Genomic DNA, 60,948 nt, shown 5'->3' on the forward strand with positions numbered 1-60,948 from the left:
GGAAGAAAGTGTTACAACAGTGTATGACTGCATATATGCACATTTTCATACAAACTCATACGTTTGAAATATTTGTTTATAATATTATAACATATAACATTTATCTGCACATCAAGTATTTAAATCATGTATATGATTATTAGAACACCTCCATCTTGATATGACAATTTGCTTGCTTATCCCATGGCACGGGTTGTGCACTGATTGCCTCTGACAGTGTCCTGTTCGTGCAGACAAACCCGAGCATCTTTTATAGTCTGATTGCCCCCTGGTTTATTTTTACCAGCAGCTTACTAACTCCTCGCAAGTCGACCATCTAACGTTCTCATACTAATTTCTCATGTATGGTTGCACAGTATTACCAGCATCGGTACTGTAACGACCTACTCCTTTTTCACATACATTTTTTTTTTTTAAATAAATTATCATCACATCTTACATTCTCGCTCAGTAGGTCACAATCCACCTAGGCCCGTGGGCACCAGGGATATATCAAAGCATCAAGCAGAAGCCCTAGCAGCAGAAAATATACAAACATGTGCATCTTAATACCATATACCACAATATACCAGAGTTACTACAATCACTGTATTTTCATATATACATCCCAAAAATAATACCTAGGGACATTTCCCACAAAATCTAACTGTCCCTACAAAACTTACCCTTCAAAAAGGATAGATAGATCGTACTATATCAGCGGGGCTTTTCCCGCTCTCCTATCCGGGACTCCTGAAAAGTTAATAAGATTTAGGGGTGAGACACCTCTCAGTAAGGGAAATAAACTAATACCAGTGTGTGACAACATGAGTATTCTGTGTTCTACATATATCATACATAACATGTTCAATACTGTTTATCAAATCTGGAAAAACATATGCATATCAAAACATGGCAGAACATACTGTATTTTCATAAACATTTCTCATCTCATATCATAATAATAATAACATAAAAACAATCCTGGTAGGTTAGCTGGCTGTTGTCATGTATTACCCCCACATGACTGGGTTGTGTGGCCCGAAGGCGAGACCTGACAATGGTTGGCCGACCACTGCCAAGTCAAACAGTAGTCTGTAGGTTCGATGGGTCTACCCAGACTGGTCCGTACACCAGGGGCGATAACAGCACACTTCTTGAAAATAACCACATCGACCATCCAATCTCACACCACTCCGTACAGCGGCGTTAATACAGATATCATGATCACGAGGACCATGGACACATAGCAACGGTACCGTGCAAGTGCTAGCCTAGACCAAGCCAACCAGGTTCTGATATCATATACATATACTAAAACCGTGATACATAAATATCTCATATCATTTATTTTCATATCAATCATATCATTTCACATATATACGTGTATCATGAAAATCATCGGCCCGTACGTCGGTATTACACATTTTAACAAAGCACGGCCCGTATGCCAAAAAATCACATAGCACAGCCCGTACGCTGGCAAATCACATAGCACGGCCCGTATGCCGGCAAATCTCATCCACATAGCACGGCCCATACACTGGCAAATCACATATACATATAAAAATATCTCGGCCCGTACGCCGGTTTTCCATCATAGAAATCCATATCGTCCCCATTCCAAAAAAAACAGTATTTCACAACATTTTTATACTCATGCCACACTAAACAAATTTTCTACGTATTCAACATATCATCATTTAAACAGTATTTTCCAAATATAAATCATATATATAAATATATTTATTTTTCCTGAAACCAAATGCTACATATATATACATACATTTTCTCAAAACAAAACTAACTTAGTTTATCCCCTTACCTGATTCCTGAAAAGCCCCTAAGAAAATCTTCCTCGTACCCACAAGGTTCTCAACTCAATACCCTGAAAATGAAAACTCACAGAATTAAAGTTTAGTATTTTCGTACGTACAACATTTTCTATAACTACCACTAAGTCAAATTCGACTTAAAAAGTCTTACCTCAACTTAGGGATGATTCCCAACGTTCCCAATCAGTACCCTAGAACTGAAAATTTCCAGTATTAAAGTTCAGTATTTTAACGCGTATATTACTTTCTTCAACTGTCAAAAATCCAAATATTGAATATAAAGTCTTACCTTGGATTTGGGATGAAATCTAACTTCGTTTTCTTGACGATCCGTTCCGGCAGACTTGTAGAGAACTTCGCCAGGAGCGTTGTGGTGGTTTCGGTTTGTCGATCCGGTGTAAAACTAGCCCGGAATCGAAGAGAGAGAGTCATAGGAGAGAGAGAGAGAGAGAGAGAGAGAGAGAAGAGAGAGAATGAGAGAAGAGAGAAAGCACGCCCACCAAAATCCAAAATTTGATTTCCAAAGCTTCTTAAAGAAGCTTGTGCTAGTTTATAAATATATATAATAATAAACCTTAAGTAAAGTAAAGTAAAGTAAAGCTTCTTTAAGAAGCTTTCATACTTTATATATATATATATATATATATATATATATATATATATATATATATTTGTTCCTTATCATACTATTCATTTTACTTGTTAATTTAATTAATTAATTTTATTTTATTATTTTATTATTATTATTATTATTATTTAAATTTTTATTTTTTTCCCGGTTACTACAGGTACCTAGCCCTAGGAGTATATTTCAACCCCCGAACTGGAGTATCTTTCAACCCGTTTTACTGAAGTCTCTTTCAACTTCTTTTGGTCACAAGTTGTGGTTCCAGTATCATATATACAATTTATAGCAAAATATAGTAACATGTGCAATTCCAGTATTTTCGCAAATTCAGATAATCACATTGGGTTCAAACCGGTGCCTATCCACTTAGTTTACCCCTTTTTGTTTACTGATACAGTTCGATGTATCACCGGCCTCTGTTTTCCACATTCTCAGTATAAAAAATTGGAACTCCGTTCCCATATCTCATATATATGAAGTATTAAATGTTCATACATTTTCATTTCAATATATATCACACAAGTTTAATCCAAAACCCGCTAAATCATAAAAAGTTTAGTAACCACCATTTAAACGAAAAAGTAAAAGATTTAAGCGTCTCCTGATACAGTTTAAATGCAAATAAGTGATTTTCATAAGATTTGGAGATCATACAACAAAATCCTCATTTTTTTCTAAAAATCGTAAAATCGTAAAACCGACATTTCTACTCCTTATAATTTAGCAAATAAGCAGTTAAATCATACATATAAATATAAACTAGCTTTTTAGTGGTTTAGTTTTCCAAAAATGTTGTTGTAATCAATTTCCCCTTACCTTAAACTCGAAACGAAACTTCATACGAACATGGTCCAAATCGACAACCTGGGACCCTCAAAACCTAAAAACCACATAATATAATCTTACTATAATTTCGACTACTATCCAAATATTTAATTGAAATTGAAATCAGATCCTTACCCCAATTTTTGGGAAAACCCGAAAATCCTCAAAATAACGATCCAACCCTATAAAGTTGTAGAACTTCCTCCTCTGATCCTCGCAGGAACTTCCGTTTTTAGAATCGGGCGTCGAACGACGAAAAATCTTAGAAAGAGAGAGAAATTTCATTGGTAGAGAGAGAGAGAGAGCTTTTGGGAAGAAACTTAGCTTATAAATAACCAAATTGGATATTTATAGGGCCTTTAACCAAGTCCAACTCGTCGACAAAGCGGTGTCTTCGTCGATGAATCTGCCACACAGCTCGTTGACGAAGCCATCCATTCATTGCCGAGCCCAAATTCCGGATATTTCTCTGACCCGCTCGGTATTTGCTCGTTGACGAGGCTCTAAATTTCTTCGACGAGGCTCTAAAGGACTTTATCGACGAACGTGACTCCTTCGTTGACGAACCCAGCTTATTTCGGGTTTGGGTCTCTACAATCTCCCCTCCTTATAAGAATTTCATCCTCGAAATTTACTAACCATTGCTCAACATAAACTTTTCTTATTATTCCATTTTACAAAGTGTCGACCGTCACCTACAAAGTGACTTTGGCCCAATTTCATTAAATACCCTCACATATGGCAGAGGAATATCATGGTTACACAAAAGATACATCGGAAGATTACATCTATAAACAAGACTCTCCCAAAGATCATACCATTCAATCTATACCATCTACACTACTATATACCTACGTACTATCAAATAACTGTGAGTACTTCTGGTGTATTTCAGATTCTAATTCCCATGAAACTTCTTCCACTGCATGGTTATGCCATAATACCTTCACGAGAGGTATTTCCTTACTCCGTAACTGCTGCACCTTCCGATCCAATATCTGCACTGGTACTTCCTCACAAGATAAGATATCACTGATCTCTAGAGGTTCGTAACTCAATACGTGTGATGGATCTGGTACGTACTTCCTCAGTACAGACACACAAAATACATCATGGACTCTAGATAATGCTGGAGGTAGAGCCACTCGAAAAGCAACCGAACCTATCCTTTCAAGGATCTCAAAAGGCCCGATATACCGAGGACTTAGCTTCCCCTTCTTCCTGAACCTCATCACCCCTTTCATCGGAGTGATCCTCGGGAATACCATATTTCCTACCTCACATTCCAACTCTCGTCAATGAATATCAGCATAACTCTTCTGTCAACTTTGAGCTGCTTTGATTCTTTCCCTGATTCGTTTGACCTTTGCATAAGTCTACTGAACTATTTCTGGACCCAGTATCTGCCGCTCACCTACCTGATCCCAGTACAACGAAGATCGACACCGATGACCATACAAAGCCTTATAAGGTGTCATCTCTATGCTCGCCTGGTAACTGTTGTTATATGCAAATTCAATAAAAGGTAGATATCGTATTCAACTATCACCGAAACCCAGTACACAAGCTCGTAACATATCCTCTAACGTCTGAATAGTCCTCTCCAACTGTCCATCCGTCTGTGGGTGAAAAGATGTACTGAACGTTAGCCGAGATCACAAGGCATCTTGTAAACTCTTTCAGAAACGAGATGTAAAACGCGGATCTCGATATGAAACAATAGATATAGGGACACCATGGAGTCGTACCACCTCTTGCACATAAAGTTCTCCCAACCTATTCAGAGAGTAGCTGACTCCGATGGGAATGAAATGTGCAGTCTTTGTCAGCCGATCCACTATAACCCAAATAGCATTCTGCCCATGTACCACCGCAGGTAAACCCATCACAAAATCCATCGAGACATGTTTCCACTTCCACTCAGGGACATCAAGTGGCTAAAGTGGTCCTGCCGGCTTCTAATGTTCCGCTTTGATCCACTGACATGTCAGGCACTGCTCTATAAATTGGGCGATCTCTCTTTTCATATTGGACCACCAGAAAGATTCCCTCAAATCCCGGTACATTTTCGTACTACCAAGATGTACAGTGTAAAGTGAATGATGTGCCTCCTTCAGAATGACCCGTTTAATCACGGTATCATTCGGTACACAAACCCTACCACGAAATCTCAATATTCCATCGCCAGATATACTGAAATTCGGCTTCAACCCCTTCTGAATTCCCTCCATAACCTCAACCAACTCGGGATCCTCCTTCTGCGCCACACGGATCCTCTTTTACAAAGTTGGTTGTACCACCAAGCTAGCAAGGACAGCCAGATGACTTCCTTCTACTACAAACTCAACCTTTCAAGGTCCATACAGATTTGATGCTGAACCTCCACTGCCGAAATAGACACATTCACAGACTTTCGACTCGGAGCATCGGTTACCACATTAGTCTTTCCTGGATGATAGCTAATAACACAGTCGTAGTCTTTAATCAACTCAAGCCATCTACACTGTATCATGTTGAGTTCCTTCTGCGTGAAAAAGTATTTAAGACTTTTATGGTTAGTAAAAATCTCACACCTTTCACCGTACAAGTAGTGCCTCCAAATTTTCAGTGCAAACACTACTACTGCTAACTCCATATCATGCGTCGGATAGTTCTTCTCGTATTCTTTGAGTTGACGAGAAACGTAAGCAACTACTTTGCCCTGTTGCATTAGAACACAGCCAAGATCCTTTTTTCAAAGCATCACTATATATAACAAAACCACCATCACTGGATGGAAGAGTCAAAACTGGAGGCGTGACTAGTCGCCGTTTCAGCTCTTGGAAACTCAGCTCGCACTCATTCGTCCAATCATACCTTACGTTCTTCCGCGTGAGTTTCGTCAAAGGACCTGCTAAAGTAGAGAACCCTTCCACAAACCAACGGTAGTAACCTGCAAGACCCAGAAAACTTCTGACCTCCTGAACACTCTTCGGTCTCATCCAGTCCACTACTGCTTCTATCTTACTCGGGTCCACTGATATACCTTCTTTAGACACTACGTCCACTAGAAATGTAATCTGTTCGAGCCAGAACTCGCACTTCTTCAATTTAGCATACAACCTCTTATCCCTAAGCATTTGCAATTCTAGCCTCAAATGAACTTCATGCTCTGTAGCACTCCTAGAATACACTAGGATATCATCAATAAATACCACGACGAACTGGTCTAGATACTCGTGGAAGACCTTGTTCATCAAATCTATAAAGGCTGCAGGTGCATTAGTCAAACCAAAAGGCATAACTATAAATTCAAAATGGCCATATCGAGTTCGAAATGTAGTTTTCGAGACGTCCTCCGCTTTTACCTTTAGTTGGTGATACCCAGATTGTAGGTCAATCTTGGAGAAGACCTATGTGCCCTAAATTTGGTCAAACAAATCATCGATCCTGGATAGCAGATATTTATTCTTTATCGTCACCTTATTCAGTTCTCGGTAGTCGATGCACATCCTCATCGACCCATCCTTCTTCTTCACAAATAACACTGGTGCTCCCCAAGGAGAAACATTAGGTCGAATATATCCCTTGTCCAGCAGTTCCTGAAGTTGTTCTTTCAACTCTCTTAGCTCAGCTAGAATCATACGATACGGAGCTTTCGATATAGGTACTTGGAGCTAACTCAATAGCAAATTCCATTTCACGGTCTAGAGGTAAATCTGGCAAGTCCTCTGGAAATACGTCAGGGAACTCGCACACTGCAGCAATCGTCTCCAATTCTTATTCTTCTACTGGCGTGTCCTTCTTGGACTCGTTGACGAAGTGATGTAGCTCGTCGACGAGGCCATGTGGACAAGCACTCTATGAAAAGCCAAAAATCGTTTTTCTGCGAGAGAATTGAATGCAGGACCGTTTCTCTTTCTAAAAATTCATCTTCTCCTCCTTCTCTCTAGAATTCCAGCCTTGTTACATGCCAGTTCGACGATCGGAAGCCACCACGTTACTCCTTAGAAGATTCTCTACAAATCTACTGGAGTAATTTTTTGGTTATGCCAATTTAGGCAACATCCCAAATTTTGGGTAAGTTGGGTATTTTAAGTTTTATAAGATTTTTGGTGTTTCTGGACTAAGTAAATATATATGGTAAGATAATAATAAAGTTTTGTTTGGAAAAATATAAATTTCAGGGTGTTGTGCTAGGAACGCCACGGGTGTAGGTTTGGTTAAATTGTGGGTTTCTCAGTAAGTCAGGTAAGAGGATAAGTTAAGTCAGCATTTTCATGAAATTATTTATTATTTTACAGCAATTAATTTCAGAAAAAATATGTATGTTATAGAATTATGTTTGGGAATACTATTGTTGAACAGGGAAATGATTTTAATGCATTTTATTAGAAAAATATGATTTTAGTTTAGATTTTATGTTAAGAATGTCACCCACTTTTGTGTGGCATGAGTATAAATTTCCATGTAAATTAGTATACTAGAATAATATGTTTTCTTTAGAATAAGCATGTTATGACAGTTTTCAGGAAAACCATAAAATGGTATAGGAACTATGGTTTTTAAAATATGATGCTAAACAGTGTAAGAATTTCATGTACATTACATTATGATATGCCAGCACAGATGTCGTGATTTACATGTTATGATATGTTGGCGCAGATACCGTGATTTTCATGTCATGATATGCCGGCGCAGATGCCGTGATCATGTATGTTATGACAGAATTTATGAAATATTATCATGTCAAATATTATTATGAAATATGAAACAATTATGTTCAGTATATGAAACGTACTATATGATATCAGAACTCGAATGGCTTAGTTCAGTTTTCAGGAGCACGGTATCGTAGCTATATGTTCAGGATTATGAAAGTGCTACCACACGACCAGAGTGTGGGAGATGGCAATCGATGTGGCTTCAGTATAAAGTGGAGTTGTGCCCCTGGCAGTCCGAACCAGGTGGGGTAGGCCCATCGTACTTACAGACTTTTGTTTGATGTAGCGTGGTCTGCCAACCAATAGTAGGTCTTGCCTTCGTGCCGCATAACCTAGTCATATGGGGGTAAGACATGACATCAGTTAGCTATCCATCTTGTGTGTTATTTCAGTATTGTACAGTTATATAAAATGATTTGCATATACAAAAATTAGTATGTTATGTTATGCTATGCCAAAACATGTTTTATTCAGAAAAGATACAGATATGGTTTATGTACTATTTATATGTATAACACATAAGTACTCACGTTGTTACACACTAATGTTAGTGTATCTCCTTTACTGAGAGGTGTCTCACTCCAACATTACAAACATTTCAGGAAATCCAAGTAGAAGGGCGGATAGAGCTCCGTAGTGGTAGAGGTCGACTGAACTATCCTGTTAGAAGGGTAAGTAGATGAGCTAGTGCTAGTTTCGTTTTTGGAAGTTGACCCTAGGTTACTTTTTGGTCTTTTTGTGGATGACTATATATATATGACAAATTTAGTAGAACTTTGGTTGGGTGGTATGTATGTAATTTATGTTTTCGCTACTTAGGTATCAGAGATATATGACAGGTATATCCCCGGTATCCATGGGTTTGGGCTGATCATGACTTCGACAACTTAGCAGGATATTAGAATTATTACAAATGTTAGTATGTAAATATATATATATATATATATATATATATATATATAAAACAAAAATAGCAGGTTGTTACATACGTCCCCTAAGAATTTGGAAAAAAAATATAAAATAAAAATAGAGATCTCGATCTATAGAAATTTCAAAAATGCCATAGACCTTTACTGTGATTTTCCAAACAGATACAAACATTCTCACAAAAAACTTATTTTTTGCACTATAGAAGAGGAGATTTGTAATGACCTCAAATTCCTTAATATAAAATGCAACATAATAAATAGAAAGGGCAACCTGAACCCGTGGGTAGCGGGAACACCTGTCAATCATAGCGGAAACTTAAGCAGCAGTAAGTAAAAAAAAATCTCAATCATCCATCCATAAAGCATAATACCAGAGTTATCTACATTCCCCAAAATACTGTATTTATTTACATTTTTCTAAAATATTTTATAATACATCTAGGATCTTATAACCAAAACAATTTTGATCATAGTACATTGCTTACCCTCCTAACGGGGTAATATCACTGACTCAATGGCGGCCTCGACCCGTCGGTCTCTCTAGGTCTCCTGAAAAGTTAATTAATGTTGGGGGTGAGACATATCTTAGTAAGAGAAAATAAACTTAATACAGTTGTGTGGCAACATGAACATTTAATGCAATTGTACATATACAGTACATTTCATATATCTATAGGCATTTATCATAACATACTGAATAATCATATATTTTCATACTTGCTAATAAGTCATATCGTACGTAAAACATCTGTTATACTGATAATACTGAAAACATACTCAGGATGAATAGTTAGCTAATGTCATGTATTACCCCCATGATGGGTTGTGCAACTCGAAGGTGGGACCCAACAATGGCTGACCGACCACTGTCGAGTAAAAAATATCTGTAAGTACGATGGACCCACCACACCCTAGTCCGGACTGCCAGGTGGACGTCCACACTCTACTGAAAGTCACATTGACTATCCATCTCCCACCCCCTCGTGGAGTGGTTAGCACTAATCTGAACATAGATATCTGATCTACATAGCTACGGTACCGAGCTCTTGAACTGAACTAAACTAACATCCAGGTTATGATAACATATAGTACATGATAATATAGCATCTTTCATAATTTCATAAATACAGCCTCGTGCCGAACATTTCATAAATACGGCCTCGTGCTAATCATACGTAAATACTGCCTCGCGCCAAAATCATACATAAATACGACCTTGCGCCAAAATCATACATAAATATGGCCTCGCACCGAAATCATATATAAGTACGTCATTCTGAAAATAATCATTTTATCATGCATTTATCAGAATCATAATGTACTGTACACTTCCATAACTTCTCAAATCATACTGCATTCATATCATTATCATATCATAATATTTCTCAACGTAAAATAATATTCATACCATACATTTGCTGTATAAAACTATACATTGTATTCTGAAAATCATGATTTCTGGCATCTCATACATATATACACGTTTTAACATAATAGAAGTATTTTTCCCAAACGTGCATTAATTTCATAATATTTAAATATCATACATATTTTCACGAAATCAATTTGCTTATAAATAATAGTAATTTGCGTGAAAAGTAACTACTTTAATTTATTCCCTTACGTGACTATTGAGAAAAGCTCCTATAAACTCTGGTCTCACACCTGTAGGATTTCCTAATCAATACCTTGAAAATGAAAACTCTCAGTATTAAATTTCAATATTTTCACGCGTACATCATTTCTTATAACTATCGTAAAATCAAACTTGACTTAAAAAGTCTTACCTCAACTTAGGGATGATTTCCAACTTACTTTCACCAACGATCCGCTCCGGTAGATTTGGAGAGAACTTCCCTAGGAGCGTCGTGGTGACTTTAGATTGTCGAACCGGCGTAAATCCGGCCCAAAATCGAAGAGATAGTGAGAGTGAGGGCCGAATGGAAAAGAAAGAGAAGAGAGTTTGCTTAACTGTGAAGTAAAAAAATCCAGATTTTGATATTTATAGAACAGAGGATTCGTCGACGAGCCACGTCATTCGTCGGTGAATTTTAATAATTTCTTCGACGAAATTCAGTCCTCGTCGACGAAATTCAGTCGGTTCAAAACCTCTCTCGGTACTTCCTCGTCAATGAAATTCAGTCTTCTTCGATGAATTCTATTATGCCCTCGTCGATGAATCCTGTCTTTGTCAACGAGTCGTCTGATAATTTCCTTTCCTCTTATTATTTAAATTCCATATTTATTCGGATTGTCACATTCTCCCCTCCTTATAAAATTTTGTCCTCGAAATTTACTATTCATATAATTCATCATCCCTTATTAGGCAAAATGATCTACTTATTTTATTACTTACCCTCACTTATGGTGAAGGAATACCATGGTTACAACTCAAGTTCTGGGAGAGTACATATACCAAAAGAAATTTTCCCCGAAACTAAAAGACCACATACTAAACTAAAGTATTACATGTACCTGCAAAAGAAATATTACATATTTACTTACATTTTTAATTACATTTAAACTTCTTGGAACAGTTGTGGATATTTCTGTCTGATCTGTTCCTCGAACTCCCAAGAAGCCTCTTCTATCGCATGATTCATCCATAGAACTTTTACCAGAGGAATCTTCTTACTACGTAATTCATGTTCCTTTCTGTCTAGAATTTGCACTAGTACCTCCTCATAAACTAGTGAATCATTGAGCTCTAACTCACCATAGCTGATGATATGAGAAGGATCTGGTATGTATTTCCTCAACATAGATATGTGGAATACGTCATGTATTCTGGATAGTGTAGGTGGCAAAGCTAGCCTGTTAGCCACCGGTCCCACTTTCTCTAAAATCTCAAACGGGCTGATGAATCTAGAGCTAAGTTTACCCTTCTTTCCGAATCTCATAACTCCTTTCAATGGAGCTATCTTCAGAAACACATGATCACCAGTGCTGAATTCCAAATTCCTGCAGCGATTATCGGCATAACTTTTCTGTCTGCTTTGAGCTGCACTGATTCTTTCCCTGATGAGCCGAACCTTATCATTCACCTGCTGTACCATCTCTGGACTCACAATTCACCGCTCACCCATCTCATCCCAATACAAAGGAGATCAACATCTCCTACCGTATAGTGCCTCAAACGGTGCCATGCCAATACTGGACTGGTAACTGTTATTATACGCGAACTCTACCAGCGGCATGAACTGAGTCCAACTACCCCCAAAGTCTAAAACACATGCTCGGAGCATATCTTCTAATATCTGTATCGTCCTCTCAGTCTGCCCATCCGACTGAGGATGGAATGTCGTGCTAAACAATAGTTGAGACCCTAACGCTTCCTACAAGCTTATCTAGAACCGTGACGTGAAACACGAGTCTCGATCTGACACTATGGATACTGGCACTCCATGAGATCGAACTATTTCCTGAACATAAATCTCTACCAATCGAATGAGGGGATAGCTAATCTTGATAGGGAGAAAATAGGCAGACTTAGTCAACCGGTCTATTATTACCCAAATCGCATTCTAGCTATGTGATGTCAACGGCAGGCCTGAAACGAAGTACATGGATATATGATCTCACTTCCACTCTAGGATAAATAATGGTTGGAATTGACCTACTGGCCTCTGGTACCCAGCTTTTACCTGCTGGCACGTCAAGCACTAGGCTACATAGTCGGCAATCTCTCTTTTCATATCACTCCACCAATAAAACTCTTGCAGATCCCTGTACATTTTCGTACTGTCGGTATGAACTATATACAAGGATCTATGAGCTTCCTTTAAAATAGTCCTCCTAATGTCAGCATCAGCAGGAACACACAGTCTGCTGACCTCCTGAACGTTCCTCAGTCTGGCCCAATTCACTACCGCCTCAATCTTACTGGGATCTACAAAAATTCCATCTCTTGAGATAACATGCCCCAAAAACACAACTTTTTCGAGCTAGAATTCACATTTACTGAATTTTACATACAATTTCTTCTCCCTAAGCATCTGCAAGACTTGCCTCAAATGTATCTCATGCTCCTCATAGCTTCTTGAATAGACCAGTACATCATTAATAAAAATAACAACAAACTGGTCTAAAAATGGATGAAAAATCCTATTCATCAAATCCATAAATATCGCAGGAGCATTCGTTAGACCAAATGGCATAACAAGAAACTCATAATGCCCATATCTGGTCCTAAAAGCTGTCTTCGATACATCCTCTGCTCTCACCTTTACCTGATGGTAGCCTGACCTGAGATCGATCTTGGAATACACTCGTGTACCCTGGAGCTGGTCAAACAAATCATTGATATGGGATAGAGGATACTTGTTCATGATGGTCACTTTATTAATCTTTCTGTAATCTATGCACATCCTCATAGACCCGTTCTTCTTCTTTACAAATAGCACCGGAGCTCCCCATGGAGATACACTAGGTCGTATGAAGCCCTTATCAAGAAAATCCTACAACTGGTCTTTCAGTTCTGCCAAATTTGCTAACGTCATTCGGTACGGTGCTTTAGAGATCGACGCTATACCTGGAAGTGGATCAATAGGAAAATCTACCTCATGATCAAGTAGCAAACCTGGTAATTCATCTGGAAATACTTCTGCAAATTCTTTTACTACGGGCATATTGATAAGCATCAATTCATTTTCTGACATTTCCTTCACAAAAGCCACGAATTCCAGACAGCCATTCTGGAACAGCCTCCTTGCCTAAACAGCTGAGACCATCTGAGGTAAAGATTGCACTCGTGACCTTGTAAATTTGAATTCTAGTCTTCCTGGAGGTCTAAAAATTACTTCTCTCGCATGGGAATCTATAATGGTAGAATTAGTTGCTAGCCAACACATGCCGAAGATGATATCAAATCCATGCATATCCAGCACTACCAAGTCAACAAGATAAAATCCTCTCCTAAATATCAACTGGACAGCCACAAAGTACCCTACTACATCTTATTGCTGACCCGATCGGTGTAGCCACTAATAACTCGACATCTAGTAATTGTGTTTCAACCCCACATAATTTAACACACCCCAAGGACACAAACGAGTGTGTGGCACCAGAATTAGAAAGTGTAATAATTTTAAATGAAAACATATTGACCGTACCTGTCACCACGTCGCCGACTGCCTCAGCATCGCCCGGTGTCAAAGCAAAAACCCTAACTGGGGCCATATTCCTCTGCTGGCCTCTATGTGGTGCCTGGTAGCCTCCTCAAGCAGGTCTAGGGGAAGGAGCAGTATCAATCTGCGTCGGGCACTCCCTCATCATATGTCCTGGCTCCCCGCACCTGTAGTAGACACCTCGCCTAGCCCAACACTCCCCCAAGTGTCTCTTCCGCAAAGATGGACAAGCTGGAGATGGCTGCACACCCTAGAAACCGCGATTCCCAGTCTCCTATCTCTGGTCTCTATAATAGCCACCTCTCTTCCACGCAGCACGGTCGACTCCTTGTTGGGAACTGGAAGGTGCGAATCTCTTCTTCTGTCTCTGTTCTTCAACCTCCAACCGATCACCAATTTCTACTATTGTGGCTCGGTCAACTAGCTTGGCGAAGTCCTGCAACTTCAGTATCGATACCTGCTTGTATATTTCTCTCCTCAGGCCTCTTTCAAACTGTCGTACATTCTTCGCCTCATTTGGAATGATGTACGAGACAAAGCGGGATAGCTCGATGAAACTCACCGCGTACTGCTGCACTGATAGTTGTCCCTACTTCAGATTCAGGAACTCTTCAATCTTAGCCTCCCTGGACGAGACTGAAAATTACCTGTCGAAGAATATTTCTTTAAATCGCTCCCACGTCATCTCCACAGGTATAGTCCTCTGTTGCTCTAAAAGTCTCAATTCTAACCACCATCTCTCGGCCTCCCCAATCAGTATATAGGTGGAAAACAGCACCTTCTGCTCTTCTAAAAATTGCAGCACTGCAAATATTTTCTTTATCTCCTACACCTAGTTTTCAGCAACTGCAGGATCTATCCCTCCTGAGAAAGCCGGAGGACTCATCTTAATAAAATTCTCAATCGAACTACCATGGCCTGCCGATGGACCACCCGGTTCCTTCGAACTCCTGGCATTTTCTGCTATAACCTGTTGTGTCACGCTGCATAAAACGACACTTGAATCACTACCCGCAGCGCCTGAGGGTCCAGCACCCTCACTCCCACTGGCGTGGGCACTATTGCCACCATGGTTCATCCTAAAAACATGTAACTTAACTCAAAACCCCTTCACTATACATATCATCCAACTCATATAATATTTTATCCTAATTAATTCATCTCTCTTGATCTCAATTCAAGGTTCAATCCTACGACCTAGATACTCAACCCGACGATAGTTTATAATGACTTTCCTAAAATCGTTACCCCAAAAAAATCACACAAACCACCACGGAAGTCCTGCATCTAGACTACAAAACCATACCTCGAATTCCCTTATCCTATACTCTGGTATAATTACTACTGCACTCTAGAGTCTACAGAACCTACTATCCTAGGCTCTGATACCAAACTGTAACGACCTGAAATTCCTTAATATAAAATGTAACATAATAAATAGAAATGGCAACCCGAACCCGTGGGTAACGGGAACACCTGTCAATCACAACGGAAACCTAAGCAGTAGCAAGTAAAAAAATTCTCAATCATCCATCCATAAAGCATAATACCAGAGTTATCTACATTCCCCAAAACACTGTATTTATTTACATTCTTCCAAAATATTTCATAATACATCTAGGATCTCATAACCAAAACAATTATAATCCTAGTACATTGCTTACCCTCCTAACAAGGTAATACCACTAACTCAACGGCGGCCTCGACCCACCGGTCTCTCTAGGTCTCCTGAAAAGTTAATTAATATTAAGGTGAGACACATCTTAGTAAGGGAAAAAACTAAATACAGCTGTGTGACAACATGAACATTTAATGCAATTATACATATACAGTACATTTCATATATCTGTAGACATTTATTATAACATACTGAATAATCATATACTTTCATACTTGCTAATAAGTCATATCGTATGTAAAACATCTGTTATATTGATAATACTGAAAACATACTCAGGATGATTAGCTAGTTGATGTCATGTATTACCCCTCATGATGGGTTGTGCAGCTCGAAGGCGGGACCCGATAATGGCTGGTCGACCACTTCCGAGTCAAAAATGTCTGTAAGTACGATGGGCCTGCCACACCCTAGTCTAGATTGCAAGGTGGACGTCCACACTCTACTGAAAGGCACATCGACTATCCATCTTCCACCCCCTCGTGGAGTGGTTAGCACTAATCTGAACATAAATATCTGATCTACATAGTTACGATACCGAACTCCTGAACTAAACTAAACTAACATCCGGGGTCTTATAACATATAGTACATGATAATATATCATCTTTCATAATTTCATAAATACAGCCTCGCGTCAAACATTTCATAAATACGGTCTTGTGCCGATCATATGTAAATACTGCCTCGCGCCGAAATCATACATAAATACGGCCTCGCGCCAAAATCATACATAAGTACGTCATTCTAAAAATGATCATTTTATCATGCATTTATCAGAATCATAATGTACTGTATACTTTCATAACTTCTCAAATCATACTGCATTCATATCATTATCATATCATAATATTTCTTCATGTAAAATAATATTCATGCCACACATTTGCTGTATAAAACTATACATTGTATTATGAAAATCACGATTTCTGGCATCTCATACATATATACACGTTTTAACATAATAGCAATATTTTTCCCAAACTTGCATTAATTTCATAATATTTAAATATTATACATATTTTCAGGAAATCAATTTGCTCATAAATAATAGTAATTTGCGTGAAAAGTAACTGTTTTAGTTTATTCCCTTACCTGACTACTGAGAAAAGCCCCTATAAACTTTGGTCTCACACCCGTAGGATTTTCTAATCAATACCCTGAAAATGAAAGCTCTCAGTGTTAAATTTCAGTATTTTCACTCGTACATCATTTCCTATAACTACCGTAAGACCAAACTTGACTTAAAAAGTCTTGCCTCAACTTAGGGATGATTTCCAACTTGCTTTCACCAACGATCCGCTCTGGCAGATTTGGAGATAACTTCCCCAGGAGCGTCGTGGTGACTTTAGATTGTTGAACCGGCGTAAATTCGGCCTAAAATCGAAGAGAGAGAGAGAGAGAGAGAGAGAGAGTGAGTGAGTGAGTGAGGGCCGAATGGAAGAGAGAGAGAAGAGAGTTTGCTTAATTGTGAAGTAAAAAAATCCGGATTTTGATATATATAGAACAGGGGATTTGTCGACGAGCCACGTCATTCGTCGACGAATCCTTTAATAATTTCGTCGACGAAATTCCATCCTCGTCGACGAAATTTAGTCAACTCAAAACCTCTCTCGGTATTTCCTCGTCGACGAAATTCAGTCTTCGTCGATGAATTCTCTTATGTATTTCCTTTCCTCTTTATTATTTAAATTTCATCTTTATTCAGGTTGTCACAAGATTTGTATCTTTTTGAGAAAACTTGGTGAAAATTTTTTAAATTCTTGAAATCATAAAGGAGATCTTTAGAATTTTTAAAGCCTCAGAAAATATCATTATTCTTTTGTCAAATCTCATGAGAGGTTAATGTCTTTTTCCCTAAAATATGGTAATAAATCATTGTATATGTATTAAGCACTCATAAGCTAGTGCCTTATACTTTATTAATTTCACCTCTAATAACTATTAATACAAAAAAATCATGAAATGAGTAGAACTATTGAAGTTGGTTTGGTTAAATAAAGGAAATTAAGGGGAAAGTCTTATTAATATCAACACTACTTTTATGATTAGAGAGAGATTTTTTGAAGTTCTCAAATTCTAGTATAAGAGATTAAAAGGGTATGTCATTGGTGTTGTAGCATGTAGCTTATATCGAGTGGAACATATCTACAGAGAAAGTACTCAGGTTGAAAAGAAACAGGTACCAAAAAACTGTAGTAGCAATGAGCATGTGCTATAGGTAGAGTGAGAGACTCAAGGTAGAGATGACAATGTTTAGAATGTAAGGAGTTCTAGCTCAGAAGACCAACAACATCACAATATAGCTATATATAGCCCCAGACGCACAATCAGGCCACCTCCCATATATGAATTTGATGATCTGACTTCTTATGTACTCAATACTAGTAGTGGGGATCCTACTACTTTTCAAAAGGCGGTGCACAACCAAGATAAAAGTAGATGGATAAGTGCTATGGTGTAGAAGATAGAGTCTTTACATAAGAACCAGACATGGGAATTGGTGGAGTTTCTAGAGGGGAAGAGAGCGATATGATGCAAATAGGTGTATAGGAAGAAAGAAGTAGTATCTGTAAAAGAAAGAGAAAAATTCAAGGTGCATCTAGTAGCAAAGGGTTACTTACAGAGGAAAGTGGTTGATTATGATGAGATCTTCTCTCATATGGTCAGACACACTTCTATCAGGGCAGTGTTGGGATTGGTGGCGCATTTCGATATGCATTTGAGGCGGATGGATGTGAAGACAACATTTCTTCATGCTGATTTGGAAGAACTGATTTACATGTTACAATCATAAGGGTTCACTCAACCTGGACAGGAACACTTGGTCTGTAAATTGAGAAAATTACTTTACGAGCTGAAGTAGTCTCCGAGGTAGTGGTACAAGCGATTTGACTCCTACATGATCCGGATTTGCTACAAGAGATGTGAGTATGATTGCTGTATTTATGTGAAGAACTTTGATGATGGTTCACTTATTTTTCTGTTGCTTTATATGTGTGATTGTGTTTTTCATGTTGTTCATCGTTGATTGTTGCATTGCACAATCGGTTCCACACACATTAATTTGCACAACAATCAGAGTGGTTTATCTATTTATAATTATAAACAAATATTGTAGTTAATGCACGCGATTGGACTTAGTAAGGCTTTTTCGAATTAGTTATTACATAAATAAGTAATTTTCTTGATTTATTTTCTTTGCTTATGCTCATTCCTATTACAAGCTTATTTTGAGCATGTCTAAACGACCAAATTAGGTCCATTAATTTAGCTAAGAGCTTCATTAAGATCCATTTAATTGCATTCTTCTTCTTCTTTCTTTTCTTTTTTTTTTCATTTTTTTTCTATTTTTAAATTTCTAAATTAACAAACTTAACCTTTAACTCTCGACATTCAGTATCAAGAGCTAATAGATAAGCATTGCTAGTTCATTCATGCTAAGAAGCAGATAAAAAGATTCTAATACAACATCACTACTACACCATTTTATGCTTATCATCATATATGTTTGTTTCATATAAACTTATTTTTAGATTGAAATTAAAAAAAGCTAGATAGTGAGCTTAAGTTTGACTTGATAGAGAGCTTGAATATGGGTAAAATACAATTTTTATTTTAATGAACAAATTTAAACGAATATATTCACGTTTGAATTTTAAATATAGTGTACTTGAGCTATACTTTGATTAAAAACTTAATAAACAATTTTGAAGGTGGTACAACTTGCTTCAACTCAACTCAATTGCAATCATAACTATGCCCATTATGTAGCCCTAATAGCTAACCTCAAAATGAATATAAAATTTGAGAAAAAAAAGACCGACGAATGTCTCTCTATCAATTTTTCTTTTACTTTTAAAATGATTGAATTTGGAAGGGATTAAAAAAATATTCCGTCCCTCTCTTTTTCTTATAAAAGGTTATTTACAAAAATAAAAATTTTTAATTGGTCATTTTTTTCTTCCTTTTTGAATTTTCTAGCTACGGACTTTTCCTTTATGACATCAATGCTTACGTTTCATTAAATTACTATATTTTAAAAAGCATATCATGATATATTTACTTTTATTTCAAAATCATCCCACGCCAAAATTAAAAGAAAAAAGTGTGAATTGTATTTTTTGCAATTATATATATACACAGGCACACATATATTTACACACATGATAGGATAGTATTTAAAATTGTTAATCCAAACGAACCTTACGAAAGGAAAAAAAATATATGATAAAATTTTAGGAGAGTGGAGTATCTTTTGTCACATTTTTTATTATCAAATTCATTGTTAATGTATTTCTAGAGATTTTTCTTGAATTCAATATTAAATTAGGTTAAACTTGACACATCTTCATTTAATTTATTTAATTTTTGAAATTTTTTAAAATTTTAAATTTTAAAAATAAATAGAAAATATAAATTTAAAATTTGGCCGAACCGAAATTTAAGGGGCCTGGCGACTCCCCCGGGCCTTGTCCCGATCGTGGAGCCCATGAGTGGGGCAGAGACGAGCTGGCCCTTTTGTCATTTAACGTTTGGCCTTTCCTTGTCTTCATTAAATAGGGGAATGGGAGTGGGCCACATCTACTGGGCCTCTCTGGGCCCACTATTAATTTCACCTTGCCGGCTACACCTTAAAGCCCATTCTCAAAATCCACCAATAGAATCTTACATGTGTGTTGTCCCTAGCCACTTGGTAAAGATTAGGTACGAGTCTCACATCAGATATATACTGAAAATTTCTTGAAGTTAGAGAATACTTAATTGGGTCCAAGATTATTACATTTGATATTAGGGTATCTGAATGTGTATTAGAACGATCAAAGCGGCCAATACATCAACGAAAATGGATCCAAGATAGTTAGGCTTTCAAAATTTTGTGTTAAAAGTTTAAGATTTAAACATTAAAATGGGTGTAAATGAAATGAGAGATATACTTTTTGTTATTATATAATTTAAGTTATTGAGTACTTGACAAATTGAGGGAAAAAAAAAGAGAAATAATTTATAAGAAACTATTTCATGTATTGTGTAATTTTGTATATGTACCCATAGGGGCCCAATAATTGGTCATATGAGATGAGAATGCCTTGAATGGGGTCATGTATTAGTTTGCTCACCACTCAAACACATGTAAAATGTTTTAGATTTGACAAGTAAGATGTTGCTCAAGGAAATATTGCTATTCCAGAATTATATTTACTGAAACCAACCGAGATTTTTTTTGTAAAGAGTACATTGATTTTATTTTTTTGGACCGACAAATTTCAAATATCAGAATTATGCAAAAATATTATGGTGAGGATTGTACTAGAATTTTGAAAGAGGGCAAGTTCAAGAGTTGGCTTGAAATATATGGGATTTAGAGTTGTAGTATTGCCAAAATCGTTGGGATTTGACTATTTGAGTGATTATAGGTTCGAAATTTGAAATAAAAAGTAAGAAAATATGGTCATAAATGCCCTAAGTTTGGAGTTTAGTTGCCAATAAATAATATATATATTTCAACGAAATCCCAATTTTTTTTATAACTCTCACTTATAGTGGAGGAATACCGTGATTACAAGTAGGACACATTAGATTTACAAATAAACTATAAAAACCATTCGAGGCATCAAAACCAATAATAAAAAAATCAGTACCATCATCCAATTAAAACAAACTAAACATGCCTATATGGAATCAAAACCAATCAAAACAAACATAAACAAATTACCTTATTACCTTCTTTGAATTGGTGCTTTATAGAGAAATGAAAACCTTGTAACTCCTCCTCTAATAATTCTCAAAAGTCTTATAAGTACCAAGAGAAACAAATTCCTGATGCAAGTCATCCCACCACCAATTCCGAGTTGCTTTCAATACAAATATTATGATATACCAACTCTTTACAGAGCCGAACACTACTAGTTAGAGCCCGCAACTCCGCTCCATTATTAGTACCAAGGTCAAATTTTTCTGAGAGGGCAGGCTTAATATTACCAGATGTGTTACTTTGATCCATATACCATTTTATCTCTAATTCTCACTTCATATCTGTCTCCATTCCCTTCTTACCTCTTCTAGATTATTTTTAGTCACCGCCCTCCTTTTTCCTTCCCTCCTCCTATAATTTCTGCCAAGATTTCATATTACCTTATTTTCCTATTCGGGGATCAACATGAGATCCCAAACATCCACTTCTGCCATCCTCTCTGAATAATCCTTCACCTCTCTTTAAAAGGTATTATGTAAACATACACCATGTGAAGTCTCAAATCCACTAATCACATAATTAATTTTATATAGTAATATTTAGACACATTAAACTAATTTTGAACTCATATTGTAATGGCCCGGCCCTTTATACGGACCAGATTGCTACCACACATATAGAATATCTGTACCTGATAAATATACATAAACAACCCGCCCTAAATAGGGACATATGGGTGTATCTCATACATAACTGTAATTCAAAGGTTGTGGAAAAACATAAATATTCATAGGGATTCTATTAAACTTATACCAAAGTTCTAATTGTATCTTTAATACATAAGATTCATACTTAAAACATAAATTATATTACATCTCCAAAAGAAACTAACCAGGCTAACAACCTAGTACTAATACAAAAACTTACTCCTATCAATCAGATTCTAAGCTCCAAAGTCTCATTAGAAGACTAGGATCGATGCCCTGAGGACCTGAAGCAAAGGTTGTAAGATTTGGGTGAGACACTTCTCAGTAAGGTGGAAGATATTACAACAGCACGTGATTACATGAGTTTATTCCAGTTAAAATTGTCGTGACGTCCCGGACCCGGCCCAGAGAACCAATCTCTGCTTTAAAAATGGGTTCGGCTTGCGAACTAGGAAAAATGAATGTGTATTTTGAAAATGTGAATTTTCGTGGAGAACGATGTGTGGTGGAATCTCCACTAATCTTTTGAAGTGTGGTTAGAACACTTGATTGCTACCCCGTTAGGGGTAGAATCGGTCTGCGTCACCAGAGTCGGGCTTGGGAGTATGGTTACGCAAGGGGAAGGTATTAGCACCCCCTACACGCCCGTTCTTACGAACGGTACTAGATTAATAAAGAATTATCCCGAAATAAATGTAATAAGTCTTTAAAGATTACTCCCTTTCAAAAGTCAAAAGAATGAAAATACTATATAGGTATTCCCTCAGAACCGGGTCAATCCAATACCCTAAAGAGTCAATGCTCTTGGTCACAATCATCGGGAAGTAAAATCGAAAATAGGATACGAAATACGCTCCCGGGAGTTTTGAAATCTATAGGTTTTTCTAAGTAGGAAATATACTATTCCGGGAGGTTTTTGAAATTTGTTCGGGATTTGGAATGATTTTTTGTGCCTAAAAAGATATTTTTGTGATTTTTCCTAAGTATGAAAATGATTTTTGTGATTTTTCCCGAACTTTCAAAATAACACAAATAAAATCATTTGAAATCAAAATGTGAAAGTATTTTTGGGATTTTCAAAAATTTTATGATTTTTATGAATTTTTCGAATATAATAATAGTATACAAGTGAAATGGAGAAAACCGGGGTGAACCGGTCCGGAAATGGTGAACCGGTCAAACGTTGACCGGTTTGAGGGAAAACCAATTTAAGGTCTTGGTCGAGACCATTGATTTTTCAGGGTTTTCCAATGTTCTTCCAAATACAACAGAATTTTAGACAACAATCATGAAAGTCATAGTTTTAAAGATATGACTTTAGAATGTATTTTTGAAAATCTTGACTGTGGGGAAACAAATCTAACCTTTGCCAAACATGTTGGAAATTTTCTTGAATTTTCTTCAAAAATTTTCAAATGTAAATAAGTTTCAAAGCCTTAAAAATTTTTGAATTTGCTTTGACAATTTTTTTTTTTTTTTTGAATTTTTGTGTCTTTTATGAAATTTTTTTTTTTATGAGTTAAAAAAAGCCATTTAAAATAAAATAAGAAATGAAATAGAATTAGATAAACTAGCAGAGATCAGTTCGGGAAAAGGGGGCGGAGATGTAACATAGGAAGAGAAAATTCATTAGTCTTACCTATCGTCTTTTTCTCCTCCTGTCTGTGAATTCACAGGGGTTAGTCTACAGCGCCTTCCTGAGGGTTGTTCTTGAGCTCCGACTCGAGGCACTAGGGAGTACCTTCTTCAAATGGAGTGACTCGGCACCGGTAGGAAAAGGGATCAATCGATCGCTTGATCTTCTTTCGTTTTCCTCTGCTCCGGTCTTCTTTTCCTGTTGATGAGTCTACTGGGGCCACTCTACAACGTCTTCCCGAGAGTTGTTCTTGAGCTCTGATTTGAGGCACTACGGGGTGCCTTCTTCAAATGGGGTGACTCAACACCGATAGGAAACGAGATCAGTCGACCTCTTGATCTTTACTAAAAAAAAAAAAAATTAGCTTCACAAACTCATGATAGAAAATTTCAATATTTGAAATCTTCTCCTTACCACCACTAAGAGCTCTCTCTCCCTTGTGCTTGGAATGAGAGGGCTATTTATAGGCTTAGCTTGGGGCAAGCGTAGGAAAGAAGACATAAGGGAGTGATGATGGGGGGAACCAAGTATGGGAGGAAGAATGATGAAGGGAAATTAGCATGGGAAGAATGGTTAAAGGAGATAACATGACATGTGGTGAGTGATGATGGGGGAAACAAAGTATGGGATGAAGAATGATGAAGGGAATATAGTATGAGAAGAATGATAAAGGGAGGAAACATGACATGTGGTGAGTGATAATGGGGGGAACAAAGTATGTGATGAAGAATAATAAGGGGAATATAGTATGGGAAGAATGATAAAGGGAGGAAACATGACATGTGGTGAGTGATAATGGGGGGAACAAAGTATGTGATGAAGAATAATGAGGGGAATATAGTATGGGAAGAATGATAAAGGGAGGAAACATGACATGTGGTGAGTGATAATGGGGGGAACAAAGTATGTGATGAAGAATAATAAGGGGAATACAGTATGGGAAGAATGATAAAGGGAGGAAACATGACATGTGGTGAGTGATAATGGGGGGACAAAGTATGGGATGAAGAATGATGAAGGGAATATAGTATGGGAAGAATGATAAAGGGAGGAAACATGACATGTGGTGAATGATGATGGGGAGACAAAGTATGCTTGCATTTGACAAATTAAAATAAATAATAATAATAATAATAATAATAATAATAATAATAATATGAGAGTTCTAGAAGCTGTGCGGAGCCCATCGAAAATGTGTGGGGCCCATGTGCCATGTGGGGTCCACAAGCCGTTTGACGGTTACAGGAACCCAAGCTAGCAAAGCATCGGATATATGGATCCGAGCTAGCGTACCAAAGGGGGTAACGTGCATCGGATGTAGGAATCCGAGCTAGCGTACCAAGAGAGGTGGGGCCCACCAAACATGTGGGACCCAATGAAGATATATGGGGCCCACAAGCCACGTGGGGTCCACGAGCCATTTGAGGGTTATAGGAACCCGAGCTAGCAGGTGCAAGTGTGCCAAAAGAGGTAACGTGCATCGGATGTAGGAATCCGAATTAGCGTACCAGAGGGGGTAACGTGCATCGGATGTAAGAATCCGAACTAGCATACCAAAGGGTAACGTACATCGGATGTAGGAATCCGAGCTAGCGTACCAGATGGGGTAACGTGCATCGGATGTAGGAATTCGAGCTAGCGTACCAGGGAGTAACGTGCATCGGATGTAGGAATTCGAGCTAGCGTACCAGATGGGGTAACGTGCATCAGATGTAGGAATCCGAGCTAGCATACCAGGGAGTAACGTGCATCAGATATAGGAATCCGAGTTAGCGTACCAAGGGATAACGTGCATCTGGTGTATGAATCCGAGCTAGCGTACCATGAGATGTGGGCCCCACAACACATGTCGGGCCAAATGGAGATATGTGGGGTCCACAAGCAGTGTGGGACCTACAAGGACGTGTGTGGTCCACCAACAGCGTGGAGCCTACAAGGATGTGTGGGGTCCACCAACAGTGTGGGGCCTACAAGGATGTGTGGGGTCCATCAACAGTGTGGGGCCTACAAGGATGTGTGGGGTCCACCAACAGTGTGAGGCTTACAAGGATGTGTGGGGTCCATCAACAGTGTGGGGCCTACAAGGATGTGTGGGAAGGTTTGCCATGAGGTCTCCATGGAATGGCCTGGTTAAAATTGGGGTGTCAACAAAAATAATTGCATAATTCTACATTCATATTACTGCACCCTAAGAGATATACAAATATAATTCAGTATCATTACAAGCGAGAGTTCCCGAGGTTAGGGTAGGGTGCAGGCCCATACACTGTACGATCCCTCCACACAGTACTTAACCCTGTGACCTTGCCCATTTTAGTTTTTTAAATCATGTATATGAATATTTAGAACAAAGACCAGTTTTGAAATGTCATAATATGCCTATTTACCCCGTGGCACGGGTTTTGCACTGATAACTCTGACATGCTTTGTTCATGCAGGCACTGTCAAACATCTATTATATAGTCCAACTGCCCCATATGGTCCATTATTTCACCAGTGATCTCAATACTCCTGCAAGTCAACTATCTTTATACCCACACTAATTCACATGTGTGGTTGTACTGTACTTTACTAGTAACGGAACTGCAGCTTTAGAAACTGGAGTATCTTTCAACTCCTTTAATTTGAAATATCTTTCAACTCTTTTAGTATCAAGTTGTGGTCTCGTCATATATACAATTTACAATGAAAACATAATAGTCCATGCATTTCTAGTATTTTCACAATCTCATTAATGAACTAAACAGACATTCTTTCTTCCCTTCAAACTGAGGTATCAATCGATACACGTACTCTCGATTGACCCCTTTTCACATATAAAGTTCGGTATTTAACCGGCACCTATTTTCCTCAATTTCAGATAGTATAATAGAACCTCAATTCCTATTGTTCATAACTGTACATACCAATGCATTATAAGCTCATTTAACAGCATATATCACGTTCGTTTCGTCAAAAACTCCTTTAAGGAGTAATCAGTTCAAAAAGTCATTTAAATGAAAAATGAGGGTTCAGGCATCTCCTACTAGTAGTTTAAAGCAACTAGGCAAGTTTTTAAAATATTTGGAGATCATATGCAAAAATCTCTAAATTTACCAAAACCGTAAAAATAATTAAATCGACACTTTTACTCGATAGAATTTTGCAAACGAACAGTCATAACATACATAATAGTATAGACTACAGTTTTACCGGTTTACTTTTTAAAATAAACTGATGTAAACAAATCCCCTTACCTTAAACCTGAAACCGAAACATGAACGAATCGATCCAAAACAACGACTCGGGGTCCCCAAAACCTAAAAACCGAAGAACAATACTTCAATATAATTTCCTATACTACCGATCTACCGAACCGAAACCGAATTCAGACCCTTACCTCGATTTTAGGGAAAATCCTGAAATTCCACAAACGAAGATCCATTCTAAAATAAATGTAGAGGTTCTCCTCCTGATCCACGTAGTAATGATGGATCGTGGATTTTGATTACGGACGGCGCAAAATCCTAAAAAAGAGAGGGGGTTGGTTCAAATTAGAGAGAGAGAGAGAGAGAGAGAGAGAGAGAGAGAGTTTATAAAATAAAATTTAACTTAACATTTAAGTAATCAAAATAAATATCTACTTCAAGATATTTATATATAAATATCTCAAAATATCTCCTTTCAAAATATCTTCTCCAAAATATCTCCTCTAAAATATCTCTTTATTTATTTATTTATTTATTATTATTATTATTATTATTATTATTATTATTTATTTTTGGTACAAATAAAGTCACATTGCTTCACATTTTAAAAATAATTTTTTAATTAAAAATACTCTGATGAACTAGATTCAATGTTATTGGAGAAAACCGTCCACGATTGTATAAATCGATTGTCATATAACTGAGCTCACTTAATAGGTCTTAAGAATTAATTTGTCATTGTGCTCTATAATTAATAATATATCCATTAGCTATAGTGTCCTATTATTTCTAATTAAAATATTTTACTTTTGCATTTTGTTATCAGAAATTGGAAGTTAAGACTTCAAACAACTTTTTAAGGATATTTAATTTGGATCTTTATCTTATATTGTGTCATTTAAGTAAGGGGTGACATGGAAGTTTTATGCTTTCACAATTAATTATTTAATAAAATCATATTGTTATTTTTGAATATTTTAACTAATTATTTAATTTTTGAACTGTTATTTGCATGTTCATTTTTAAATTTCATTTTAACCGTATCGATTTTATTTTGAAAAATGATCATCGCGTGATTTTTTTTTACACATATATTAGAAAAATAATCCACTAAAGAAAAAAATGATTTTCCTTTTAGAATATTTTGTTAGTTTTATAATTGATAAATTAGGCATAACATCATATTCCCTTAATCTATAAACCCTCTCTTCCCCCTACACTCTTAAGGGCTTTAATTTAGAATTGAACCTCAACATGACTTTTCATTAAAAGTAATTAAAATTTATAATGATTAGTGTTCTTTTAGAGAGACAACTTCCTACAAATATTTGTTGCAGCTGCATGACAATAATACAATGCTCTACTTATTTAATTTCATTTTTAATTTTGTTCAAATCATAAAAAAAAAAATATTAATCATTTTTAATTGTTTTGATTTACTTCATTCAAAACATAATGGTATAAGAGAACACAGAGTTATTTTTTTAATAAATATTATTAATTAAAATGGGTATTAGCCTACTTAGATGGTCAATATAATCATACTTAAGCTTCAAGATATTTAGGAAATTAATAATTACCCCAATTATTATTGTCACTTTCTCTATCACTGTCAAGGTAGACTGATGGTGTTCTTCTATCTTACCATCAATGTTGTTGGAATTAAATTTTCAACAAAAAGAATTATTATTCTCATCATATATTATTTAACTAAACACCCATATAGAACAAAATTCTTATTTTTTTTCACCAAATGAAAATTTTGATAATGAGTTCGAAATTTTTTATATATTTAGGACCTGTTTGGATCAAAGATTTTGATTAGAAAAAAGAAAAAAACAGAAAAATAAGATGAAAACTCATTTTCCTATATATTTTCTCCCTATACAAAATAATCTAAAAAAAAAATTGTTTTAAGATGGTTAAAAATTTTAAAAAATTAAATATAAATGGTCATATTTTTATTCACTTATTTGGTACAATTTTTTTTTTTTTTTTGTTTTCTTCCTGAACTAAACATGAAAAAAGTTGATTTTTTCATATTTTCTTTTCCTTTTATAAGATCCATTTGGATTAATAATTTTACTTGAGGAAAGAAAATAAAAATAAGGAGAAACTTATTTTTCATTTTATCATTTTATTTTCCTTTTATATCAAAATCTATTAAAAATGAAAGTTTGTTTTTATATGATTAAAGTTAAGAAAAACTAAATAATAATGACGTGTAAAATTGAAATTTTATCCATGAATTTTACATATCTTTTGTTTTCTTTCTTACTTTCCTCAATAACCATGAAAACATGAATTCATTATATTTTTTCAAATATTTTCCGAGCTCCAAACAGGGTCTAAGATTTTCCCAATTCTAAATAGGGTCTAAATCTTCCTGTATTTAATTTCTATCTTCGAATGCAGAAGGAGATGGATCAATCAGACGCATGCTTGGATTCCAAGACCTGCCACAAAGAACCAATCTTAAAGACTCCGAATCATAGAAACAGAAGATGCATATTCTTCTAGTGCGCGCCCAAAAAACTCCTCACTTCACTCCAAAGCAACATATATGCATATACAAATAAGCTGGTGGGCGTGTGTGTGTGTATATACATAGGCATGTATATATAATCGTCTCCCAGCTAGCTATAATTTCAAACCAACTAATTAATCAAGAACGCTGTAATCCCAGCCTAGGTTAATAATATCCATGGCGGTGACATTGTCCATGTCAGTTCACAAGCTTTCCCTTCTGGGGCTTTTCGTTTTCCTGTTTGGGTGCAGGTGGAGGGGTAGTCTCAGCCATGATTACTCGATCGTGGGGTACTCGCCGGAGGATTTGGGCTCGACGGGGAGGCTGATGGAGCTGTTCGAGGCGTGGATGTCCAAACACGGCAGAGTGTACGAGTGCATGGAGGAGAAGCTGCGGAGGTTCGAGGTGTTCAAGGACAACTTGGTGCACATAGACGAGAGGAACAAGAGGGTGAGCAACTACTGGCTGGGGCTCAATGGGTTTGCGGATTTGAGCCACGAAGAGTTCAAGAGGGATTATTTAGGGTTGAACCCGGTGGGAGGGTTTGAGGAGAGTGGGAGGAGAAGAGAGTCGCCTCATGGGGAATTCACTTATGGGGATTTTGTGGATTTGCCAAAGTCTGTGGATTGGAGGAAGAAGGGAGCTGTGACTGGTGTCAAGAACCAAGGTGGATGTGGTAAGAACAATCCTCATCTCTCTCTCTCTCTCTCTCTCTCTCTCACACACACACACACACACACATGGGGTTGTGCTTTTAAGTCGAAGAAAGAATTAAATCAAATAGTTGTTTGATTTGAAGCTTAACAACTATAGGGTGTTAGTGTCACGATAGTGATGTATAGATGAGTTTTCGTGTGAGTCTAGTACAACTTTAGTGGATACCAGTGTTAATATAATATGTTATGATTAGAGAAATCATTTCTTTTAAGACTTTCTCTTTGTGTTATCTTAATTTCTTTCTAATCATGGACGTTCTAACTTTAGTGATTTACTGGCTTTGATTAATCCCGTTTTGTTGAGTTTAAGGAAGGACTGCTCATCTAATTTACAAGTTGTTGGTTTGTTTTTAAAAATATGCCGTGGTTGGGTAATCAATTGATTGATTAATTTGCTTAATAATTAATAGTTGTTGGTTTTTTTTTTTTTTTATGTGGTTCGTCAACTTGTAAAGGGAGTTGCTGGGCATTTTCAACGGTGGCAGCCGTGGAAGGCATAAACAAGATCGTAACGGGAAACCTAACTTCTTTATCGGAGCAAGAACTAGTAGATTGTGATAGAGCATACAACAATGGGTGCAATGGGGGTCTCATGGACTACGCTTTCTCCTTCATTATTAACAATGGCGGCCTTCGTAAGGAAAAAGACTATCCTTATGTCATGGAGGAAGGAAATTGTGTCACCAAGAAGAAGGTACACTTTTGGATTCATATTAAAAATGATCATTTTTTCAGTAATTTGTATGCATACCTTGTCTTTGTACGCATAGAGCTCAACTCCATGCCTAATTATAGAGTTAATTATTTGACACATAAGAATGAGATAGAATTAGAAGAAATGAAATGAAATTTTATACCACTCTCCATTCAAATTCTCATCGAAATCCACAAATTAAACATAAATATCCAAAGAACAGTCACGGCACAATACCTACTGAAATATAGAGAAAGAGAGGGAGAAAATCTTCGTGGCCCATGTTCGGCCTTTTAGCCCAATCAATCAAGTATGGGCCAAAACCTAAGCTAGGCCCGTTAAGCTTATAATAACTCTAGCCAAAGCCCATTTTGGGGTTGATTTTTGAAAGGGTTTCCCAGATGCATGGTTTACAATCTTTTGTATCCCAATCTCGAGTGTACTCTAAAAACATTGTTCGAGATATTTCTCCATCTTGATCGTATGCTATTAAATTTTAACATTTAAGAAAGAAAATCTATTCAAATATGATTAAAATTTAGAAAACAAAAATAATAATATTAATATGTACTTTTGTTTTAATTCTTAATGATAATTTAATAGTTATTACTGATAAATTATTTGCTTAATTAATTTTATGGGGAGCATGCATGCAGGAACCAGTGGTAACAATAAGTGGATACCATGATGTGCCACAGAACAGCGAGGAGAGTCTACTGAAAGCAATAGCGAACCAGCCTATTAGTGTAGCCATTGATGCTTCTGAACGAGACTTCCAATTTTACAGTTCGGTAAGTATATATATATATATATGTGTGTGTGTGTGTGTGTGTGAGAAATATATAATGGTGGCAAAACGGGTCAAGATTCAATAGGTGATTCGTGATCTGTCCGTTTAGAACGGATTTGGATTTGAAAGGAGTCAATCCGTTTAATAAATGGGTCAAACCAAACTCAACCCCCGTTTAATAAACGGATAAGACGGGTTTGGATTGAGTACCCGTCAGGTCACCCATTTATATTAAAAAAGATATATTTTTTAATTTTTTAATTTTTTTTACTTTTAACCTTTTAGATAAATCATATGTTATAGTTACAAGCTATACAACTAGATTTGTTGAAAATTTGAAGAGGGAACAGAACATGAGCGATAGATTATATTTATATTGGTGTTGTTCTTTAAATTTTAAATTGTATTTTCTCAAAAAAACAAAAATTAAAGAGTTGTTCTATTTTTTAAAAATTTTAAGTTTTTTCTTAAGATATTAATATATAAAATAAATGATTAAATGAGTAATGCTTTTTTAAAAAAAATATTAATTTAATTTTGGTTAAATGTTAAAGAAAAAATTAAAATAAATAAATTATATATTTAAATGGGTGTTTAATGGATACCCGTTAATGACCCGTTTATTAAACGGATAGGTTTGGATTTATAGGTTATTTACCTATTAATAAACAGAAGAACCCGAACCCAAACCCAAACCCATTTAACACTCACCTGTTAATGACCGGCTCAAACTAGAACCATAAACCCATTTTGCCATCCTAGAAATATATAAATGCATGTACATTTCATTTTTTATTTTTATTTTTTGTGGAAATTGATAACCTTCTTGAAAAAATAATCTCAGGAAAACAACAAAATATTTTGTACAATAGGTATATACATCAAATCTAAAATGATTTTTTCATGTGTATAAAAAAGTGTTTATTTGGTTAAAATACATACACTAACAAAATCATATTTGATTTGAGGAATACACAAATTGCACGTAAGTTATAATCTACCTCATGCACACTAAGAAAAATTAGGTCGTCACTAGTGTGATCTTCCTATCAAACACTCTTTCTAGTAAAAACATTCCAAATAATAGTATACTCTACTAAATCATATATGGACTTTATCATGTAAGACTTACTGTTTGGAGTGTTTTCATTAAATGAAGAGAAAAAATTAGGTTCTTCAGGAGGATTACGTTGGTTCTCCCATTAGACCCTTCCGATCAATGAAAATATGTCAAATAATGAGGGTCACATGATACGACCTAGATATAATTTGATAGGCTACACTATTTGTGTATATACACACACACACACACACACACATATATATATATATATACATTGCTATACAAAACTCCATAGTATGGTTATATGTGTGTTTGTGTGTGTGTGGGTGTTGCAGGGGGTTTTCGATGGGTCGTGTGGAACGCAGCTTGATCATGGGGTGGCAGCCGTCGGATACGGGACATCATCGGACGGCGTGGATTACATCATAGTGAAGAACTCGTGGGGAGCAAAATGGGGAGAGAAAGGGTACATCAGGATGAGGAGAAACACTGGGAAGGCAGAAGGCCTTTGTGGGATCAACAAAATGGCTTCTTATCCCACCAAAAAGAAGTGATCATCCTTCCATCTTCATTCTTTACTTCCTACCTATTTCTTCTTCCTCATCATCTCCTAATAACTGATCTTTAATCATTATATGTACTCTCTGTCTCTCCTTCTCCGTGTATGTAGAAAAAGAAACTATACGTAGTAATTGTAAACAATTAACGTTTACGCATTACGATGACTTACAGATTCGATTCCTTACTTGTAAGATGAATTATTATGAGTATGTTAATAAGCAGATGATACTAATTTCATCATTTGATTTGGTTTTACCCAAGTGGGCCTAAAAGAGCTATCTAGATGGGAGTTTCAAGTCAATAAAAAAAAAATATAACTTATACAATACACATATGGATTTATGAGAATAATTTTGGGTATGGATTTAAATTGAACATTTGTAAAAAGTGAACTTGTTCTCATATGTATATAGAAAGGTGGATTACTTATGTTGAGAGAAAATTATTATATGGAGCACTCTGGTGAACGGTAGAACTCTAGATAAATACTATCGATTACGAGTTGCATGCTTAAAAGGTTCACATTAGTGTTAGTATTGGAGGAGTCCAAGAGTGGGCGCTTAAGTCTTTTGGGTCTTGGACGCAACCATGTATATAAGCACCCATCATCTACTCAATTTTTACAATGTGGAATAAACTTATAAGTGGAATTCTCAACAATTTCCCCCTCACTTGTGAGCTCCAATTGCTTCCCCTTGAATTCTCAAACAGTTGCTCAAGTGAGTCATACCACCGTGCCATACGTGCTTCGAAATGCATTCTACGTGCCTCTGAACCAATCCTACCTCCCACGTCTTAACGCTATTCGGATACATCTTCCAAACCTAGATGATCCTTATTGGCATTAGTCACACACGTAATTTTTCCAATGTGGAACAAACTCACAAATAGAATTCTCGACAATCTTCTCCTCACTTGTGAGTTCAAATTGCTCCCCCTTGAATGGAATCCGTCTCCCTCATAAGAAAATGTCCAATTCTCCAACAATTCCTCAAGTGAGCCTTACCACCACGCCTTACTTGCCTCAGATTGCATTCCACGTGCCTCCAAACCAATCATATCTCCCACGTCTTGACCTTATTCGGATCCATCTTTCAAGATTAGATGATCCTTTATTGGCCTTGGTCACACACTTGATCCTCAAATTGTTAACACGTCAGGAGAATCAGCTTCAACATCTCAACTTTTTTGTTTTTGTGATGTCACTCATCCAAAGTTATGAATCGTCAACTCTGATACCAAAATTATAAATTTTTTATGGGTGTTGCAAGCCTCCAACAGTTTTTAGATATACTTTCGTGAACCTAATTACATGGGTGAATCCAGTGAACCAAGCATCGACTTCTTGGTCTTGTTCGGGTTTTTCTTTGAAGTTTGGATGGAATTTTGTTTTATCTCTTGCTGATTATTAATCTATCAGTTGAGCAGAGATGTTGTTTGTTGTTATTAGTTAAAAAAAAAAAATGTGGCAATTGGAATTCTAGAATAGGTCTTCAGGAAATTCCTTCCATATCTGCTATTCCATTATCTCAGTTGAAGCACTGATTCCCAGTAATTTTACTTGATTTCTCGCAAGGACATCAATGTCAAGATTCTTTTGCAACCTCGGGCTTTCCGGCTGCTTCTCCAACTCCGGTGTCCTTATTCCGACGCCCATGATAGAATGTAGCTCAATACCTCTGTTTTTCTTTAATTTTTTTTTTTGTTGCAGAAATTGCCGGTCAAGAGCTTCACACTTCAGAGTGACTTCGCAGCTCTCCACTCTCATCTCTGGTTTGATTTGCTAGTTTGTGTCGTCGTCTCCATCTTGTCTTCGGCTCACTCATATTGGGTCTGATCTACTGGTCAGCCATTCCCGCTCTGACTATGCTGTGTTTCATCACTCCTTCTCAGAGGCAATCGATCTCTTGGAGTTTCTTGATTTTTTGAATTAAATTTTTACAGGGTTTTCCTTCATTTTTTGTCATATTTTTTGTCTTCACTTCGCAACAATTTTCGGCTTCACCGGCACCATCTCGCATGCTCTATGCATCGGCATCTTCTCCTATGGATCATCTCCGTCGCCGTTGCCTTCTCTACTACTGTCATGCTTTTCATTAATGGAAGTTTTTTTTACCCCAAGATGGAGATGTTAAATCATTATTCATCATCTCCATCTTAAGGAGGCGTATTAACAAATACTGTTTTAGTTAGTTTAGTTAATTGTTATATTAGTTTAAAATTCTTAATTCAGTTTTTAATTGACTTAGTTCATGTACTAGTATAAATACTGATAGTCAGGGCTAGCTCCTTCTTTAGGCGATTGAGGTGTTCGCCTAGGGGCCCCCAATTTTTTTTTAATATAATAATATATTTTTGGGGTCTTAAATTTTTTAAAATTAAATAATGTTAATATTATTTATTATACTCTCTTCCCATACATTAACTTCCCAACTAACAAATAAATGCAATTTAATTCTTTTTTTTTTTCAAATCTCATTGACATCCCAACTAACAAATTTATTATATTTCTAACTATCTATTGCTTTCATCTCTCTCTCTTAACTTCTCTAAAAAAATATTTCCATCTCTCACACTCTCTCACTCTCATCTCTTGGTCTCTCTATGATTTTTGTTCTGACTTTTGTGTTCATCATCTTCAAGCCTCCGATTCTCTGTAATTTTTATCAATCCTAATTTTGATTTTAATGTTTGTGCATTATTTTTCTATTATTTTCACTCTGAATTTTTTTTCTATTTTTTCTTAGATTTTGGAAGTTTTGAGGTCAGAGCATTGTATCCAACAAGAATCCGATATCTCTAAAGTCTCGCTCGCCGATCGATTTACAATAATAATAATTATCAAGTTATATTATTTCAATCTATCATTTCTATAGATTTATTAAATTTATTTTTATTTGTTTATATAATTTGTCAATTTATAGTTAGTGTTAATTTTGAAATTTAATTATGTCAACAAGAAAATGAATCTGAATATGAAAAAAAAAAGAAAAAAAAAAAGAATTAGTGTCATCTTAAAATGAGCTCTTCATAAATTTATTTTTGCATTTCAAAAGTTAGAAAAATTAATTTTAAATAAAAATAAAAATTAAACAAAATATTAAGGATTCTTGAGAACAACCGCAATAATACAAATTTATTTATTTTAACACCTATCTATGATTGGGGCCGCACGACACCACTATTAGATCTCCTGAAGCTCGTTGGACGACCAACTCCGATCAAACTCGACGGCTCCGCCTCACCATCATCATTCTCATTCTCCTCCAACGACCTCCCCATAGTTTCCGGCGTAAAGAAGTATGTCACCCCCATCCCCACCACACAAATCCCCCCCAACACCACCATCGCCACCGTCATCTCCATCCGCCGCGGGCACAAGTGCTCGCCTTTCTTCTCCTTCCTCTGCGTCGCCCACTGAAACCCCACCGCCCCCACTATCGCCCCCAACTTCCCCGCCGCCCCCGACAAGCCGTGGCACGTCGTCCTCAACCTCGCCGGGAACAGCTCCGCCGGCACTATGAAGGTGGTGGTGTTGGGGCCGAAGTTGGCGAAGAAGAAGGTGAGCCCGTATAGGAGTATGAACCCGGCGTTGGTGCAGGAGAGCCGGCGGTACATTGCTCCCAGGATGGAGAAGAGGACGGCCAGGGCGAGGAAGCCGGCGATCTGGATCGGGCGTCTGCCGACGCGATCGATAAAGTAGACGGTAGCCAAGTAGCCAGGGATGGTGGAGGAGGCAGCGACGATGGCCTGGATCTTGGCGACGTGGAAGGCTTCTTGGAAGGCGGTGAGGTTGGGCTCCTTGTCGCGGAGATGGTCCTGGTAGATTTGGGAATAGAAGAGGTTGTTGCTGTAGAAAACGACATCGAGGAGGAACCAGGTGGCGGCGCAGGCGAAGAGGTGGAGGCCATGACGGCGGAGGAAGGGAGGAGATGGGTTAGCGTTGAATGGTTCAAGTGCTACTTGGGATTCTTCTTCGTCTTCGGGGATGGGAGGCATGGCGTCGCCGAGGACTTTCTCCATGTCCTTGGCAGCCTGCGCCACATTTTCCTCCACCAGGGCCGTGTATCTGCACATAAGAGAATTTAAAATCATATTTGACCTGATTTATTACTCGACATACTTATTTAGTGTGGATGTAAATATTAGTATGATCATTTAGTTTAAATTTTAGATTATTTCTAAACAAATTCCTAATAAACAAATTCCTAATAATTAATTAATTTATTCCTATTAATTTAATATAATATTTAAATTATGTCAAATTTGGTGGATATATTCAGTATATTTAATAATTTTAATATATATATATATATATATATATATATATATATATTCTTGGGGAAGATGCTATGTAATTCAGTACTTATCATATTGATTTTATAATATAGTACATATTATATTAGCTTAAGTAAATAAAAAATAATAAAGCATAGAACTAACCGGGCAGTTTCGGGCATCTTGATCCGCCAATAAAACGTCAGCGCTGCGGGAACCGCACCCGCCATCAATATCACGCGCCATGCCAAGTCAGCCGCTTGCGGCGTCTTCCCCGTCGGCGACTCTCCATACGCGAGCTGAAACGCGGCGCACACCGCCATCGTCACCGCCGAGCTCGCTAGAATCCCGAACCCCTGCATCGAAAACACGGCGGCGATGAACGCACCGCGCGTCCGCTGGTTGGAGAACTCCGACATGATGGTGGCGGAGAGCGGGTAGTCGCCGCCGATGCCCACCCCCAGCGCGAACCGGAAGAACCCGAGGCTGCCCAAGACGCACCCGCGGGTGGTACAGACGGAGAACCCGCACGCGAGAGAGCAGAGCATCATCAGAATCAGCACGGCGCTGTAGACACGGCGCCTCCCGATGCGGTCGCCGAGAAAGCCGAAGATTGGCTGGCCGATGGCGGCTCCAAGGAGGGCGAGGGCGACGAGAGCGGAGACTAAGGCGGTGGGGGCTTGGGAGTGATGATGGGGGTAGTAGACGTGGCCGATGAGGTTCATGATGGGGGGGATGCAGAAGAAGTCGTAGGCGTCGGTGAAGAGGCCCATGCCGGCGATGATTATGGCCCTGAAGTGGTAGTACTGTATCTTGGCGGTGTCCAGGGCGGAAAGAACTCTTAGCCGCCGACCCATTTCTGTGATAAATTACCAGCTAGCCGCCGGAGTTTCTGCAGTTAGCAGGTGTAGTAGAGTGTGTGTGTGTGTGTGTGTGTGTGTGTTTCAATCCTTCGCATGATAAATATAAAATGGAGAGGAAGGATGGAACTTGGAAGGAGAGGGAGAGGGGAGTTGCTATGAAGACGAGGGTGATAGTACGTACTGATGGGAACTTGATGGTGGGTGATTGCTTGACTTCAAAAGAAAAGTCTCCGTCCTCCGGTCAACTTCATCATATACATACACATGTATTAAATACAAGAATGTAGAAGAAAAGAACCCCCGGGCGCTGGCTCGGGTGGCAAGGGCGACCCGGCTGAGCCTGTGACCCAGGTTAGCTGCTCGGGATCGATTCCTGCTGCCTTGAGCAAATCCCGATTTACCTCCCTGCAGGGTCTTGGGGTGGGTTCTGTGGGACGTGGGGATTAGTCCCGGCTGTGATGCATCCCAGGGTAACCAGGTAGATGCCGGTTGGGGACACCCGGACGTTATCCAAAAAAAAAAAAAGAATGTAGAAGAAAAGTTCATAAAGGTATTATTTGAGATCTTTTAATAATAGATTAATTCTTTGAAATAATGGATCCGATTCCCTACTCTTTTTCAATGTATTATCTCAAATAAAAAATGGTAACCTCTAAAACTTTTTTTATCTTAATTGAAAAAAAAAAACTATATATATATATATATATATATATATATATATATATAGTGAATTTAATCAATACTAATCACCCATGAAATTTATTAAAAAAGACATAGAACTTCCCATGTATTTGATAGAAGATAATTTTTTTTTATTTAAAAATCAAATGTTAAGAGAACGTGAAATCTTTTTTCTCAAAATTTAAATTAAGAAATGGAATGAAGATGCAAATTATACATAAACAAATTTTGTGAACAAGAGTTGCTTATTAATTCCACATGCATGCATGGGTTTAATTCCACTAGCATTTAAGATGAGAAGACTTCTAAGAGCTAAGTTGTAAGGTTGGCGCTGACCCATGGCTCCGGAGTGGACGTGCATTCTAATCTCTAGTGTACAAAAATATTCAAATAAACAAGTCCTTGTTTGGTTCCGTCTGCGGGACCCTACATGTTTAAATTCGTGTTTGGCCTGCTCATGGCCCTTTCACTAACATGCACACTGAAGTATACTCTCCATCTTTATGAACAGCTCTATATATATACACATAGTACGCAAAGAAGTAATCGCATAATACGTAGAAGGCCATAATAGTTTGCTATGAGTTCATGTGGTGTAGGGCAAATGTTTTTATGTATGGCTGTAAATGGTTTGAATTTTCTTCAGCTGTATTTGCCCTATACCCAAATTCCTTGTTAAAGGGTCATTCAAGTACTTACAATGTTTCGACTCTCTTTAATCACTGGTCATATAACTCTTACGTATTGTTGCTCGTGTTGTGAAACTTGAGATTGTTCCACCTAAATTTACCACAGTTACAATTGTACAGGTAAATAGAGAGTGAATAATTGTGTAAAATTACACCAAGTAAATTCCCAGGGAAGTGGGGGGTCACAACGGACCGCTTAAATCCCTCTTTTCTAGACAGAATTTTCCTTAGACATGTAATTAACACAATATATTACTACAACTATACCCGACAAAAGTTAACTACTGAATAGATAAACGGAAGAACACCAGAATTAACGAGGTTCGGCTAATTGTGCCTACGTCCTCGGATACTATCAATCAATATTTCTCTATTGTAGAAATATTACAAAATGAGAGAGAGAAGAGAGAATGTGCCTAAGAGAGAAGTAGGCAATTTTGGGGATGAGAATACAAATGGAGGTGATGGGTTTATATAGGTTAGGAAAAATCACTATTACAACCACTAATCACCTACCTTTGAAAAATTAGTCCACCATTGAAGACTTCAATGGCAATTGTAGGCTTCTAGAATGAGCCATATTTCAACAGCTCGTTCATATTCACAAAGTTAAAATTTTCTTCCTGTTAATTTAAATTTTTAAGTTTTTTTTTAGTAAAAGAATCTATTATTTAAATCTTAACTCGTCCATTTAATAAACAGGTCATCCTTTTGAAAAATATAATTTATTTATTTTAAAAAAAAATTAAATGCATATAAATCCAATAAAACCCAATTTAGATCAAAGAAAAAGAACCAACCAGAAGACAATTTGGGGACGTTAGAAGGAACCGAAGGCTGGACTTCCGGCGAATCATTCTTTTTCTTTTTCTGGGGATTCAACTGTTCCTCGAAACAACCCATCTCCCCTCTCAATCAAAGCTTCCAAAATCCCCTTCTCGAAGAAGATGGCGATTGACGAGTCAGATGATCTTTCGCAACCCACAAAAAGGAAACAATCGAAGATGCTTAAGAACATTATGGACAACTCATTTCCCTCTTTATCCCTTTATCCGATAGGCTCGAAAACCGACGAAGAGACCAGGATAAGACAAAACGGTGTGCCCAGAAACAGAGCAAAATAATGAAGCCAAGTTTAAGAATCTGCAACAGCTTCGCATTCTTCATTGAATCTGAAAAAAAAAAAAAAATGGGAAATATATTGAGTTGAGACTCTTCGGAGAGTAATGGGCACCGGTGAGGACGGGAGTAGCGGTGGTAAAACGGATCACTCGCAGGATGTTCCGATCCGAATCTACCTAATCCGTTTAATAAACGACTGGGGTCTGAGTTGACTCATTTATAAATGGATTAACATGCGTTGAATTCAAACTCGATTTAAACATGCTGGTCACAAATTACTCGTCGAGTTTCGACTCGTTTTGCCACCCTATTAATTTCTTCATTCGACTGGGAAAATACAAATGTTTTTGTCTTTTTGATCAATTTTTGTGAGAGATTAATGTCTTTGGTTCAAAATTTTTTGAACGAAATATTTGTTATTTAATTAAATATTTATAAGAATGCACTATGCTCGTAGATCAATTAAAATTAAATATTAACAATACTCACTCGCATTTGTAATTAATACCTTAAAATTACTTATTTTAGGGTTTTAAAAATTTTCAAATTGAATAATATGCGATAATTGCACGAAGCACACGCAATGTGTTCTCAAACCATATATTTGTGACCATTTATGCTATGTTTCGATAAGGTTGTTTCTTGTATTTTTATGCCGAGTTGTGTTATATTCCAAGAGGGGTATTTTTGGTAAGCTAAAACTTTGATAATTGTTGTTACGAATTTAGCTCATTTTTATGAAAAATGTCTGCATATAAAAAGAAAATTATGATTTTTTAAAATAAGAAAAAAATTAGTTGAATACTAATAAATAATAGACCCACTTTTTGAATAGTTGAGTCAACCTTATTTTAAAAATCTTGAAAGAGTATTTTTTATAAATGAAAGCTCCATATTATCACTGAATGACTAAGCTGGACCACAAGAATTAATTGGGGCAAAGTCACAATATTCCTAGGGAGGACTTGAACCAAGTCTACTACCGAGAGTAACGTGATGTTGAAATGGTTCTATGTAATTCCACTTGCATATAGAGTGAATTCCAACTTTATGAGTTAGAATTAGAATTTTCTCAAGACTTAATTAATGAATGTGAGATTTAGATACGTTCGTTCTTATCCATCACTACAATCCCCAATGGAAGGCTTTTCGTGTATTATTGCTTGCTTTTCGTGTATTATTTCGCTTCTTCTATTATTGCTTGCTTTTAATTTTTCATGATTAGGATTTATAATTTTATTTATAAGGGATATTTAGTTTATGACATTTTTTAATATTCTCGGATCTATTTTGAAGATTGCAATATGACGTTATAAGAATTTCATGTTTTATGTTTCTACGAAATATGAGAATTTGGATCTCACCCTCTATCATGAGTAAGTTTTATGAGACTTTTATGTTTTGAGAGACCAAATTGCTTTCACTATTTTGACCGATTGAACATTAATGCCCATATAATGTAGAATTATTACATGCTAAAATAATTACTATAGTAACAAAACTAGAAATTAATATTAAAAGAAATAACATTATTGTAACATAATATAGATTGAAATTTTGAGACCAATTTGTCCATAATTAGTTTATTTAATTAAAATGTTAAGCATCGAATTTTTTTAAAATTCATGATGGGTGAAATTCTTAGGACATGAATTTAATTAGCACATAATATTAATTCGTAGGTTCTAGATTGGGGGTTTAGGGTATGTATGATGGTCATCTTGTTTGAAAGTCTATTAGGATTCTGATATTGAACCAAATAGGCATCTTGTGTATATTTTTAAAATCTCACAATGTAAACAAAATAAATATGGGAAAAAGATACTGATCTATTTTAAATTTAGTAAAAGCATAAAGAGCTTTCTAAGATTTCAAAAATCTTAGGGGTCACTCGTAAAATTTAAAAAAATTTATAAACTTCTTTTAAGTTCATCAAAAAGACACAAACGTCCCTTTCTTTTTGATAAAAAGGCAAATTCTTTTAGGGGTGTCACAAAATCAAATATCAGAGAAATACTGTGAAATTTTTGAAAACTTAATAGAATAACGAGATGCCTCCTAAAGAGTAGAGTACTTCAAATCGATGAAGTGAGAATGGACATATAAAGTAAAACTTCTTTTAATTCAATCACTTTATTAACTGAAGTAAAATTTTAAAGCTTTCTTTAGACTCTCCCACATCAAAAGAGCCACTTAATTGAGAATCGAAAAAGAATGTTAATCAATGCGCATTACTCATAGTGAAATGAATAGTGTGGAATGAATGAAAAATTGTATCACAAATATGTAATATTGAATGGATACGAATTCTCCTTCATATGATTTCATCCTAGTGTACACAACAAATTATTAAATAGAATTTTCGGAAACAAAAATTTGGGTACTTGAATTTTATATTACTTTGTTTAAACCTATATAATTATAACTATATCCTACCAAACTTATTTCTCTTTTATCACAAAATTATGAGAAAATTTTGTACACAATCAATTGCAATCTAGTGTAGGGGACGCAGTCCGTGTGGACCCTCTCGGCAATTAACCTGTCTATCGGTGTCTTCTGCTTTGCATTCATGATTCAACGTTGGTAGACATGAACCAACCAACATGTGCATTCTATCTTTTGCCAATTTTGTTTTCCTTTTGGTCCAAAGATCAGCCTTACACGTCAATGTGTTTGAACAGAAGAGGTGACCAATGACGAGAGCACACAAATTTGTTTTCAATAAGACCCTTCAAAATTATAAGTTTTTAAATAATGATTTTGAGATTTTTGGTCATATTTTAGGGTTACAGTGAAAACATACGATAGGGGTCGTAAGTTAATCATTTTTTTAATAATAATTGTTATATATTTTATTAACAATTTGTCACTTGCATTAACCTTGGTTGATATGATTTTACTGTTTTTATTTCGAAAAAGACAAACTCTCAATGCATATAGGCGAATGCAATTTTGAGTATGAAAATTATATGATATAGTTTCTTATTCTTATTTTCAAAAGCGACAATACAAAAACCCATTTTGTGGACCCTTCGACAAACAAGGCCTAATCATTTATGCCAAAGTTCTGCCCGTGTTGATTTATATCGTTTATTCGTTTAGTCATGATCAATTGTCATGATCATTCTTAATTGATCATGACTAGTTCAGAGAATTCAACAATAATTGAATGGTTCAAATTAACTGAACTCCATTCCAAATTTCATGACAACCAACAGCATCAACAGCGTGTTTGTTTAAATAAAAAAAACATGATAAAATCATGCGAGAAAATTGATTTTGATTTCATTCCATCACCACTAGCCAAACCTAGTTGCACAATTGCTCTGAAATTTGAGGCAGAGACACGGCAACCCTTCAAACTGAAAAATGTACTATCATACCAATCGGGCCAATTTCCAATTCTAATGTACTCAACTGAGTCCATCCAAACCAAAACTCACATATGACCTAATCCTAATCTCTCCTGATCTTCAAAAGAATTCGCCTGTTCAGTCTCAGAAAACACATGAAAAACTCGTAAAGCACAACTATGCGCTGTGACTTAGTCTGGTCCCATGACATTCAAATGAATGTTCTAGCCCAACCAAGTTGCAAATCAAGCATTCATAACACAAGCCAAACATTAATAAAACATCCAAAATCAAACAGCTCCTCATTTTCCAACAAAAAGACTGAACAAAACAAGTTCTAGTACACATCATATGCATGAAGCATGTCCTGTTTTAACAGTACCTCAAAACCTCAGATCAATCTGGCTGCCATTTGTGATTGCTTTATATGTGCATATGTGTGCACGCTGCAAGCATGTGTTTCTGAGTATCTAACAAGAACATCTCCAGAATAGCCATTATAGAGGTGGGAATAGGCCACCAACCTAAAATCCAGATGCTCTATACTTCATAACAATCACTTCCAAGATGCCATCGGACCTAAAATTTGGGGAAGACAATCTGGGATCGACAGGTCCAGGCAGGTTAAAACAAACACTGAAGGGTCCGGGAGTGCATAGTTGCTGGACTCTAATCTGGTACACACTTGGTGAATCTCTCAAGACTCCTCCAGATGTTATTACACCATGTACATGGACTTTTCCATCACGTTGGATGTCACATTTCACGTTACCTGCCATGACATTCACTATCCATTAGTCTCTTTCATCTTGGTGCAGCAAACAGCAGGAGAAAATTGGATGTTCAATCATTTTTTTTTTTAAAAAAAAAAGTGATAAAATGATGTGTGCTCCCACAAATTATTTCTGGATGTGGTCATTCCCTGGGCATCGACAGGGGAACAAGGAAACAAAGGATTTAAAATCCAAAGAATCGTGTTTTGCTTCGATTGATGGACACTGGAGTCTGAAAAAGTTATCCTCATTTTCTATTTCCAGAACAAAATATATCCGCTATAGTAATTTTAATTTTTTTAATAAGAAATAAATAAATTGAAATTCATGAACAGAGTCAATGAAATAGAAAATCATTTAAATGTCATTTGTTTATATACTTATCTCATATGACTCGTATCTATCTGTGAAGCAAGCAATAACATACTTGCATTCTCATGCAAATAATCACGAGAAGCATTTCTCCTAAAAAAAAAAAACTTAGAAGTCATGGATGAGAAGTGGCCTTTATTGGGAACAACCAGCACCAGTGATCAGAGTTATACCAAACAATAGCTGTATAAATGAATGATCAAGCCATCCATTATGTCAAGATTGTCTAAAACTCTAACTAGTGGCCATTTGGTCAATACACAGTTAAAAAACATTCAGACAAGCAATTCTCCTCTAAATAGCACATTCACAAAGAGCCAGAAATGATATCTGATGGCTGTTTGGTGCCTCAAAACTGGGATCGCAGCATAGGGGTGACTTGAAATATCCGAATTCTATAGGAAACTAAAGTTAGCTTCAGATTTAGGGTTGATACCTCAAGCATTCTGAACTAACCTAGGGCACTCAACATAGATTTTGTTATAGATATGATGGAGGTTAGTGATTTTTTTTTAGTTTCAAAACTGAAAGGAATTTCGAAGTAAAGAAAAACAAAACTGAAAGGAACTTCGAAGTTAAGAAAAATGCTTGGTATATGATGTAACTGTTTGTAACAATGTTTTAACTATTTTTATAGCTGTAAATATTTTCATGACATTAAAATGTCATTGCAAGCTGCTCTACTTCAATTTATTGTTTCGTGTGCTCTTGCAGGTTATTTCAATCTTCAACCTACCATCCATATTTCGATAGGTATCTTTTTAGCATAGATTGTAGAACATGTTCTTAAGGTATGTATGACTTCAATAGTGATAAAAAAAAATGTTTATAAGGCATGTATGATCAGTGGACATTGTATTAAAGGTAATAAAGAAGCACATACTACATTGTTAGCAGTCAGAATACATACATCCAACCTCAACTGATACAACCCACCAAACTTATTGTAAACATGGTGATGTAGGACGAGGCCAGACCATGGGTAAACCTTTGTTTTTGGAGATTAATTCACAATAATTGGGTTAAGGATCACTGGGTTTAGTTATTTTATTGTATGTTTAGACAGTTTAGTTTAATTAGTATAGGATTGTGTGTATTGGGGGGCTTGTTTGTAATGTATTTTAGGGGTTTGTAATTTTAGGGGTATATGTGTAATTTCTTGTGTTAAAGGCTTTGTAATAAATAGTTTGTGAAATTCATGTAGGAGGTGGTTATTGTTGACTTTGTATTGAGAATTAACATGTGATCTCCCCCCCCCCCCCCAAAAAATGTATGTCCTTTCCCCTCTCTTTTCTTCGTTCTTGCTCCCCTTTCCTTCTCTGTTCAATTTCTTTCTTGGCAGCAGATCCTTTATGCTGTTCTGCAATCATTTGTGTCAAAGCCCAACCATGATCACACCATTCTTCCATTTTCAGTCCCACCATCTTTCCTCTCTTCTTCTTCTTCTTCTTCTTCTTCTCTCCTCTATCTCTCCCATATTATGAGATGATCGTAATTCCATGATGCTGTCCCTTATTGGGAATTGGATCAAGGGTTTTTGTTTTTAATTGATTAGTTTATTATGTGTGTTTAGTTTAACTAGTAGTAGGATTATATGTATTGGAGGGTTTCTAATATTGTGTATTTTAGGAGGTGTGAAAATTATGTAAGAGTTAGGCTTTTGATGAATTTGAATTGAAGCTGAATGTGTGATTTTCCCCCTTGTATCTTCTTCTCCCCTCTCCTCTCCTCTCCTCTCTCTCTCTCTCCAAAATTATGTGTTGGCAGTAAATCCATGACGCTGTCCTACATCACTTTGTCTCAGAGCCCAACCATGATCACACCATTCTTGCATTTTCAATCCCCCCCATCTTCCCTCCCACTCTTCTTCTTCCTCCTCCCTTCTTCCTTCCCCTTCTGTTCTTCTCCGCGCTGTTCCTGATCTTTCCATTCTCTCCATTCTGTTTCTTCTCCCCTGTTCTTCATGCAGCAGTCTCTATCCTCTTCTTCTTCTACTTCTCTCTCCCATAATTCTCTCAATTCTCTCTCTGTTCTGTTCTCTTTCTAGCTTCTTTCCTACACTGCTGCATCCCCTTTTCTTCCAAGTTAATCTTTCTACTTCTCTCTCTTTTCTTCTACTTCTTCTTCTCAAACTTTTGATCCTCCAACGTGTAGTTACCAGAAAACGCTAACACCCTAGCGAACCATGTATTGGTATAGATGTTCCAAAACGGGGCACATTTTCGTTCCAGAACACTAAATCTAACGATCCTAAGATTTATTTCAATATTTTTCACATTAACATATTTTTTTATAAATTAAAGTGGGGAATTATCACATTATTACTCCAACGTAATCCATTATTTATCTCTTTCATAAAAGAAAATCTCCTTTAGATTTCAAAACAATTAAACATTCTTCCCAAAATATACAAGAGCCATTAAATATTTTTTAGCAATATATCTACATAAATATACCCCTAATGTTCCCCATTTTAAAGCATGTGTTGTATTACCACGATCCCATTCCCATTCTCATTCCATAAACCAGAATGTTCTGCTTTCTATGTTCAATGATTATGTTTCAAAATTCGAGGACAATTTTTTTATAACTGGGGGAGATTTGGTGTAGGACAAGAAGCAAATCATGGGTTAACCCTTCTTGTTGGAGACTAATTCCCAAGAACTGGGTCAAGGCATTGCTGGGTTTAGTTGATAGTTTATTGTATGTTTAGTTTAATTAGTATAAGATTAAGTTTATTTGAGGGCTTGTTTGTATTATTTGTGTATTTTAGTAGTGTGTTTGTAATGTCGTGCAGTTTTGGGATTAATGTGTAATTTCTTGCGGTAGAGGCTTTTTTCTAAATAGTGTGAGAAAGCCATGTAGGACGTGGCTATTGTTGAGTTTGAATTGAGAAGTAAACCCCCCCCCCCCCCCCTCCCCCCAAAAAAAAACCAAGTGCATCTCCCTATTCTTCTTCTTCAATTTCTCCTAATTACTCTCTTGGCAGCAGATCCTTGATGCTATTCTGCATCACATGGTTTGTACATTTTTTAGTTGTTGGTTTGGGATAGGCTTGGCAGCATCATTAGCCACCATGGCTTTTCTTAGATGGACCACTAATTTGACCCGACTCCCCTGAGCCTGAGCAGTGGCTCTACTCAAAACATAAGGTGCAAGAGTCGCACAGACTGCTGAGTGCTGACTAGGCATTACCTTTTCTCCTAGGTACACAAGATTTATTAAATGAAAACTTGTTTTTATGCGTAGGTCACTGCCACAAGTCCTTCAACACTATTGAATGTCTGAAAACCAATGCAGAAATATTCAGGCTGAAATTTTTTGGCATAAAAAATGCGAGGAAGAAATGTACTCACATGACAATGCCTGACACAACACAAAGCAGGGAGAAAAACTGTTCTTGAGACATTCACACTTGTGCACAAGCACACAAGTGCGTGTACAGCATTAAAAGAAAGGGAAGCTTACATTGATCCTTCCTAACACCAGGCAGCGAGATTCGAAAGAGATAGGCCACCGCACTGATACCAATGTCAACAAGACCAACAGGGGGTCCAGATTTCCCTTCCTTTGCTGTTCCAGTTAAAACAATAGCTGGCCTCAACTGCACATGTTCTACAAACTCGTGAGGATCCATGTTGCCAGCTTTGCTCCTTTTACAGAATTGAGTGCCCAAGATTCACCTATCAGGGTGACACCAGTTTAACATGTGATAATTAATAAGGATTAATAAAGTAACGGTTTCATTTCTTTAGAAAAGAAGAAATTTCATTAAGGGAGAAAAAAATGGATAGGATATCCTCCTGAAACAAAATAAGGAACAACGTACAAAGAAATGAAAAAAGTAAAGAAGGAACAACATTAAACCAAAAAAAACCCCATCCCTGAAAAGCAACAGAGTAACATTTTTCCTTAAACCGTGGAGGCGAGGGTGTGGGTTTATTTCCTTTTCTTCTGTTGGGATTTTTTTCATTCCCCCATCCGATCTTTAGGGGGAAGTTCCCAATTCTATCTAACATGGTCTGTGTATTTGAACCATTGCTTTCACTACAATCACTTGTAAAAGTGAGTAGTTAAAGATCAAATATTAAATAAATTAAAAGATTGAGATTCTAGGGAGTTGTTTACTTTTGTAAAGTAGAGAGCTAAGTTTAAGTAAAAATTGTTAAAATAATTATTAAAAGAATACATACACATTCAAAGGATTAAACGGGGTTCAGCCCAATGAAATGACTTCATTTTCCAACATAAAAATGTGCGCAATAAACAAGACATGCAAAAAGTGGCGGGAAAAACACCAGATGTAACACAGAGGTGTAACAAATTTGCAGACCATTTAGTAATGAGAGCCAAAAACTACAAAGCAAGGATGCACAGATGACGTGGCACAGCACACTGACAGAAAATCCTAAAAAGGTAGGATAAAACACAACAGAAGAAAAAATAAATATCATATACTATGCACGTAGGTGTGCATGCATTAAATATGAAAAGACTAATTTCCAATTAAATTGTCCTAGACCATGCTATTATATAATTAGTAATCAAATATTGCTTTCTAGATATCTTTGCAGCAGATTAAGATAGGATTAATATTGCTAGCAGGGCTCATTTCAAATTATCAATATCACATTTGGATACAGCCATGTACAAGATCAATGTAGTGATGCACAATATCCTAAGACCAACAATTCATCATACAACACCAAGTTTAGTTCATCAAATGATCAAAAAAGCAATATAAACATTAACTCATGAATTTACCAAAAGTTTGTTAGAATAATGGGTGACATTAAAATAATAAAAATAATTTCAACACATCTAGATAATATATCACACATACCAAAAGACACTTCAATATTTTGTGTGAAAGAAATAGGGCAAACAGGCCACACAAGTAAAGAAAACCTGTTTGGAAAGGTTTTCTGATGCACAATTGTTAACACCCCCCCCCCCCCAACCCGGGCACCCTCCCAAAAAAAAAAAAAAAAGATCCTAAATCTATACTACGCCTTCTCCTTCCCAAATGTTCAACTGTCTTCTTTGGTAGAAATCAAGTCAGTACTATAACCTTCCATATGCTTTGGTCATGATTTTAAAGCGCACCCTATAAATTTCAAGTTACAAATCTGCCTCCCTCCCTCTCTCTTTCTCTCTTAAAATTTTTGAACCTCAAGAAACTCAATTCAAAAATAAAGTAGAAGCATCCAATCATCCAATCCTCTGTTATTCACAGATGGAAACTTTGCGCAGAGTTCCATTACCATTAATGGATAGCTCTGCTATTTCTTATGGGCATAGGCATCTCAAAAGAATTCAATCATATGGTTCTTCATTATCTGCATATTGCTTTTTGTTTCTAGATGCTCATTTTGGATGGGTTTTTAGTTATACACTTTTTAACTTTCAAAACTTTAAAATAGCATGCAACTTTTTACAACAACAACAAACAATCTTAAGTCACAAGGCATGGTTGGCTAATTTACTAAATTGATCCTCATACAGAAAAAATGCATTCTAACCCAAACGTATCAAACACGTCTTTCCATATCTAACATGTCTGTTTTTTTTCTCAAAGAACTAGTTGCTTATTACACTTATGGACCGTATCTGACATAGTTGTCAAATCAGATTCAAATTGTGAATCGAGAATCAAATTGAATCAGCCATGGGGCTGGCCCTTTAGGTAAGTAGATCAATCAGTCTTTTCAAGTGGTTAGATTTACTTATACAAAAATGCATATGTACGCATTTATTTACTTATTTATTGCATTCTAGTCAGGTTTGAGTTTATCTAAGCTTTAGATCACAGGAGTAATGAGCAGTTTGTACTTTGTAATGCTCATGTTGGATTTTTTAGAAATCATCTTCACTTATGGATAGCCTTTTTAGAAATCATCTTCACTTATGGATAGCCGTTGACACAACTAACCTCATAAGTGTTGTACTTTATGATTTGCTTGTTTGTTTAAACTTCCCTTGTTTTCATGGAGTTGCCACCATGATGATCATGTTGAATAAAATCTGTAAAAATCTCTATCCATATTAATTTTTCAAATATTAGAAACATCATTTGTATCAGTATCATGATGAATCAGAGTAGTAGATTTTGTGTATGTGTGTTTTCTTTTTTAAAATTCAAATCGGTACTCCCATGCATTTTTCTCTAGTTGTCACACTAAGGCCAGTTGGACAAGCTTTTCCCATGCAATTTTAGAAATTGCAATATGAAAAAAATGTATCTTATTGTGCTTTGTGCTTAGTTTTCTTGTATTATTGTGGTGAAGCGGCCTTTGTTGTTCTTAATTCTACAGCCTCCTGTAATGGAGACACTTCTTGCTATTGGACTAGCATGTGTTATTGATATCCTTAGCCTCATTGTTCTCTAGTTTAAATATTCGTGATGTGTGTTAAAGTTTGATATACATTGTTGGCCCAAAACTTAAAAGCTTAAGCTTTTAGGTAAAGTGATAATCTAACATGGTATCAGAGCTGGTTAACATGGTATCAGAGCAGGTTACCACGGTACTGAGTCTTAGTCTTGTTGCCTGTATTTATTATATGGAGTAAAAAATAATATATATAGTGTATTCCAAAAAATTATTGTATCCCCTGTAATGAGTGTTACCTATCGCATGTTTATCCCTGCACGTGCTGCTAGACTGCACGTGCAGGGGAGTATTAAAGCATGATATACATTGTTGGTTCACAACCTAAAAGCTTAAAGTTTTAGGTAGAGTGGTAATCTAACAATGTTTTCTAAGCTATATTTCCTTTCTTCATAAATGTACAAGTATCTGTGTCCTCCACACATTTATTGCCCATATGGATTGAAATTTTCATATTGTTATTCAATGTCTTCCATGATTAATGACTTTGCCCGAACAGGGAAGTTGCTGCTGCGTTCATTAATCTTTTTTTCTTTTTCTTTTTTGGATAACTGGGTTGAATGTCTGTGATGCAACAAGCTGAACCCACTTTTAAGCAATTAAGTGCAAGATGTGTTTCTTGTTTTATGACTGTTGGGCCCCTTAAAAAAAGTGAATCACATAGCAAACAGGTGCAATAAATGAAAAAAAAGTAATGAATTTTTATGTGACATCCTATTATCTTGAGCTAAGGTCAGAAGGATATTTGGGGCCATTGTGCTTTGATTACCCCCGCTGATATTTTACGTGAAAATGTGGCTATTTTTTGTTCCTATTAGGCTTTTTTTATTCAGCATCTTTGTCCCTATCTAGTAGTTGTCTCTCTTTCCTAAATGTTCCTTTCTCCTCCCCATTCCTCTTGCATGGCATAGCTTGGCAGCAATGGGATAAGAGAAAAGGGCGGGGGGTCAGTGGATATAGAGGTTGTCTTTTTGCTTATTGAGACATAGGTAGTTAGGTGTCCCTCGTCTTGCATCAACGGATTGTGATTCATTGCTAATGTTCCCCCCTTTAGTATTTATCCTTCTTCATTCATTTGTTGGAAGAATTTGAATTGAATTTTTAAAATTTTTCAATTGTATTAGAATTATAATTTTATTAATCCTGTGACTCTTTTGACATTTTGGGATACCTTAATAGATGTAAGAGTGGTTTTGACAGGGACTCTCGCTGTTTTCCTGTTTTTTCTTTCATAATTTTTTTTTATTTCTATGGTATTTTAAGTAGCTGAATAATTTTCCCTAGAAAAATATAGTTGGAAATGAGACTGTTAATATGAATGATTGGTATGTTTCTAAAAAACAAATCTGAAATAAGAAATGAGTACATCCGTAGTGAGGCATGAGTAGTGATAGCTCTTAGAAAATATAAGGAAAGGGTGTTTAAGATGGTTTGGGTATTTCCGCTGCACACTAGATAGCATATAGGTGAGAAAATTTTATTGGAGATCAAGGTTCGAGGGAGTAAGATGAAAGGTCAACATAAAATTTTTTGGGAAGTACTATGAAAAGATTTGATGGCCCTCAAACTTTCAGAGGATGTTGCCATGGATCAAGCATAACAGGAAAATAGGAAATTTTCCTCTTTTTCCCACTCGTTCATGAAAATAAGATGAAATAGTTCCACTCCTAATTGCTTCTAGAAGGATAGTCTGATAGGCGGGAGTCAAGGAAATAATCTGTAGGCATCCAGCGACATATTAATTTGTTTTTTATTGTCAAATTTATATTGTAGTTACGGTAATGTGATGCATTAATTATCCCATAGTTTGGGATAATTTTGCTTGAGTGACGAGTCAACTTGCTTGGGTGTAAGGCTTAATTGAGTTGAGTGGAGGTTTACTAGTTTATCACATGCTGTTAATTGCATGGAAGATAGTTCTTCAGTGCTTAAACTTTTTTATTTTATTGCTTTATAAAGGTGAATCAGTTTTGTTCTTTAAATGCATTTACTTTCCACTGCCTTTAATCTCCTTAGATCAGTTTGATTAGTGTTATTTTGTTTCTATTTTTTCTTTTTTTCCCTCATGTATTTTCCCAAAAAGGAAAGGAAAATATTTCTGATATATTTGTCAGGACTAATCTACTTTTGACTTTTTACTGTGGTAATTTCCTTTCTTGACAACAATTAAGAGTTAATGCCTTAACATTATTATTTTGGATTCCATGATCGCATAAATTGGTGAAAAATGATTCATATAGCCGACCCCACCTAATAGGATTTAAGGCTTGGTTTTGTTGTTGTTGTTGTTGCACCAATTTTTAAAAAAATAAATAAATAAATAAATTTGCAAAGAACCCAATAATAACATTTGTATTAATTTCTGATCTAGAATTTTGGCCACCGAAGTTACGTTGTGAAGGGTTAAGCGAACAAGCGGAAAAACACAGGAGCTTTCATTTTATATATATATATATATATATTTAATATTTGCGTGGACATCAAACTCTTATATCAAAGATTGTTTGTATCAGTTATCCAACTTGTTACAGTGGTTTTGTATTTGGACTCCCCCCCCCCCCAAAAAACGTATAATAAGTTGTTATCATGTGTTCAATCGATTCATCATGGATACCAAGACATGTTGATGAGTTTGAATTTTTACTTTTTTTGCTGCATCTTAAGTCTCTGCAGCACTTACACAGAGAATTGGAGTTGATTGGTTAAAATTGAATTGTCTGAAGGGGCAAATGCTATTTCATTTCTTTTTGCGGTATTTCCGCTCATACAGTTGCATGGACTACAGGGTGTGAGCTAGGTGTTTTCATCTGACAGACTGATGTGTTGGACATGATATGACTTGGACAAGCAGCAGATAACCTTTTCCAATGGCCTTCATAATCAAAATAAACAAAATATTTTCTACTTTTATCTCTCTTATGAATTGTTTTCAAAATTTTGGTTTCCTTAACTTTTTTCTATGGAGTTTGAAATTTTCACAAAGTCTCCATATGTTTAATTCTCCTCGAGAATTGTTTATTTTCAAAGTAGAAGTGTTCAAATATGGAGACATGTTAAAGTTTTGACATTTCAAAGGTGAGTTACATTTCCTTTCTCAATTTTCAAAGGTGAATTACTTTTTTTTTCTTTATTCTTATTTTTTTCTCAGTATTAAGAATATGAGCCTAAAAATTTTAATGATACAGCGATCAGTATATTTGTGTATTGACAGACTAGAAAATGAGTACCAACTTGCTGACATACTGATTAAGGGAACATAATTAAATAAATGGTATTAATTACTTAAACTTGGTCAACGGGGCTGCAAGTTTACAACACAATGGATTGAGAGTGTTCAAGGAAAATAGTGTGTTTGATATTTTAATTACCATATACTTTGTCAAAATCTTCTAATTATTATAGCAGATGAACGCAAGTAGCCTGAGTACAGGGAAGCTTTCACACATCTAGGTCAGTATTGAACAAGAAGCATGATATGAAAAGGAGAGCAGCGGACAACATAAGGGTGGAGGAAGAAGGCAGTATACTATATATCTTACTACACAACACACAGCAACAGGAGCACACTGGCTTTCACCTCCTAACATCGTAATCCAAAACCTTTTATTCTCCAATCCATCTAGGAGAACAATGGTGAGATACCATCAAATAAAAATCTGTCCAGAATTTTTTTTCCCAGTCCAGATTCCCCAAACTTGGTTCTAAAAAAAAATAATCAAGATTCTATGCTAGAACACAACCTAAATCCTAACTAGAAAACATGCAAAAGAAGTTAACAGCAAATCAAAACCAAGCATCATTAAGTACAAACGAAAAAAGAAATAATGCAATATGTTTATCAAATAGACTCAACATGAACACCAATCAAAACCCTTGATAATTAGTAAGAGGGTGCGTGAAGAATATCATACCAAAGTTGAAGGAACAACGCTCGAGCAGACTCCGATATATGAGTTAGAAGCTCAACCCGCCCAACAATCACAGCTCAAACCCCAATCGAAGAACAGTGTAACTAGGGTTTCATGTTGATCCAGAGAATGAGAAAGGAAACTGCGGTTTGGGGTTATAAAAATAAGAACCGTGGTAAGTGTCGGGCTGGGGAAATTATAATGGGATCTCTCCCCACGTGGCCGTTTTCTAATTATTGTTAATAAAAACGAAATACAGACATATCGAGTCACTTAGGAAAATTATTAATAAACATAATTGGCACATTATATAATGGTCAAGTAACGAAAATAAATAAACTTCATTAGTTATTGTGTGTTATCTCGTTAAAGGTTAACTTAAGCACCAGATATGATTTTGAAAAACTAAAGTATATGGTTTGTGAGTTCAATCAATAAATTAAAAAATAAAATGGCGGCATATCGACTAACTTCATCGAATTGGTTCGTCATTAAGGTAACAACCGCCAAATGCAATTGACCCGCTCTTATAATTAAAAATAATAAATATGGTCATTATATATAACAGTCAAATAACGAGTGATGGTTTAATAAGTGGATTACGCCTCGCATATGAGTGATGGGGATCGGCATGCATTGCCCATATCTTTTGCAAATGTTACGATACGTGAACGGTCTCCATATGTCCACGTTTCTTTTGCAGATGTTACGACACGTGAATGGCCTCCAAATGTCCACATTTCTTTTGTAGATGTTACGACACGTGGACGACCTCCAGATGTCCATGTTTCCTTCTCTGACATGCTAACATATGGACGACCCTTTTGTTCATAACTACTTTGCAGGAACTCATTGAGTATCTACAAGACATTTTCAATGTGAGAAAGTCCCAATTGAGATACCAAAGCGAATTGAGATCAAGACCACATGTGGGCCCCATACGATTGGGCCTCCCCTTGTCATATAATTTCAAACTTAAAGTTGTAATAAGTATTGAGTCAACTTAACTTGCAAGAGTCTTTAAATATGTCTTGTAAGTTGAATTATTTAATGTGTTTAGTAAGTTGTACTTAGTATTTATCGTGTCTTGTAATTTGTCTTAATTATTATCTTGTCTCTCATGCTTGTATGGGAATTGTAGGTGTGTCGAGTCTCTGTCCACCCAAGCCAGCTTAAGTAGTTATTGTTGTGTTTTCCCCCCTTCCCCATGTTAGCTTATTTATATGGTCATTGTAAGTCCTATAAAAGGAGACATCAGATTTTATTATTGAATTTAGAAGACTTTGTCTTTGTTATAACTTGTATAGTTTTGTTCCGATCTTTGTGATTGAGTGGCAAGAAGCTACGTTCGTTTCCCCCGAAGATTAGTTGGTAGTGAGACCAATACTTATCCAGTAACTCCATTCATATCCCATTTTCACGACCTCCATCCATCACCCACACGGCCACCACCAGATTATCCCCACACAGCCAATAAACCATCACTTATTTGCTACATATACATCCATATATCAAAGTGTGCACGAAAGATTTCAAGAGCTAGTCTAACTTGTGAAGAATATCATCAAGATATCCTTCATAGTTATTGGAAGCTTCAGTGTTCGTTTGGACCATCCAACTATACAGCAGTCCATTGCAACTTCAAGCTTGAGTAAGGAATTTCAAGGTGTGTTCTGAATTTGTGTGAATCGAACTGAGTCGTCCAACGATTTATTTAGGTAAGATTGTTCTTTATTTAACACTTGAATTGATTGAGAACCCTTGTTCGAAGCCCCATAAGTTGTGGGTGAGAAATTGCCTTGAATCCTTGCATTTTTATTCAAACCTATAGTAAGTCAGTAGACTATCCTGATGGTCAGTCGACTAACCTGCTTCTGACTTTCGGTATTTTGCCAAAATTCTCAAACAATCGACTGAGGTTCTTAGGTTAGTCGACTAACCTAACACTGCCACTTCATAAATATGTTCTTAAATTCATCAAGCGACTGACCCTTTAATACCAGTCGACTAAAGTCACCCAGAATCTGAAGTTTCAATATTATTTCACATTGTTTGAGTCTTTGCTTAACCTTGTGTAATCCTATGCTTGAAACTCTGAACTTCCATGTTTGAAAGAGCATATTTGAGCTATTAAAATTCATTATTGATACTTGTTAGCTTTAAATCAATCATTGGGAATATTGTTTGCTAAACTTAGAATTTTATTCTTGAAACTTCGAAATTGCATATTTCCGCATTAACTTAATATTTTTGTGAAAAAAAAAAAAAAACTCTTGGGACTTATTTCTGAACTGCATCATACACCTTTTCAAAATCCTGGAACATGTGAAATTTGGCATGCTTTATTGTGTTTATGTTTAATTGAATTTTTAAATCACAGTGTCCTGACTGTGTATGCTTGCTTGTGAGGGTTGAAATTGGTAGGATTAGGTCACCCTCCCCCGTCCTACATCAATGAGTACCCTTTCCATTTAAATAAAAAAAACTAAACACATATTTTACAAACTTAACTACTTGAGGATTTCCTCCACCATGTCGCATGCAATAGACAATTTTAATTATTGTATGAGGCAAGACCCTTCACCCCAAGGTTCAGCCTAAATGTTGAACATGTAAATAATTGGTTATATATTCATTAATATCAAACATATGAAGAGACGGGTTCATTTTTCAGTATATTTAGAATTTAAAAAACAGACACAAGGACATATAGAGGGAAAGTTCCCTTGTACAATTACCTGCAGAAATGGGTATCTAGGAATCCATATTCTACGAAATTACAACCTTCCACGAGAAATAGCTATTATGCTGCAAAAATGAATCAATCATAAGAATAGTTATTTCACTGATAATAGAATTGTTATTCTTGTGAATTCAACAAGCCATTAGTGTTTAATATTTTTTTTAGATTATTTTATTTGTAAAAAGAATGAAAGTATAGTTTTTGGTGGCTATCCATTCAGTGAGAATAAATAAATATGTTTATAATCAATTTGAATTTAGTTTATGGAATAATAAGTTTAAATATATTAAATATCAACTTTTTTTTAAGTCGTGTGTTCATCGCGAGAGCACTTAAAAACTTTATGTTTATAATAATCAATTAATACTCTTGCTTCCACCCCCGCCCCCCCCCCCCCCCTTGTTAATTTTAGAGCCCTTTATAATTTAATTTTAAAAAACACTCCTCTTATAAATTATGATCTACACCTCACAATTCAATATTCATGCCGAGCTATAATTTTATCTTTCTTCCAATTTGTTGTAATATGTGACTCATATTAAGTGGAACACGTGTACAGAGAAAGCAAGTTGATGTCTTCGCTTTGCTCTGCTCCACTTCCGATATCAGCCTTTGGGACTTAAAATTTATTGTTTTATTAGTTGGGAAAATTAAAGGGTTGGGGTGTGGGGGCAACGCCTCCGTGGTACGTATAGGAAGATTTGAGAAATTTTTCTAATACCTATGTACGGTTAAGATTAGTATAAATACATATGATATAACCTTACTTTCTAAAATAATAAAATTCAGTTATCGCTCACTTCTATTGATGTAGGCATACTGTCAAATCACGTTAAATCTCTATGTTTTTATTGTTTAATCTATCTCTTTCTTTTTCTGTATTATTCATCATAATTGCCGCATGTTTTACAACATAATTAATTGTAAATCTCAAAAGATTTTTGACTATTAAAACTTAGATTTACCTATATAATACTTTATAGCCAACTATCAACACAAGATTATCAAGAAATATTTTTTATTTTTCTATTTTAAAATGGTAAATTTTTAATTACATTAATTTAATGATTTTCTTAGAAAAAAAGTGCATGTACACTCTGAGTTAAATGCATACAATGAATTTAGTGAGTCTTCCAATACTCTATTTTGTTCTTTTTAAAGAAATCTATTATAATATTTTTAAAATATTTTTTGGGGGGGGGGGGGGCGAAGGGATAAAGAATTTTTTCACCCCAAATAAAATCAAAACATAAATGAATCTAAGAATAAAAAAAGAAAAATATTAGAACGAACAAGAAGAAGAAAAGTTAACAAGCGAGCAACAATTAAACAACAGGATCATAAACTTGTTAATAGAAGGACATGCCTCAACTTCTCTAGTTATTGTTAATATAATAATCGAGTCACTTAAGAAAATTATTACTAAATTCAATTGGCACACTTATATAATAGAAACAAGTCGTTATATAATAGTCAAGTAACGAATAATGATTTAATAATCAAGTTGGAGTTCTTATGCATGCGATTCAAGCATTTATTAATAGTTTTCAATGAGAGCTCTTTTCATTTAAATTAAAAAAAAAAAAAATTGATTGAAGCACATAATTAAGTGTTGAAGGACTCCACCAAAATAAACTCCAATAGTTATTGCGTGTCGTTTTATTAAAGGTAACTTTGTTAAGAACGAACAATGATTTTAAAAAACTAAATTATATGGTTTGTGAGTTCAATCAATAAATTAAAAAATAAAACGGTGACATATCAACTAACTTCATCAAATTGGTTCATCGTTAAGGTAACAACTGTCAAACCCAATTGACACACTTTTAATATGAAAATAATAAATGCAATCATTGTATATAACGGTCAAGTAACGAGTGATGGTTTAATAATTGGATTACACATCACATATCATTCGAGAAATTACTAGTATTCTATAAGAGTACCCTCTCCATTTAAATAGAAAACTAAGGAAGCACAAATTTTACAAATGTAATTGCTCGAGGATTTCCTCCACCACATCGCACGTAATAGATTCGCTAATTATTGCACGAACATCGATAATGTATTTGAAAATATAAACTAATTGAATTTGAATTTTGAATTGCCTAATTTGGAACAAAATTTAAGTTGAATTCCAAACCTGAATCAAAATCCTTTTTTGTTAGTTTTTACGTGTGCTTCTTGCATACCGGACAAATCATACTACTACACTAAAATAAAAAGTTAATACGACAAGTGAGAGATACAACTAGTTAAAGTAACTTGTTCTAAACGTGATTGTATCTCCTTTTAAAAAATATCTTGAGGGTTCACTAATCTATGACATTCTTGACAGCACATATCGAGCCAGCAGCGTTACCATTAGTTCGCTCGTAAATTAAAAATAAATACCAAAAACTACCAGTATCACTTGTTTTCTCATTCAAGTACAAAAGTTCAAACAAGTTAAATTATAAAAAAGCAAGTTAGGACGTAAATTAAATTTCAATTTC

General features: G+C 36.0%; 3 protein-coding genes across 3 annotated transcripts; 1 reads left to right on the top strand and 2 right to left on the bottom strand.

Moving 5' to 3' along the window:
* The first annotated feature begins 29,429 nt into the window (after window positions 1-29,429).
* LOC131161727 (cysteine protease XCP2-like) lies at window positions 29,430-33,519 on the top strand. Its single transcript, XM_058117692.1, has 4 exons — window positions 29,430-30,131; window positions 30,627-30,865; window positions 31,522-31,656; window positions 33,054-33,519. The coding sequence occupies exons 1-4, from the start codon at window positions 29,633-29,635 to the stop codon at window positions 33,270-33,272; spliced, it is 1,092 nt and encodes a 363-aa protein (XP_057973675.1). The 5' UTR covers window positions 29,430-29,632; the 3' UTR covers window positions 33,273-33,519.
* A 2,769-nt stretch (window positions 33,520-36,288) lies between these two features.
* Window positions 36,289-39,009, bottom strand: LOC131162951 (probable inorganic phosphate transporter 1-9). Its single transcript, XM_058119583.1, has 2 exons — window positions 37,723-39,009; window positions 36,289-37,348 (listed from the first exon to the last, which is right to left on the bottom strand). Exons 1-2 carry the CDS (start codon window positions 38,412-38,414, stop codon window positions 36,436-36,438), a joined length of 1,605 nt encoding a protein of 534 aa, XP_057975566.1. The 5' UTR covers window positions 38,415-39,009; the 3' UTR covers window positions 36,289-36,435.
* A 5,531-nt stretch (window positions 39,010-44,540) lies between these two features.
* LOC131162952 (increased DNA methylation 3) lies at window positions 44,541-56,056 on the bottom strand. The gene is made up of 3 exons (XM_058119584.1): window positions 55,714-56,056; window positions 48,882-49,096; window positions 44,541-45,040 (listed from the first exon to the last, which is right to left on the bottom strand). The coding sequence occupies exons 2-3, from the start codon at window positions 49,048-49,050 to the stop codon at window positions 44,793-44,795; spliced, it is 417 nt and encodes a 138-aa protein (XP_057975567.1). The 5' UTR covers window positions 49,051-49,096; window positions 55,714-56,056; the 3' UTR covers window positions 44,541-44,792.
* Between the last annotated feature and the right edge of the window lie 4,892 nt (window positions 56,057-60,948).

Source organism: Malania oleifera, chromosome 8 (assembly GCF_029873635.1).
Source record: "Malania oleifera isolate guangnan ecotype guangnan chromosome 8, ASM2987363v1, whole genome shotgun sequence".
Lineage (NCBI taxonomy): Eukaryota > Viridiplantae > Streptophyta > Magnoliopsida > Santalales > Ximeniaceae > Malania > Malania oleifera.

Coding starts and splice junctions, on each gene's coding strand:
- LOC131162952 (XM_058119584.1), bottom strand. CDS start 49,050: ATGGATCCTCACGAGTTTGTAGAACATGTGCAGTTGAGGCCAGCTATT. Junction 45,041..48,881: donor TGGTGTTAGGAAGGATCAAT/GTAAGCTTCCCT, acceptor ATGTCATGGCAG/GTAACGTGAAATGTGACATC.
- LOC131161727 (XM_058117692.1), top strand. CDS start 29,633: ATGGCGGTGACATTGTCCATGTCAGTTCACAAGCTTTCCCTTCTGGGG. Junction 30,866..31,521: donor ATTGTGTCACCAAGAAGAAG/GTACACTTTTGG, acceptor GCATGCATGCAG/GAACCAGTGGTAACAATAAG. Junction 31,657..33,053: donor ACTTCCAATTTTACAGTTCG/GTAAGTATATAT, acceptor TGGGTGTTGCAG/GGGGTTTTCGATGGGTCGTG.
- LOC131162951 (XM_058119583.1), bottom strand. CDS start 38,414: ATGGGTCGGCGGCTAAGAGTTCTTTCCGCCCTGGACACCGCCAAGATA. Junction 37,349..37,722: donor AAGATGCCCGAAACTGCCCG/GTTAGTTCTATG, acceptor TCTTATGTGCAG/ATACACGGCCCTGGTGGAGG.